The 59,609-nt window shown below is 34.7% G+C and overlaps 8 protein-coding genes across 12 annotated transcripts; 3 read left to right on the top strand and 5 right to left on the bottom strand.

Moving 5' to 3' along the window:
• The first annotated feature begins 4,060 nt into the window (after window positions 1-4,060).
• LOC126717254 (putative pentatricopeptide repeat-containing protein At1g26500) lies at window positions 4,061-8,978 on the top strand. 3 transcript variants are annotated; one of them, XM_050418776.1, is made up of 3 exons: window positions 4,061-4,206; window positions 5,693-7,822; window positions 8,454-8,978. In XM_050418776.1, the coding sequence occupies exon 2, from the start codon at window positions 5,732-5,734 to the stop codon at window positions 7,280-7,282; it is 1,551 nt and encodes a 516-aa protein (XP_050274733.1). In that variant the 5' UTR covers window positions 4,061-4,206; window positions 5,693-5,731; the 3' UTR covers window positions 7,283-7,822; window positions 8,454-8,978. The 3 variants fall into 3 exon arrangements, with proteins under 3 accessions (XP_050274733.1, XP_050274731.1, XP_050274732.1); XM_050418774.1 differs by having other exon boundaries at window positions 5,693-7,827; XM_050418775.1 differs by lacking the exon at window positions 4,061-4,206 and adding an exon at window positions 5,024-5,165 and having other exon boundaries at window positions 5,693-7,827.
• A 3,724-nt stretch (window positions 8,979-12,702) lies between these two features.
• On the bottom strand, window positions 12,703-16,371 carry LOC126717251 (FRIGIDA-like protein 4a). The gene is made up of 3 exons (XM_050418772.1): window positions 15,386-16,371; window positions 13,884-14,065; window positions 12,703-13,785 (listed from the first exon to the last, which is right to left on the bottom strand). Exons 1-3 carry the CDS (start codon window positions 16,266-16,268, stop codon window positions 12,883-12,885), a joined length of 1,968 nt encoding a protein of 655 aa, XP_050274729.1. The 5' UTR covers window positions 16,269-16,371; the 3' UTR covers window positions 12,703-12,882.
• A 1,620-nt stretch (window positions 16,372-17,991) lies between these two features.
• Window positions 17,992-18,879, top strand: LOC126719305 (uncharacterized). The gene has a single exon (XM_050421875.1). It carries the CDS (start codon window positions 17,992-17,994, stop codon window positions 18,877-18,879), a length of 888 nt encoding a protein of 295 aa, XP_050277832.1.
• Window positions 18,880-21,797: 2,918 nt separating this feature from the next.
• Window positions 21,798-25,879, bottom strand: LOC126717256 (superoxide dismutase [Cu-Zn] 4A). 3 transcript variants are annotated; one of them, XR_007652487.1, is made up of 9 exons: window positions 25,714-25,879; window positions 24,211-24,299; window positions 24,020-24,121; window positions 23,796-23,891; window positions 23,603-23,634; window positions 23,419-23,494; window positions 22,567-22,620; window positions 21,969-22,112; window positions 21,798-21,871 (listed from the first exon to the last, which is right to left on the bottom strand). XR_007652487.1 is itself a non-coding variant. In XM_050418778.1 (8 exons), the coding sequence occupies exons 2-8, from the start codon at window positions 24,284-24,286 to the stop codon at window positions 22,090-22,092; spliced, it is 459 nt and encodes a 152-aa protein (XP_050274735.1). In that variant the 5' UTR covers window positions 24,287-24,299; window positions 25,714-25,879; the 3' UTR covers window positions 21,798-22,089. The 3 variants fall into 3 exon arrangements, 2 of the variants coding, with proteins under 2 accessions (XP_050274735.1, XP_050274736.1); XM_050418778.1 differs by having other exon boundaries at window positions 21,798-22,112; XM_050418779.1 differs by having other exon boundaries at window positions 21,798-22,112; window positions 24,211-24,290; window positions 25,714-25,876.
• Window positions 25,303-27,130, bottom strand: LOC126719304 (uncharacterized). Its single transcript, XM_050421874.1, has 2 exons — window positions 26,675-27,130; window positions 25,303-25,347 (listed from the first exon to the last, which is right to left on the bottom strand). The coding sequence occupies exons 1-2, from the start codon at window positions 27,128-27,130 to the stop codon at window positions 25,303-25,305; spliced, it is 501 nt and encodes a 166-aa protein (XP_050277831.1).
• An 8,147-nt stretch (window positions 27,131-35,277) lies between these two features.
• Window positions 35,278-45,904, bottom strand: LOC126717250 (coiled-coil domain-containing protein SCD2-like). The gene is made up of 18 exons (XM_050418771.1): window positions 45,800-45,904; window positions 45,367-45,662; window positions 44,330-44,691; window positions 43,732-43,804; window positions 43,483-43,524; window positions 43,082-43,144; window positions 42,382-42,431; window positions 42,270-42,297; window positions 41,112-41,183; window positions 40,882-40,992; window positions 40,734-40,794; window positions 39,904-40,011; window positions 39,459-39,580; window positions 38,355-38,424; window positions 37,566-37,607; window positions 36,712-36,752; window positions 36,099-36,225; window positions 35,278-35,693 (listed from the first exon to the last, which is right to left on the bottom strand). The coding sequence occupies exons 2-18, from the start codon at window positions 45,655-45,657 to the stop codon at window positions 35,575-35,577; spliced, it is 1,782 nt and encodes a 593-aa protein (XP_050274728.1). The 5' UTR covers window positions 45,658-45,662; window positions 45,800-45,904; the 3' UTR covers window positions 35,278-35,574.
• A 1,364-nt stretch (window positions 45,905-47,268) lies between these two features.
• Window positions 47,269-50,989, top strand: LOC126717249 (protein CANDIDATE G-PROTEIN COUPLED RECEPTOR 2-like). Its single transcript, XM_050418770.1, has 6 exons — window positions 47,269-47,844; window positions 49,468-49,659; window positions 50,012-50,174; window positions 50,278-50,380; window positions 50,487-50,568; window positions 50,709-50,989. The coding sequence occupies exons 1-6, from the start codon at window positions 47,557-47,559 to the stop codon at window positions 50,784-50,786; spliced, it is 906 nt and encodes a 301-aa protein (XP_050274727.1). The 5' UTR covers window positions 47,269-47,556; the 3' UTR covers window positions 50,787-50,989.
• Window positions 50,990-52,334: 1,345 nt separating this feature from the next.
• Window positions 52,335-54,630, bottom strand: LOC126717248 (acyl carrier protein 1, chloroplastic-like). Its single transcript, XM_050418769.1, has 4 exons — window positions 54,461-54,630; window positions 53,685-53,795; window positions 53,264-53,386; window positions 52,335-52,764 (listed from the first exon to the last, which is right to left on the bottom strand). The coding sequence occupies exons 1-4, from the start codon at window positions 54,533-54,535 to the stop codon at window positions 52,642-52,644; spliced, it is 432 nt and encodes a 143-aa protein (XP_050274726.1). The 5' UTR covers window positions 54,536-54,630; the 3' UTR covers window positions 52,335-52,641.
• Window positions 54,631-59,609: the final 4,979 nt, after the last annotated feature.

Below are 59,609 nucleotides of genomic sequence, written 5' to 3'. Positions count from 1 at the left end.
CTCTCCAAAAAATGACTTTGGCTAGTCTATTGAAGATGCTCTTAGGATCTTTTATGTTTTAGTTTTTACCAAGCAAATATGGGAAGCCAATATAACTGCGAGTAGCAGCAGAACTACAGCTAAAGCCTAAACTAAACAAGGGGGCCATGCATGAGTGACCCCCTATAATTCTATTTTTTTTTTAATTATATATAAAAATCAATATATAAGATTTAAAAGTATTAGGAAGAAAATTATAACTAGCCCAAATTTGGTCACTCGCTCCCAAATATATATTGTTCAACACCCCTACTTTACAAATTATTAAATTATTATGAATTGTCAATGGTTAGTAAGCTTTCTCATAGATCAAAAGTACACACTACTTATAGAAAGTAAATTATAGAAAGTATAAACCATGAAAGTAAATTATAGAAAGTGTCCACTTATAAACCATGAAAGTAAATTAAGTGGACACTTTCTATAATTTACTTTCATGGTTTATATTTTTGTTGCAAGTTCTTGTATGGGTTATAAGACTAATAGGGAGTACTTTTTAAACTTAATCATAAATGTGATAAAATAAAATTATAAGTTTAGTATAAAAAAAAAAATTAAAGCTAATGCGTCCAATTTGGTGGGACGGTGGAGGTTTGGAATTTTTTCAACATGCAACCATAAATATTGTCCGAAGTGAACTAACTTAAAAATAATATGGAAGACACCACCGCACACCTTTGGTGCGATGGTCACTCCATAAGTATAAAGTGCTTAATTATAGGTTGTGGGGGGTAAGAGCCGAAGTTCAAGTTTCTAGGAGAGAACTTCACACACATATACACTTAGATTAGGCTAGAGTAGAAATTATATCTTATATAAAAAAATAATAATAACAACATGGAAGACAATTTTCACACAAAATCTTATATTGTGTAGGAAAAAGGAAAATTCTATAAAATTTAGTACAAAATTAAATCATAAATAAATAATTTTGAAACTTATAAGAACTTTAAATTAAATTTTGATGGATTATAAATAATTGAGTTTAAAACTTATGTCGTATAATAAAAAGAAAATTGCATGCATCTCTATTTGGTGTTGATTAATAATCCGTTCAAGTTTGCTAGTGTGTCTAAAGGTAATTGTTTAAATCCTAACTTTTTATTAATTGTATGTGTTCTAGTATCTAGTGTGTGAGTTTATTCAATATTTCTTGTGGCATTTTTTCTTTTTCTTTTTTTTCACAACAAAAATTCTATAGAGTTTCACATTTGATGCACTATAACACACAAATAATATCTTGCATTTGTGAGTACACAGCAAGGTCAAATTGTAAGAACTATCACTTCAATTGGAAAACTTGGTATGAAATTAAGGAGCAACAAAAGCAATGACTTAACAATAAAACTTAAACAAAATTTAAGAGAAATAACTAGAAAAATATATAATTTTATTCATCCAAATTAATCGATCCCCTAAACAACACCAAATAATTCCTGATAAATATTAGGGGTTTGACAATATTACACTTCAATTTGCAGTAAACCTATATGAGAACTTAAACCACCCTATATCAGTCAGTCTCATTATTTCTTTGAAAGGTTCATCGATTTGCATGAACTCTGGCTGTCTAAATGAAAGTGGATCAGCAGGCTTTGTAAGTCCATAGTCGATTTTCCACTGTTGTGGGATATTCTCGAAGAAAAGATTAGGTACCAATTCGAAAGCTTGTTCAATAACTTGGTTACGTTTTAGGCGTTGGAATTCAAAATATAGCATCTTATTGTGTGATCCTCCTAAAAGTTCAAACTCCATTGGGAAGTTCCACATTAAGATATTGCTTTCATAATTGTCTCTCGTAGAGAATTTTGTTTTAGTATACTTATATGGTGGAGAATGAGTGTCGGATATTCCCACCCTCACGGAAATTCCCTCATCACACAATTTCTTAGAGAGATCGAAATAACTATTGGAATACTCCAATGAGATAATATTGAGTTGTATCTTCATTTCGTTTGGTGAATAATATTTGAGGGCTTTAACAGCTAGCTTAAAACGTATATACCATATATAAGGAGTTGAACAAGTACAATATTGCATTGCTTTTACTAGAATATTAAAAATATTTGTTGTTGGGAAATTTATGAGCATTCAAAGGTATATCATTCTATGCTATAATTATGTATTGTGCAATGGCATGATTTGATGGGATTAATTACAACTCAGCAATAATGTCATTGCACATGATTAGCAAGAAAAGCTAAGTTAGAAGATATTCCACTTGATGTTTTATTTGTTGTTCTTTGAGATGTTCATTGATTTTTATTCATTAATAAAGGCTTTCTGGCACGTTTCAAAATAAAATAAAATAAAAAAGAAAAAGAAAAAAGAATCAAGGTATTTCATAATTACTTTTAAAGAAAATTAATTATTAGTTTACATTGTACTATTAATGTAAAAAAAAAAAAAAAAAAAAAAATCTGTTTCTTCATTTAAAAAATAATAATCAATTTCGATCCCTATTTCAATCTTGAAGAAAATAAATCAAATCGACTAGACTAAACCAAACTGAATAAGTCAATAAATATATTTTAATTATTTATGTATATATTTTATAAAAATTTCTAAGTAATTTTAATGTTCTAATTGGATAGAGGGAAAATAGAGAGGAATGGCGTGAAAGTATTCGGAAATTGCAACTAATTTCTGGCCACTTCCTCAAAACCGTCAAGGAGTCAATGAAAAAATTGACACCTAAGATGCCTACTTAAACATTGTAGAAGATGTGAAAATGCATTCTCACATTGAAAAGATTGTAAACATTTTGTGGGTTTAAATATCAAGACGTTCGGCTTTGGGTATTGCCTCAAGGGAGGGCCTACCCAAGTGAGGCTCTCTCTCACACACACCCAGGTTAAGTTGGGTTGGGCTTGGATGTGCATGGTTAATTAAATTACGCTTGGGTAAAAGTTATTCAAGTAATTTACTACAATTTGTAATATGTTCGCTGTTTTGCTTACAAAATTACAATTACTATATTTATAATTATTTACATTATAGCCCACAGATTGAACCCATGATTATAACTTGTGGGTATAACAGAGGTAATCATTTTGGCCCTCTCTCGCTCTTTGTCTTTTCGATATATATATATATATATATATATTTTTTTTTTTTTCGGTAAACCAAGATATTTAAGATCGAAGAGTTTGCTTTTTATTCAATTTAAATATTTTAAATTATATTTTTTAATCTGCTTGATTGATAGGACATTATGCTGGTCTTGCACAGCCCACAGCACTGCACAGTTTGCCCACAAGCCACATCACTGCACATCTTGATTCTGCACAAGGCCATAAGTCCATAGTTCACACTTCACAGCTGGCCCAACACGCCACACAGCCACACAGCCACACACTAACCCAATCACACCCACACTTAATTTATACACACACGCCCACTATATCTTTTACCACTTTTTTTTATGCTACCCATTTGGATTATATCATGTCAACTTATTTGTATTATAATGATTAATATTATTTTAAATAAAAATAAAAAATTTAATAAATATTATTTAATTAATATTTAAATATAAAAAATGCTCCATTTAAATTTTTCGTTTAAGGCTCTCAAAGTTGTTGAGTCGGTCCTGATTATAAGTCTATCATTTTAGTATGAAATAAAATATGCACTCAAGAAAGATGTGTCCACCTGCGTTATCGACTCTCTCTAGTCATGTATGCACAACAATAAAACTTGACAAAGCTTCAAAAAAATCATTAAATCACAAAAAAAAAAAAAAGAATAAATTTGGTAGGAAAATGTTATAGAGTTACAAAATTTTTGACAACATTAATTTAGAATATTTACTTGGATAAAAATGCTACAATATATCACAATAATTTAATATAACAAATTTTAAGTGCAATAATATCAGTGGTATGTTCGATTAAAACCAGTAAATCAGTAACAATTTATTATCAAAGATTTCTCTTCCTCCCCTCCTTAACTTCGACAATTAGAGTTATTAACGGTATAAAAACTAAATTAACGTTAACTTTGGTACTAGCTAGGTTAAATTGTTGTTAGTTTTAAATGACGTGTCAAATGCTAAACGTTTAGAAATTCTGATTTTATGAGTATTTCCGATTGCTCTCTCTTTAGTCTTCTTCACCTTCGCAGAAGTTGCAAAAGTAGTAAGCAGAATCGGGAAGCTACTGCGAGGTGAGTGTTTGTTGATTGTTTCTTTGTGTCCTAACAAGTTACTATGAGAGACTTTGGTATTGGGAGTTATAAATTTTGTGGTTTTACGATAACTTGTTCAATTTTTGTTAGGCTGTAAGTTGTATGCAATGTGTTTGAAGAAATGACTATGAGAAACTTTGGTAGTGAAAATTTATAGTTGTAGCCTTTTTTTTTCTTTAGTAGAAGCATAGGGTATGATTTTTGTACCAGGAACAGAGCCCTGTGAAAACAAAAGGAAGAAGATTTTTTTTTTTTTAATTCAATGAAAAGAATGGAATCTTGTCCTCATATCAAACATTTTGTTCTGAAGCATTCACACTCTTCCTCACTCAACTTATGCACCTTCAAACCTAGAATGAGTAAAAGGAATGCAAACCAGCATCTACAGATGCAACCCAACAAAACTCAACCCAAATCATAAACCAGTCAAACCTCCAACACCTTGCACCACCACCGGTCCACCAGCAACAATTTAACTACCGCTAATCTATGTGGATCAGACATTGAGAGAGAGAGAGAGAATGCAATACTGCAATTGAATAAACAGCTGATTTTATTTTTTTTTATTTTTTAACAATAGCGATTAATTGTACCCTCAACAATAATAATGAGATAATGTTCAAAGTTCAAACGCTACTTCTCTATGCTAGTTTGAGGAGGCTGATGCACTACAGATTTGTGTGGGTTTAGCTATTTTCTTCCCCAAATGCTAGTTTAACTAGCATGATGGGAATGCACTAGTCTGTGAAATCAATCATAGTAAAAAAATTAAAAATTAAATAAAATAAAAAAAACCTGACCCACTGAATTTTCTGCCACGTCTCTCTCTTTCTCTCTTTGTGCACCATCAAACCCCCATAGCCATCATTCTCAAGCTCAACTTCTCAACTACATTGGTTGATGGAACTGCCATCACTTTAAGCTCGTTCTACTTCCAGGTGCTATTCTGCCTCTATCTCTTTTTCATTTGTTTCCTTTGTTTGGTTGCTCAGAAACCACAGGAAAATCAATAAGAAAAGCTTCCAAACTTTGCTTATGGTGGTAATTTTAAAGGGTTTACATTGTCTTTGTTATTAATAATGGTGTGCCAATTGAAGTGCCTTGAATTTGAAAGAGTTTTATGCATTATTTTTTTAAGTCCGATTCCATCTGTGGCTTTTTTCAATTCCAAGCATTCAAGGTCTGAAAACTCACTGGAAGCTTAGACTGCTGATAGGCATTGTGATGTCCATTGGGCCCCTTTCTTTTAGGGAAGCTTCTACAAGTTGAAATGCTAGTTTGTAGAAGGGTTTTTTTTTTACCATGAATTATATTTAGGTGACTTTTGCCATTATAGAAACTTTATAGCTTAATGTTATGTGTAACAAACATCAATGTGTGTTTTTAATAAGTCAATTTCAGTTTATGTTATAATTGGTTTGATAAAATTTCCATTTTGACACTACAAAATGTGATTTCAATGCAGTCTGCTTCAGCAAATTGTGAACAAGATCAGTCTCTCTCAATGATAGTGAAACGAATAGCACCCACTAAACCCATCATAAACCTCATCTATCATCACCACCACCACCACCTTCATCTATTAAGCACCAACCGTACTCACACACCACAACCTTCCAAGCCCATTACCACCATTTTGCCACCTAACCCGGATCACCTACTCCGAGTCTGCACCATCCTCTACCAGCAACAAGACTCACCAGACCCAAGACTTCACTCCAAGCTCCACGCTTGCCAGTCACAATTCGACCAAGACAACCACCTCACCCTTGAGTTCTTCCTCCAAGTCTGCAACAAGTTCCCTTACTCATGGCGACCTGTCTACCGCTTCTTTCAATACACAGAAGCCAATTCACATTCACATTTCACTCACACCTCTGTCTCCTTCAACAAGTTGCTTGACGTGATTGGCAAATCACGCAACATTGAGCTTTTCTGGGAGCTTCTCCATGAGATGGGACGACGTCGTCTTGTCAATGAGAAGACTTTTAGGATTGCTCTCAACACCTTGGCAGCAGCGAGGGAGTTGAAAAGGTGTGTGGAATTTTTTCACTCTATGAATGCATGTGGGTATGAGTATAGCTTGGAGACTTTGAATAAGGTGGTTGAGACTTTGTGTGGGAACGGACTTGTTGAGGAGGCCAAGTTTGTTGTGTCCAAGTTGAAAGAATGGATAAAGCCAAGTGGGGTTACTTATAAGTGTTTGATACAGGGTTTTTGTGATGTGGGTGATTTGGTTGAGGCTTCAAAGGTTTGGAATTTGATGGTGGATGAGGGGTTCCAGCCTGATATTGATGCGGTTGAGAAAATGATGGAATCCCTCTTCAAGATTAATAGGTATGATGAGGCATTGAAGTTATTTCAGATGATGAGGACAAAGAGAATTGATGATTTGGGTCTTTCAACTTATAGGCTTGTGATTGAGTGGATGTGCAAAAGGGGTAAGATTGCACAAGCGTACATGTTGTTTGAAGAAATGCGTGAGAGAGGGGCTCAGGCTGATAATCTAACATTGGGATCGCTTATATATGGGCTTTTGGCGAGAGGGAGAGTTAGAGAGGCTTATAGGATTGTGGAAGGGATTGAGAAACCGGATATCAATGTGTACCATGGGTTGATAAAAGGACTTTTGAAGTTAAGAAGGGCAAGTGAAGCAACACAAGTGTTTAGAGAGATGATAAAGAGAGGGTGTGAGCCGACAATGCATACCTACATAATGTTATTGCAAGGGCATTTAGGGAAGAGAGGGAGGAAGGGAACTGACCCACTTGTGAATTTTGAAACTATTTTTGTTGGTGGTTTGGTTAAGGCGGGAAAGTCTTTAGAAGCCACAAAGTATGTGGAGAGGAGTTTAAGGAAAGGGCTTGAGGTTCCCAGATTTGATTACAATAAGTTTTTGAAGTATTATTCAAATGAGGAGGGTGTTGTTATGTTTGAGGATGTGGCAAAGAAATTGAGAGAGGTAGGGTCAGTTGATTTGGCAGATATATTTGAGAGGTATGGGCAGAGAATGGCTACGAGAGACAGAAGAAGAAACAGAGCAGTGGAACTTTGAGAACTGATTTAATGAAGAATTTGTAGATAATAATTTGCTCCCAGGAGGTTATATGACAAACAAGAAAGGAAGTTGATGGATTGAAAATTAATTAATCAGGAACATTTCTCTCTCTGCTTCCAGGTCCCCAAAATTTTCTCCCTTTGATTGTACTATTTTGAGGCGCAAAGGATGTGATCTTACAAATATATTAAGTGTAAGAGATGATCACTGTAGTAGAAGATTTGGTAATCCCTAATTGCTGAGCTAAAGCTTACTTATATTCTATGCATGCACACATATTGATGACTTTTAAACTCAAAATCATTTACTTGGAGCAAATTGCTATTGCCTTCCTAGGAGCATAAGGGTGTGCTTTGTACTGCTCCTGAGATATTAGAGTTGGTTGGTAGTGCAGTTGCAAGACCATCTTGCATATTGATGAGCAGGATGGGGAGGAAAAAGTAAAGTCTGTTTCGCTGTCAATTTTCATCCAACTCATGGCAAATAGATGATAATGGAAGTGATATCCAATATGAAAAAGTTGTCTGCAAATGGAAGGTCAGGTTAGTTGCAAAATTTCACTTTTTTATGATTTCCTTTGTTATATTTGTAGTTCTATAATTGCTCTTCAAGACCTTATGCTGTTATCTATAGAATGGTTTCATTGTTATAGTTAGCCTTTGAGAAGATGCTTCTTCCTACTACATATTACCACTATTTAATAAAAACTTCTGTCATGTTCGATTATCACAACATGGATTTGGTCAATGTCAAATACAAAGCTCATATATACAATTATAGATACACTTATACATAATTGCACACCTAATATATATATATATATATATATCAAGAGAGAGAGGATTAAGTTATGCCACTGTAAATTGAGCAATTTTGTATATGCAATTTTTCAAACCCATAGTGGATCAGCTACACCCTGTGTGTCCCTTATGTGTTCTAAACTTCCCACCATTAAATTAAGTTGTTGTTACTAGCTCTCCATCCTTCAAAACACTCTGCTTTATGTAAATAAACTTCAATTTTCAACAATTTAGATGTGATGGCATTTGGCCTCTGATCAACCTGTTATTGCGAGCATGACAAGCAGAAGGAGATTTTTTTTCAGGCTCCCGATTTGTTTTTCCTTTCATATATTTGATGATTGATAAGACATCCCCCCGTTTGTCAGGTGAGGCAACGGATAAGGTGCTACTGCTGTTGCGGTTGGAAAAGCAATATCCAGCTGATGTCGATGTCATATCAGCAATTTTTGTTTTAAATAAAAATTATGTTAAGCTTAATCTTGGTAAAGTATAATATCTTGGGGCCGATGAATGGATCGAATGCTTGATGACTTCAGACGTTGTATGGCTGGCCTTACTCCCAAGCACTGTGATTGCCAGACTTTTTGTTCCTTGCTCACATTCAAACGGGTTATGACTGGATGTTCTGTTTGCTTTATAGGAAATACATCTTTCCTTTGGCAATCTTGTAGTCAAAGTTGTGGAGTTAATTAAGCCATATCCACTAGTAATTTGAGATACGGACCCAAGTGGGGTTATTCCAACCAAAAGTTTGGTTATTTTGTACAGTATGAAACTAATTAATGGCACTTAATTGGTCCAACAGACCTGCCAATGAATAAACTTTCTCACATTCAGTTACCTGGTTAGACAATTTGATGAATGGTCAAATTTAATGGGTCTTAGTTCTAGTAGTACTGTCACAGATTTCATTGATTCACTTTCGTTTGCATGTAATACTTGATGTATTTTTTTAGGCTACCTTGTGTGTTCATTTCATGAGGTAGCTCTTTAGTAACAAAATTCTTAAATTGTCAAAAAAAACTTAGTCCCCATTTCAAACAGTGAATAGATGTTACTTTAATATTTCTTACTTTTTTTTTTTTTTTTTTTTCCTGAGTAAACAGTAATACTTATTAGAATACACACGAAAATAATAATACTAGTGTCTTAAACCAGCTTTATAATACATTACATAACCAGAGTACAATTATTTTGTAGTTGTAGACTGGGTTATAAACAGTGGACTCTAGACACACACAACCAATGTGGGATAAATATCCTAATTTTTTTATTTTTTTAGTAAACAGTAACACCAAGTAGAACTCACATGAAATAATATTTTCTTACTAAATGACTTTGTGCGATTTTTATCGGCTCTCTCGGTGTGTAAATGACTACATTGGACCCAACTTACAAGGGTAATTGTTAGTTCACACATATTATTGCGCATATCTTACACAATTTATTTTTTGAACTGAAATCGTAACTTATCCCCGTTCAAAAAAAGAAATGTGTGTAATAACACTGCCTAAATTACAAATATATGATGTTTCCTTAGAGATTGTGCCTCAAACATGTAGTAGCTTCACTGTTGTAGGTGCAAGAAAAATATGAGGGATGTATGATTGCCTGAATTACGCTATGCCTCCCTTCGGTACCCTCACTAAATTAACAGTGGAACATAATCATCCTCACGGTTATTGCTTCACTGCTTTTTTTTTTCATCATCTTATTATTCTTATTATCTTAAACTAGCTCATTAAATTAAAGTATATTCTTGATATATGTTTCTAAAAATAGATAAATAAAAATCTTTTATAAAAAATAATTCTCTTTAATTGAAACTATCCTTATTTTCGAAATTTTTTTTTTTTTTTTTTTTTTTATAAAAATACTCACAATTCGATAAGTGAGATATGAAGCTCTGTTTGTATTCTTGTATTTTCATTAAGAAAGGACAACTGCAAATTTAATCATTAGTAAGTGGTACGAAGTTAGAGTTTTTTATTGCATTTGTCTATGAAAATTAAAGCTTTTCTTTTTATATTTTTCTTATATCGACTTGTTCTTAGACATGTAAAGGGACGTTTTTTATTTAAACTATTTAAATTTTGATTGAATTTTTATATGTTTCATAATTTTTAAAACTATTAGTATATTTTGACAGTGTAATCTTTAATTTATTTAACAAAAAAAATGAATTTAAATGTTTAGAGATTATTAATTCTAATCAATATGATGTAAATATGTGGTCATTGCTAACAAAATGCTTAAACTAAATTGGTGGTTTAGCATAAAAATTTACTTGATATAAAATTAAATAATCTTATAGACGCAATGCATGTATAAGTTATATATAGTAGTAGCAAATTTACACATTCTATGAGAAAATATAATATAATTATTTTAGAAGAATATAATGTAAAATTTGTAGTTTAATAGTGCCTGTTATTTTAAAGTATTTTCTATTTTTATAAGTTTTATGTAATGAAACATATAATGTATTTTGCATTTAACAACAACAACAACAATAAATAAATAAATATTTTTATATATATATATATAATGTAATTTAATAAAAAAATATTTAAATCACATAATTATAATATTTTTTTATATAAATGGAGAAGATGTTATGAAAAAGAAAATTTTTAAATATATTGTAATCAGTTGACTAATTTGAACACATCCAAGATTTTTTTTTTTTTTTTTTTTTTTTTTTTTTTTACTTTTAAATATACACCCACATTCTATGGAACACATTTAACATGTTATATTAAGTTTAAATTATTATATAAGTTTAGAATAATAACATTTTTTTTTCTTTTCAAATATAAATATAATGCCTATATTATTAAAACTTGAATTTTAAAGTAATCTTTTAAATATTTTTCATTTTATTGCTTTTTTAGGGTATGATCTCTAATTTTGAATGCCTATTTTGTTGGTATGTTTTAGCCTAAAACTAAAAAAGTTTGGCAAAATAAGATAAAATTTTATACTTTTCAACCCAGAAATTAAGAAAAAATCCAGAAATTAAGAAGAAAAAAAAATTTGAGCCCAAAATTGAAAAGAGAAAACTACAAAAAGAACCAATTCAAGGCCTAATTAGTCCAAAATGGATCGAAGTAGACCAGAATGGACTGAAATGGACCAAGTGGATCAAAGTGGACCGAATAGACTAAAATTGACATAATAAACTAAAATGTTTCGCTGATATGGCTTAACAAAATCATAGCAACAATAAATACTAATATTCATGTTTTAAATATTATATAGATAAATAAGATAGGTAGAATCATGTATAATGTGGCCTTCCATATTTGATTTTATAAAATGCATACATGGCTGCAAAAGTAATATGACATTTAATGTAATTGGTGTCCCATCAACAATATAATAAATAATTTGATTATTTACTCTTTTGTTGTATCTAAAAATTGACTCGTCAGCTAAAAACCATGTAGTTCAACTAATTGTCACATCTTAACTAAGAACTATATAGTTCAACTAGTTGACATATCTTTGCATTTCTAACAGTAACATTCAGAATTCAAATTCTCCTTCCTCCCTCCATTGTAATTGTTGAATTATAAATTTTTTTTATTATAAAAAAGTCATAATTTGAAAGCATATATAATAAAATTTTTAGTACCCATTATTCCGTTTGGAAACAGCTTATTTAGTTGAAATTGAAATTTTTTTGCTAAAAGTACTGTAAATAAAGCTAAAAGGTAGTTGAAATAGTACAACGAGATCCATGAATAGTATCAAAAAGTGCAATAAAACTCACGAATAATAGTAAAAATAAGCTAAATAATAAAAAAGTAGTTTTTTAAGCTAATACCAAACACAACCTTAATATCAATCTTTTACATAGTAAAATTTATAGAATATAAATCCTTCATCCCACTTTTTGTGTTTTACATTATGTTTCACCAATCATAATTTGTCATTTTATATATATTAATTTTCTCTTAAAATACCCAAAGTTTTTTTTTTTTTTTGAGAGAGAGTTTCAACTTATGGCGTCCGCTCTTGATAATAACTCTATATCATCAGACCAAGACACCAATCAGTTTTTGGTGTAGGCGGGGATTGAACCCCAGGTCTCTTATTCAACCATCAGAGACTTTACCAGTTGGGCTAGCTGGAAGCCACAAAATACCCAAAGTTAAAAAAAAAAAATATATATATATATATATATGATATAATTGGTGGAAATATAAAGTGAAACTTGAAAAATGGACAGGAAATTTTTAATCAGTCCCCATTAGTGTCTCTGATTCCTATCCCTTAATATAAACTCACAATGTATGATTGCCTCTTCCAACTAGTACTCGAAGGCTCTTTTATAATTTATTTCTTACCAAGCAAATTAGGGAATCCATTGTAACTGGGAGGACTAACAAGTTTATTTGTGGTCGAACTGAGCTAGTCTACAGAGATTTGGCCAGAGCTTAAGCTCAAGTGGTGGGACGACTGAACTCAGTTAAAAAAGTACTGGAGACCCTTTTTTTAGATGAATTATGAATATGAGTGAATTTATTGAAAAACACAGGACAAGCATCAAAGGCTTCGTATATACGGAAAGCATAAGATGACACATCACGAATTTGCCAGTGAGAGATATGAGCAATCATCAAGACATTCAGATTGCCTAAACTGAAACAATAGTTCTTTTTATCTTCAAGCCATATACAAAAATGTTCATTCATGGACAAGCTAAATTTCATTGAGAGGGAAGACAGAATGAAAGTAAAACTGTAAGAGTAATGACTATAATGTAACTTTAAAAAAAAAAAGCAATATCTAAAGATGATAAATAGCTGGTGGTGGGCACTGAGACTGCTTATCTCTACTGTGAGTTTGAGACACTGACCTATCATCATGATAATTAGGGCTCCTAAGTCGATTCCCTGGGTAATAAGAAATTGATCTGTCTGGATGTGAATTAGAAGCAATGCCTACAGCTATTTGGGTTCCAGCTGATCCAATCTGCTCAGTGCTCCCATTTGCAATAATATTTGCCCCATACTGACCAGATGATGAGCTCCATGGGGTGCCAGTTTGGGAGCCCACCATTCCATTATATCCAACAGACGAGTTTGCATATTGGGGGATGGGACTGGAGTACGGGAAACCATATGGTGCACCTGATAAACTCACATGTGTGGGATCAGGGGAGGAGCGCGCCAAACCATACTGTCCAGCAGATGGGGTTAGGTATTGTAAATCTTGAGCTGTGAATGAGCTTTCTGGCTGATAATGAGTTAGTTGCCTCGAGTGGATCGTACCAACGGAAACATTTGGAATAGCTGCTGCCACAGCCATTCCAGCAGGTGGGTTTAAGTATTCTGCACCTTGACCCACAAAAGAACCTTCTCGCTGAGGATAAGATGGCTGTACTGAGTGGATTGAGAAAGCTGCATTCACAGATGCACGAGATTCATCTGTCTGAGGCCGCTTAAATCTGCTCTGCTGATCCCGGCCAGCTTTGTGGTAATTGGCAGTACGTTTATTTGTGTTCTTCTGTTGCACCTGAGCCTTGGATTTAGAAGCTGCTTTCATTGCCTTCCTCTCTTGATTCTGCCTTTTCAGAAGCTCAATGCGATTTACAAGGTTCCTAGGATCATAATGGGATCCAAGATTGTACTTATCAATGCATCGTAACATCGCTTTTAGAACAGCTATTTCTCTATTTGCCATCTCATTCTGTGAGGAATTTAATGAATTGAAGTTTAAGCAAAGCAGCCATTTGATACTAGTTATCGAAAGCAACTGTGATAAAGAAAAGCAAGAGGCAAATATACCTTTTGGTCAGGTTGTATAGAACCATAGTTTCTACTGATACTCCTCCATATTTTCTTCTTGGAATGCTTCAAATGGGCTTTGAGCAGGGGTCCTGGAGGGAACTTGTCATCTAATTCGAATGCATATATAAATCTGATAGCATCGAGTCGCTTATTCTTTGTAAGGAGTTTTTGGATAAAATCTAGGACATGTAAAACACAAATGAAGGACCTTCATCAGGGTTTGGGAAAAGAGAAGTAAAATATGATAACAACAAAATAAGCAATATCCTGACTAAAAATCAAGGCAATAACAGTGACAGATGCAGCAAGAAGAGATTCCACTTGTGGAAGGGAAGAATAGAGGGTAAAAAATGTGAACAATAAAGTAAAATTGTATAACTTACTAAGAAATAAACCCCCTAGCACTGAATACAATACAAAGACAGCAAGAGCACAGTTACCATAAATTCCCTTTGCAGAGTCCTCTTAATAAAAATAATTTACACATAAAGCAATCAAGTGTTACCATGAGGCAGTCAAAACCACAAGGACTACCCTGAGCCCTCATGAATTGGCAAATCTGAATGTATCAAAATCTATGATCCAGAAGTACACTGATTTCCAACCAGGATACATCTCTTTCTTTTTTTCTTTTTTGTGACACCCAGAAACGTTTCTTTTTCTACATTACATGGCACAACATTTCAAAAATTCATACTAGAACAGAGGAAAAGTTCCAGATTCAATTAAAATGCAGTGTAAGTACAGCAGAAAAAATAAAATGCCATAGAGAGCCAAAGAGCTATGGACTACTATATCTAAATCTTAAAGCATCAATAAGGAACATTATACGTCAAAAAAGTAAGAGAACTGTGACTATTTTAAGATGGTTATATAATTCTAGTGGCTGAGCACCATAATCATATAATAAATAAGATTGAAACAGTCTAATTTAATCTTAGAAGTAGACAAGTAATAAAGTTTTTTAAAAAAAATGAATAAAAGTAGATATTGAGTGTAAGACATAAAAAGTCATTCAGCCATGAAAGGTTACATTTTGGTAATTGACATGGTCATTGCAACAACTTTCAAACATAATCACTTATCAAAAAAACAACTTTCAAACATAATGATTCGAAATGAATATTGAATGGTCAATACCAAGATTTGATGTTACTAATGCTGATAAACAATGCGATAAAATATGGGACTCACTGTCCTAGAAGAAATCCCATAAATGAAGAAGAATTTTTATTTGTCAGAGCATCAAGCATGTTCATATCAAAGCATTCAAACTAACCAAACCAGCTAAAGAGTAAGAACCCCTCAAGCTTTCAGCCATTACATTTTTTGCATTATATAAGAACAACTGACCTTACAAAGTACAGGAAATAGTAGTAACTAGTAACTAGTAACTAGTAAGGCCACTGAGTTACCACTCCAAATAGTGCAATAATAATACCACATTACCACATATATAAATTATAAATAACAAGCATAAAAAATTCGTTGAAACTTACCAAGGGCCCTGTTAGCAAAACCAAGAGCCCGAACCAACTCTGGAGTCTCTTTACGATGCAAACTATATTTCAAAAGCTCCAAAACCTCATCCTCATCAAACTCAGCCACCAATCCAAATGCACCCACAAGCAGCAAAAACCCCAAAACCTCCCAAGAATTCTCAATATCGTCTTCTTTTATATTTCCCTTCAATTCAAAGGCTAGTTTCAGTGCCTCTTCTCTCACTTCTGCTTTAACCACTGGTTTCACTCTCAGCAACTCCTCCAACAAAAGCGCACAACTCCACCTTGAAACACGAATTTCTTTATCTGTATTCCCCTTCTCCAATTCCTGTGAGTGAATCCATTTCACTGCCTCAAACACTAGCTTCCCAGGATCCACATAATCCTTAAGCGCATTATATAAATCGTTGTGCATAGATTCATGCTCTTTCGAATGATCATTCAAATACAACAACACTGCCTTCCAACCTTCATTTATTGGAATCTCATAAGAATTCCCATTGTTTTCAGGCAAAGTTCCCTCAGAATCCGCTTGGTCTTGTTGGTTTGAGAATTGGGTTTCCTCAGATTTTTCTTGGGATTCAAGAGCTGGACTCAATTGGGTTTCTTTGGAATTGACTTGGGATTCATGGGTTGGAATCAAAATGGTTTCTTTAGAATCCAAATGGGTTTTTTGCTGGGATTGGAATTCTTGGAGTTTTGATTGGATTGAATTGTGAATGGAATGGAAGTGGTCCTCTAGGTCCTGCCATTGGAGAGTGAAATTGGCAACAGCAGCAGCATGAGTTTTGAGAAGTTTGAATGATTTGCGAAGGTTGTGTGGGAGTTGTGGAAGTGGAGGAAGGTCTGGAAGTGAGGAGGAAGTGGACGAGGAGGACATGGAGGAAAGTGAGAATTCCTAGACCAGACAACAGGGTTGGTAGGAGAAGAGGGGATTTGTGTAACGACTTTTGCTTTTTGTGAGTGATCAACTTCACTATACGTGTGCTAAACGGCATGCAGTTTATGGAAATTGCTAGAAACATGGATGTTTTTTCTTTTCTTTCCTCAAACTATCAAGTTAAGGAATTTAAGGATAACATAAATCCTAATCAGAGGTCAAAAGTTCACCAACAACAAAATGAGGCGTTGGATTGACCATGTGTGTGTTTGAGTTAATATTCCTCTAACTTCTTTTCAAGTAATAACTACAATGTTTTTTTTCTCCAAATTAAGCATTTCTACTCTCTCGTCCTTTTATGTTGTAAATCTAACAATTTCATGCTTATGATAGGTTGAAGGGAAAAATCTCTCGACACCAAATAATTCATTAAATTTTGTCATGCCCTCCTTTGTGTTTTTGAGTTGTACTATTAGTCCAATCAAATGCTTTTTTAATTGATGCAATTTGCATCAAAATTGCAAGAAATTGCCCCCCAATCTCGCATCTTATGTTTGTTGATGATCTTGTGGTATTTTCTCGGGCTAACCATGATGACCTTGCGGCTGTCCAATCTTGCTTAACTCAATTTCAGAATTGGTCTGGGCTTTCCATCAACAAGAGGAAATCGGCAATAACTTTTAGTCGAAATGTTTCTCCATCATGCAAAATCTCTCTGCGCAACCTGATTGGTTTGAACCAACCAACTTCCAAGAATTTCTACCTTGGGCTTCCCACTCATATCCAAAGAGGTCACCAAGCTCAGTTCAACACCATTTTAGAAAAAATCAACAGCAGAATTTCTGGTTGGAAAGCAAAGATTTTATCACAAGCTGCCAAAGCTACTCTTATAAAGTCTGTGCTATCCTCAATACCATCTTATTGGATGTCATCATTTAAGCTTCCAAAGTCTATTTGCAGTAAAATTGATGCCAGACTCAGAGATTTTTTCTGGGGTTTTACTGATTCCGGTCACCATATCTATCCAAAAGCGTGGGATTCTTTATGCAAACCAAAATCTGCTGGGGGTTTGGGCTTCCGTCGTGCTCATGACATCAACAATGCACTAATATCCAAACTTGGGTGGATTATTGCATCTAGTGCAGATAAACCTTGGGCCAACCTCCTCCAATCCAAATACCTTCGTGGTCGTCCCTTCCTAACCTCTACCCTCCAACAAAACTCATCCTACATTTGGAAAGGCATTCACAAAAGCATTCCTTTGATAAAAAAAGGCTACTGCTACCTCATTGGATCAGGTTCTTCGGTGAACATTTGGCATGACCCATGGATTCCCTCACTTCCATCCTTCACCCCAACCCACATAACCTTGCTGCCAGACCAACAATTGGTTTCTGAACTAATTGTTCCTGAAACTAGACAGTGGAACCGAGCTCTTCTCCACAACCTCTTCGACCATGATACAGCCTCCTCTATTCAACAAATCCACATTCCTTTCACTCCAGTTGCAGATTCCATTTTTTGGGCAAAATGTCCAAGTGGAAAATTTTCTGTCAAGTCAGCTTACCTTGTTGACCAAAATGCCAGATTTTCAAATTCTGGTCCCCTTACTGCTGTTGAATGGAAGAGATTATGGTCCATGAAGTTCAATGAATGACTCAAATACCACATTTGGAAAATTGCGTGGGATGTTCTCCCCACTAGAGAATTTCTTGCTCGAAGAATGGCTGGGTTGGATTCATCCTGTCCCCGGTGTCATCATCATCAAGAATCAGTGGTTCATGTTTTGTTTGAGTGCCCTTTTGCCATTATTGTATGGAGACACACAAGTATCCCCATCAATCTATCTTCCATCCCACCAAAGTCAGCATCTGATTGGATTAAGTCCATCCTAAATCCTGTGAGTCTCCTTGGTCTCTGCCCATCAGTTGGCCCATCCTTCTCCCTATTAGCTGCAATCACGTGTGACCGCATCTGGTGGAGTAGAAACAAACTGATCTTTGATGACTTGTTCGACCCTCCTAATCGGCTGGCTGCTGACATCAATAGATCTTTCAAGTCTCATTCTGATGCTTTGCTATCCATATCCCCCACCACTGCCTCTCAATGGCACCCCCCACCAATAGGTTGGATCAAATTCAACTTCGACGCTGCCATTAGACCAAATGCGACCTTCATCTCTGTTGTTGGCCGTGATCCTAATGGTATGATTATCTCAGTTTGTACAGCAAAGGAACCTTCTCAATCCCCGGTTTGGGGCGAAGCCAAAGCTGCCCTCCTTGCCATGTCCACAACAATAAATCTTGGTTACAAGTTTGTGATCTTTGAAGGCGATGCCAAGGTTGTCATTGACTCTATAGTTTGCCCATCTTCCGATCCACCATGGGAAATCTCTTCCATTATCTCAGACATCCGCAACCTTTTTCCTTACTTTTCAGTTGCAAAATTTTCCTTTTGTTATCGTTCTTGTAATGAGCTTGCTCATCATTTAGCCCGTTGGGCGTGTATTTCTCTAAATTGGGGACCCCAACCCATCTCTTCCATCCCTCCATGGGTTTTTTGTAAGGAAGTTGATGGACCGGTTCCCCAATTGTTGTATTTGCCTTTTTAGTAATACATCATCTTACTTATCAAAAAAAAAAAAAAAGATGTGTAAAATAGTAAAAGTTAGTGAAACATTCAGCATTCATTACAAAACTATATATTCAAGTCAAATAAACCAATACACTTAAACTATATCTAATGGGCACTAAATTTCAAACCTAGTGGGAAAAAAGGGAAAGCAAACCATAATACAAAATGTACTCTTTATGATATTCACCTAAATTAGGGGCGTTTAAGAACTATTTAATATGTTTTTTTCTCTATAATACAAGTTCATCTCTAGACAAAAGAATATTGAGGCAAGAATTACCAAGCCATTGACATATTATGTCATGTTTTAATGTTTTGGAATGAATGATTTTGTAGCAGCGGACAATAATAATTTGTTATGACTTTGACATGAAAATGGAAAGTAGTCCGAATTAAATAGGGAGCTAATTAAAATGATGCAAGCATTACCTTGACACTTTAGGAAAATAAAAGGTGCTTTTAATTTCAACTTTTTTACAAGACGAAGGAAGAGTCACTAAATAATTCTGATTGTTGAATCAAATAGGAAGAAACAGTTTTAAAAGTTAAGAATTTTGCACCATTTACAATGTTTCAATTCCTATCGATCATGTTCCACCTTCCTATAATGTCATATCTACTTTATATAAAATAAATGGTTCACTCCGATCCTTGACTCACTGTTTGTAATAATTTCATGGTGCACATCAAACATCCCAAAACTTAAATCCCGATTTGAAAAACAAAAGGTACTAATTTCTAAGAGCATTCCCATTAAGGATTGCATATGCTAAAAGATGTTTTTTTTTAGCATTTATAACCCAAAAACATGTTCCATCAAAGATTGCATATACTAAAAAATTTGCAATATTGTTACAGTGCGTGCATTGTAGCACAATGCTATCATTTTTTATTAATATCTTTCCCTCTCTCTTTCGTGTTTGTCTCCTTCCCAAGTCTCTTCTTTCTCCTCTCTCACTTCTCCTTTGTCACACCATCTCACGATTCTCACCCAATCTTCTTCCTCTCCCTCTCACCATCTCACCCAAGTTTCTCTCTCTCTCTCTCTTCTTTTTTTTCCTCTCTTCTCACTGGTTCTCTCTCCTTCTTCTCACCGATGGATCGTGGTGGTGGTGGATCGTGGATCGTGACTGAGATTTGCTCCAATTTGATGGATGTTGTTGGTCTGATTTGGTGGATTGTGGTTGAGATTCGATTTGATTTCTTCTCTGGAATCTCCGGTGGTGGCTAAGGTTGTGGCTGAGATTTGGTCTGATTTTGGGTTTTGTGGTGAATATATGGGTCTCCGTCGATCACCGATTTTGGGTTTTATGGATGCTGTTATTTTCTGGGTTTGTGGTGAATCTCTGTGGGTCTCTATGGGTTTTTCTGCATCTACTTTTTTTTTCAATGTTGGTGGCTGGGATGGATATGGGTTTGCTAGGTTAAGATGGAAGAGTGTGAGTTTGTTGGATAGATAGGTGGGTATGGGTGGTTGGTGTTTTTTTCCGATGGTGGTGGATGGGGTGGGTATGGGTTTGTTGCGAGTGATAGAGAGGAAGAGAGAGAAAGAAATATAATTGAAGAATAAAGAAATAATAAAAAAAAAATTTAATGAAGTGGTTAAAAATATAGAATCTTTGATATTGAGTGTATTATAAAATGAGTTGTTAAAAGCTAAAATTTTGGATTTTGAGGTGATATATGCTAAAAAATTTACTTCCCTTGGTGGAAATGTTCTAAAGAACTATGGTTGAGTTCCAGATCTCAATTACAAATTTGGAGGTACAATATATTGCATTGGTTTTATGTAGATTAGCATTTTGTTTTACTATCTTTAAAATTGGATCTTATTTGTCATGTCACATAAGGATTTAGTTCACATTGATTGAGTTTCTATTTATGACAAAAAAATGTTGGGATGTATCTTGCATAAAGTTGCTTATGGATCCATTCATGACATTGCCCATGACTCCTGAAAGAGACCAGAGTGGAAAAGTCTAATCATCATTTTGTCTAATTAATATTGAGTTTCCATTTATGACAAAATGTGTAGTGATATTTCTCGCATAAAGTTGTTTATGGGTTCATTTGGATTTGACCGTTTTCTTCAATTTTATTTTGGTCAGGAACCCACAAAGTTGGAAATTAATCCCAAAAAAAATATTAATCTCATTTAAATTGTGATGTCTGTCATTCTTTCTGTCTTTTCTGTTGGACCAAATTTCTATCTTGTACTTAACAAAAAAAAAAAAAAAATTTCTATCTTGTACATATAGCTAGAGATTCTCTAACCTGACAACTACTAATATTCACATTTTTCTAGCCCACCAAACTTTTAAAAAAATGTAGAGATTCATCTTGATGTATACGTCGTCCCTCTCTTGTTCTCAAGATGTATTCATCTTTCAGCGAAAAAAAAGATGTATTCATCTTGAGAACATGCATCAAAGCATCTACTTTATCAATTGCTCTCACTTTCATTCGTTTGCATTATCTCCCAACTTACAAGACTTTTGAGAAGCCCCGAAGGCAACTCAATTTCACATTCTTTAGATATTTAGATAATTGATTTAGAGAGTTGCCTATTCCAAGAGAATGCATTTTTGGTTAGGACCATATGTGGATGCCCAACAATGAAGTGGAAGCGTGTGTCCTTGAAACACTAGACGATGCCACAAGGCAAGCATAAGTTCTAACTCTGAAAATTCTATGGGCATTCATGACCATATGATATCACGTCTTTGAGTAAGAAGGGCAAGTTAAACCTCTAATAGAAAGAAGATGAACCAAAAGCATTTAGGTTAGGTGGATGAAAGCAGTGTCTTTATGCAACACTGATAATTAAAGGTTGATATTACATCAAAAGGACACACAGTACCCAATTTACGATCACAAAAATAGACCTGAAGAGAGTGGACAAAAGTTTGTTATTTATTTAGAAGAGTTCTCGACAAGTCCTTCGCAAAGCATACAACAGAGTACAGTACCTAATTTACGATCACAAAAACAGACCTGAAGAGAGTGGACAAAAGTTTGTTGAGTTCTCGACAAGTCCTTCGCGAAGCATACGACAGAGTACAGTACCTAATTTAGGATCACAAAAATAGACCTGAAGAGAGTGGACAAAAGTTTGTTATTTATTTAGAAGAGTTCTCGACAAGTCCTTTGCAAAGCATACAGCAGAGTAGGGATTAGAAGATGCAGTTCATCCTTGGAGACCAATGATACCTGCACAAGAAACAAAGACATAAGTACAATAACTATAACATCAAAGTTAAAACAAAAGAGATGGAATCCAAGATAAGATGAGAAACAAACAAATATTTACATTTGTCAAAGATAATATGTTGTTTTCAGAGAAGGAGAGCAATGAATATAACTAGAAATCCTTTTCATAAGTTCTAAGCAATTTTATCAAAAAACTAGTTAAGGAGCATCAAGTACCTGGGTTTGGTACAACTATCAGAATTTTACTCAGTTTTGCACAATCCGATTTTATATATATATATATATATATATATATTTTTTTTTTTTTTTTTTTTGAGGGAGGTATCACCATATATATGATTAAAATCTAGAAATACTATAAAGAGGACCCTAAGCAATATATCAATTTGGTTGTATAGCATGTTTAAATATATGCAGTGATTTTATTTCAATGTAATCTGACAAATTTACATACCACAAGCTTCTCGGCCACCTGCATTTCCAGTGCTCTTGCTAAGTTCATGTCCTCCTGGATATATATTATAAAAAAAGGATTAGATAGGAGAAAAGTTTAACGTAAGTTTATTGATACCAATACCTATCATGGCAAGTAAAAGCACACAAGGAAACTATTTTTGACCAGTAAAAGCAGACAACATTTAAAAAAGTAATAATAATTAGGGTTAGCTAGCAAAATCACAAAAATTTATGATCAACCATTAAAATAAACAGAAAACAATTCAGACCTTTCGAATAAGATTATTAAAGTCAAAACTTTTTTTTTAACTTAAAAAATATGATCATTAAGGTCAAAACTCAAAAGCACTAGGGGAAAGGCAAAACTTCATTTACAAAAGTCAATATCAGAAAACAATCCAGAGGTTTCAAATAAAATAATTAAGAGGTGGGTTATCAGCGTCACCTACCCTCCTCTTTGGAACATGTTTCCATGTCCAGCTCAATGCTAATTTTTACTTGAATGTCAAAAACTTGAGAGTCGTCTCCTTTTCTTCAGATATAACTTGAGAGTAGTATTATTTAACTTTCGATTTGAAAGAGGGGAGGGGCAAAGGGATTATCAAAACTTCAGGTTCCTAATATTTACCCAAAATTTTTAGATGTCTTGCTTGACATAGCAACCATTAACCCAAAACGAAAACAAAAGCACCAATTCATACTTCTTATTTACTCCAGAAAGATACAATTTATACACAGATCAAGTTTTTAATTGACAGTCACTAAGTCATTAAAGCTCAGTCAAGTCATCAACGGTTATCTAGGAGGGAAAAAACACTTAGGATGGTTTCCAAGGTGAGTAAATAGTTACCCTTGCCAAGATCATCTGGATCTGCGTGGACAACAACAGCCCTTCCAATAATGGAATTTGGTCCAGAAAGGGGAATCTGCAAAGATATAAAATACATAAGTCAACAGGAACTATAAAAAAAAAAAAATTATATATATATATATATATACACACACACTAAAATCAACTAGGAAATGAAGCATACCTGCTTGTCAATGATTGTGAAATTTACTGTGCCTGTATCACAACAATGTAGTGAGAATGTTAGTACCCCAAATGTGTCATACAAAATACATTCCTATCTCAACCCTTCTTATCAGTTAAAAACACAGAATCTAATGGAACTTCAAGCCCCCAATAAACAACTTTAAGACTGAAGAATTAAGTACAAGACATACCATCAGCACCAACATTGACGTTTCCCAGATCACCAGCATGACGATTCTCATCTTCAGGAGCGCCATGCTCTTTGCTAGCAGGATTGAAATGTGGTCCTACATGCAGATAGATTAAAAAAAAATTAATAAAAATAAACACGCAAGGGCATTTGATCAGAACAAAGTGTAATCCCTCTACTTTTCCCCTAAACAAATATACAAACATTATGATCATTGGAATATACCAGTTGACATGCAACCGTTTGTTGTGTCTCCAAGAGCGTGCACATGGAAGCCATGGAGTCCAGGTTTAAGACCAGAAATACTTCCAGTTACTGTAGTTGGTCCTGAAAAAATTTTGAAATGAAAATTATTAATTTAAATAGGAAAATAGCAATTTCATTTCCTTATTAATAATACAGGAATTTCAAGTTACCATCTCCTTCCTGGGTGAAGTAGATAGTGCCAGAGACATTCGGACTAGCTCCAAGAACAGCCACAGCCTTCACCATCGTTCTATGTGATCTAAATGAAACAGTTTATCAAAACTATATGATATTAAACATACAAAAACCATTGAAAAGAAAAGGAACACAGAAGATATGCAAAGATATTACAAGTAATAAAGAAAACGATCGATGTAATGTAAGATAAAGATGTTTAATTGATCACAGTATGCCTTCATAAATATAAGGAAAATAAAATGTCAAAAATATATTAGACAACTCCAACTACATCCAGGTTATGTAATGAGGCCAATTACTAGTGGGAAATAATAAGACTGTTTATTGATTACAGTATTCCTTCACAACAAAACAGAAAATAACATTCAAAAGATATTAGACCACTCTAACTATGTTCAGGTTCTGTAATGATGGCCAATTACTTGAGGGAAATAAAACCCAGATGTAAGCATAAAGGCTTGTATAATGTAACCACCAACATAAAATTGGCAGACAGCTTAGTATTGGTAATCGTAATCTTAAATCCTTTTCTAGTAGCTAGTGTTTTGAAGGTCTCACAAAAATTAAAAGTTTGTTACATATTTTCAAAGGTAGAAAACAGGTTTATTGCGTGTTAGAAACTAAAGCAACTTGCTTTCGCAGAATCAGAACCACCATAAACTCAAATAAGCTGATATATACAACAAATAGCATTACAAAACAAAAAGTAAACTTAGCTCAAATGACTATTATATGGCTCGTTTGAGGTGAACAATCACTGTTTTTTCTTCTTTAATTCTCAAAAACCAGTAGAGCACAAATATTACACATATGGATTACTTTATCTACTCCAATTTCTATTACATCCACACCCTAAACCGTCAGCCAACAAAAACTTCCATGGATACAGTGGATGAAGTAGATACAAGCTAAAATATTAGGTCAAAATAAGAATACCCATCTTAAATTCTCTTAATTTTTCTCAACGTCTCATCTCTCAACATCCCAACATAGAGTATAATACACACACACATACACACATAATCTAACTAAAAATTAAGAGAACAAAACAGATAATCAAAACATCATAAATCATTATCTAACTCACCAGAACCAAAAACTGAAGCGATCTGTGAACCATCATAAAAATTCGCAAACATGGACCAAAAAACCCCAAAAAAAGACAATAAATTTAAGTACAGGATCCTTAAATATAACTTCCTCAACAGTCACATTGACCAAAAGAGAAATCTTTTAACAAAACAAAGATCAACCGGTTTACAAGTAAGAACAAAGAGCAGATCTTCAAAATCTAAAGCAAAAAAATCAAGCCAAATTTGAGAAATAACTGAAAAATACAACCTTTTTATAAACAAAAAAGAAAATGTGCATCCTTTTTTTCCTTAAGAAACAGATGAAAGAACCAAAACCCAGATCATGAAAGAACAATCTAAGCCCATGTTCAGAAACTAGGAGTGGAAATGAGAGGAGCTCACCTCAGAACACCCCTTAGAAACGGTGGAAAATGATCAGATTGTAGAGATGAGAGATCACAAATCAAATGAGACTATCTGGTGGACTGTATTTATGGGTATGATCCTATTTATAGTGAAAGAGAAGTAGTGATGAGGCAGTGTGGTCTTCTAGACTTTTCCAACACCTACTCATTTTGGGTATAATGGTAACTTCAGTACATTTGTAGCTTGTCCAATCTAATGGGATTTACTATTATTTATCAAGGTTAGTTTTGTTACCAACCCTATTTTTATTTCTTTCTCAAAAAAAAAAAAAAAAAACCCTATTTTTATTTTTTCTATAAAAAAAATTTTTAAAAAAAAAAACCTTTTTTTTAATGTTTTATTTTAATTACCTATCTTTTTTTAGTACATCCCTTCAACAAATTTTTTGAGATTGTTTGATACATCATTTGAAATATATATTTTCAGTTTTTAAACAATATTATTCACATTTTCACACACTTTTTCACTCATACATATTTCTAAAAAAAACTGAAAACTGTTATTTAAACACACGTACCAAATGAGCCTCTATTTTCTCCACTATATTAAAATATTCTTTTATACAAAAAAAATATATATATATTCTTTCTTTATTTTATTTTTTTCAAACAATCCTTTTATATCAAATCTGCACAGTTTGATTTTGTTCAAAGCAAAATTGAGTTTTGCTCCCCAAAATATTGATGAGGCATTTATTAGTTCATTAGAGCAAGAAACATTGAGTTTTGTTCACCACAAAAAAAAAAAATAAAATAAAATAAAAAGGAAGTTGAGCTCATTGTGAATGTTCTTAGAAATTTTTTTGTCATATTACTTAATAATTCTTTTATAATTATTTGTTTGCAACTTATTTTGCATAAATAACTTCTTCTAGATTTTTTTTTTTTTTTTTTTTTTGGGAGAGGAAAACAATTTCATTAAACAAGAAAAGGATTACAACAGAGAGCCACCAGCAGGGATACAAATTAGGAGGCTCTAAATCTGATAGAATCAGATGAGATACAAAAGGTGGGGAAACACCTTTCCAAACTTGAGTACAATGGTTGATCTTAGCGAACTGAGCAAGCTTATGAGCAATCCTATTGTAGTCCCTTTTCAAGTGATTGAAAGAGTAGCAAGAGAAGGAAGCCTTGGCTTGCAAAATACCTTCTACCAAGTGCCCAACTTCACCCCCAGTAATGCCTTGGTGAATAGCATGGATAGCCAAGAGAGCATCTAATTCAAAGATGACTTGGGAGAGTTCCATTTCCTGCGCCAACATAATGCCTTGCTCTAAAGCATAAAGATTCGTCCAATCAACTGGGAATTGCGATGGAAGAGACTTATAAAGAGCTGCAATAACCCTGCCAAACATATCTCTAATAACCACCCCAACCCTAGAATTCACTCCCATTTCAAGGGAACACACCCCATCAACATTTACTTTGAAAACACCAGGAGGTAGGGCAGACTAGCTCATTTGATTGAGTTGTTTAAGGGGGAAATCCATCTTAATGGCGCCGTGGAAGTCGTCTACTAATCTTTGAGCCATCTCCCAAGTTTGAAGGGGCGAAAGGCAACATTCATTATGGAATCGCAACCTATTATGCCAGATTGCCCAGGAGATGGCAAAGAAAAGCAATAGGCGCTGCAATGGGGAATTTGCAAGAAAATGGAAGGCAAGGTCTTTGAAGTCTCGAGTTTCCAGCAGCAAACTAAGTGGGTAGCCCTTTCAAAGGGCCCAAACTAAGAAGGCAAAGTCACAAGTTATTAAGCTATGTGTTAAGCACTCAACTTCCTCATCACAAATCGAGCAAGTGTAGTTGGAGCACAAACCCCTCATTTGCATATTGTCCAATGTTGGCAGGCCATTTAATCAAGCTCTCCAAGCGAAGATTTTGACTTTTTCCGGGAGCTCTAACTTCCAAAGATTCCTCCACAATGGGGAATTAGGGTCACCCGAAGAGCACTCTGCAACCTCAAGTGATTCTAGGAGATTGACAGCAATAAAATAAGTGCTTTTAACAGAGAATTCTCATTTTTTATTCCCAATTCAGATGATTTTGTCATCAGGCATATTGTAGCTCAAGGGAATCTTGAGAATAGTATCTACTTCAAAAGGCAGGAAGAGAGCTCTAACAGAATTGGCCTTCCACCACCTTGTGTCCGAGTCAATGAGAGAGGAGACCATGGGGAAGTCTTCAATGATCCGAGGGGGGGAAATGACTTTAAAGGTCGAGGGGGTTGGGAGCCACTTATCATCCTAGATATGTATCCTTCGACCATTCTCGACTCTCCAGCGTGTGCCCCTTCTAAGGACCTCAAGGCTATTATGAATTCTTCTCCATGTATAGGAGGGGTTGCTGCCTAAGCTAGCACTAATCACATCACAATAGGGAAAATATTTTGCCTTGAGAATGCGTGCTGCTAGTGAGCTTGGATTTGTGAGAATTTTCCAAGCTTGCTTAGCTAAAAGGGCTAGATTGAAAGCCTGCAAATTTCAAAACCCCAAACCCCCAAGAGATTTGGGCTTGCACATCTTTCTCCAACTAATCCAAGCAATTTTCGACTCTTGGTTTTTTTGCCCCCACCAAAAATTCCTCATCATTCTTTCAAGCTCATCACAAAGGCTTTTCGGAAGTTGGAAGTAGCTCATGATGTAAGTGGTGATGGCTTGGGCCACCGCCTTAATGAGAATTTCCTTCCCACTCGAAGAGAGTAATTTCCCTTTCCAACCAGCCAACTTCAAACCTACCCTTTCTAGATCTTGTCTCTACAAGAGATTAGTTCTTTAATACTAAATCTTGTGTAGTCATTTTAAAATTTGTTGTTCATTTAAATGAAGAGGTGAATTCCACCTAAACAAATCATGAAACTCATTTTTTGAAAAAATAAAATCAGCTAATCTCTCACCGTCCTTCAAAAATTCATGTGTGTTGGCTTTTCTACTTCAACAAGTTTGCTACTGGCTAACACTATCGAGATTTTAAGACTAACCACACACTAATAGAAAATTTACTACCTTTGAGTATAATACTTCATAGACGTTTTAAATATGTGATGTGGTTTTGTTTGTTTTGACGTTAATATTTTCTAGAAAATGAGTCATTTTTCAAAAAATATTTTTTATAAAACTATCTCATTTTCCTATATTTGGTAACAACCTTAAATGAGTTGAAAAAAAACTCCTAATTTTCCTTATTTAGTTTGCTATGAGATAGAATTGTTTTCCAAAAAAATAAAAAATAAGCCATAATTTTTCTGTTGACCAAATATAGTTTTCCATTGATTTTTTTTTTTTTTTTTTATACTACCAAACACTAAAAAACACGAAAAACTATATTTACATAAAGTTTTCCATCGAAACAAATAGAGTGGACTTTATTGTAACCAAGAGCATAGTAAAAAAAAATTTACAACAGGGGCCAAATAATGAATTCATATGTTAGTCATAATATTATCAAATTAAATAAATTATAATATTTTAAAACTCCAATGAATATATAAAAATTATTTTTTTGCTATAAAGATGTACAAAATATATTAATGAAGAATTTAGCATCTCCCACCAAAGTTATGCTTGAAAAAGCTGTTTCATTAAATAAAATCATCCATTATCATCTCCTTAGTCTTTAAGAAAATGATTAAAAAATTAATCTTGAAAAAAAATCATAAAATTTTAATTTTAATTAATAATTCCTATATGGTATGACTTTCACTTCCCATATTTAACTATTGCGTTTAGCATAATAACAAAATTATCTTAAATCTTAATCAACTAGAAACAAACAATTGCAAATTTAAACAGATAAAATTTAATTTTGAAAACCATGTATAGAAGAAGAGCCATTAAGCACAACTAAAAAAAATTATCTTAAGTCTTAATCAACCAGTAACAAAAAATTGCAAATTTAAGCAAATAATGTTTATTTTTTTAATACCATGCACAGAAGAGAGAGAGAACATAAAAAATCACTAAAGCCCAGTACACGTTTTGGGTGAGCTTTTTTTCTACCCACCTCATCATCATAGGTTTTTGTAGGGTCACGTTTTTCAGGCCAAGCCCAAAATGAATGGGACTTTAGACCTATGAGCCCGGTACAATGAATTTGTAGAGAATGGGCCAAAGAGCTAGGTTTTAGCGTATGAACGACGGTCATCGTGGTGCTCTTTACGATCAGGTTGAGACAGACTAGATTCATCAAAGAGGATTGATCCTCGTCATGGTTTGAGGAGCCTTTTTCGATGCCTCCGGCGTGTTGGGGGGTCTCCGCCCCGTCCCCCCTCTCTGTCTCTCTTTACTCCCTTTTTATAGTAATTTCCTTCCTCCTGAATGGGGCCTCTAGGGTAGGTACTTGTCCCATCAGCCCTTCCTTCCAGTTGTTGGGAGTGGTTGTAAGGACAGAGGGGTATGGCCGTGTCAGGCACAAGACACTGAATGCGATAATGACAGCCTTTCCTTTCAACACTTTCATTGTCCTTTTCTGCTTTAGTACTTTTCCCGTTCCGTGAGATGATAGGGAGGGTTACTACCGGTGGCAGGTTACCTCCTCCATCCTCGGCTACATTGTGCCAAGGAGGACTCTCTCCGTGGCCGAGGAGGGATTTTTCCTCCCTGCAACCGAGGAGGGATTTTTTCCCTTAGGCTGGGCCTTCGGCCCAATATAATCATCAACATGGGCCTATTGATCTTTTACCCCCCACAATTTTATTGTTGCATAGTGCATGCTTTCACTTTTGCACACATAAGTATTAAAATAAATTTTTTTTAAAAAAAGAAAAAAAGAAAAAGCCAACAAGTGATTTATGGTATAACCGTAAAAGTGTCATTTAGCTGGGATCACTTCAACAAACAAAAATTGTACTATGTAAATGTAAAGTCTAGACCCGATACTCAAAATATTATTTTGGAGGGGTCACCCTTTAAATTTTGGAGTCCCAACTATTAAATTTTAAGAGCCCAACTAATGTTTCAGCCCATATTATTGAAATATTTTAAATTTTTAGGGGCTACCCATCCAACAACGTACCTTCACCCGTAGTTGCTACCAGCCTACCATCCATTGAAATTCAATCCAGCATCGCTTCAATTGATTCATTATCTTTCTCTAGAGACTCTTTCCTTCAGGCAGTCATCAACCTTGGCTTGCAACATGTGGGCAGCTATGGCATGCTAACAACAAGTCATGCAGCTTGCTACATGCATGGGAAGCCTTGGGTTGCTACTAGCAGGTTAAAGAGACGATATCTAAATAGAGTGATAAACAAAATATTTAACAAACGAGACATTAGCATGGTATTTGTCTCTTCAAAAGATGAGTCCCAACTTGAGAATTGTATGTTTTTTAAATACAAAAAGGGTTATTTTGCCAAATACAATTCTGATTGAGAATCATATAGGAATCTTATGTGGAAGAGATGAGAGGGCGAAAAGGATACTTAGCCGAATAAGTTTTTTTTAAAGGGTTATTTTGCCAAATATATATTTTTAATTATTAAGAAAAAACAGGGGATATAATCTCTAGACTAAATTTACTAATTAAATCATCTACACTTCAATAGTAATGCCTAATAATTTTTTTAAAATAAGAAACAATATTTTTCGGAAAATTTTTGCATTGAAAAGTTGAATTTTTTAATTATGAAAAATATTGCCTTTAATCCTATTTAAAAATCACCTTTTGGTAGCCAAAAATGGTAAATAAAAGAAAGGATAGGCCAATTTGCCATTGAATCTAAAAGAAGAATGAAAGTGATTGGTGAATGATCATAAATTTTGTTAATTTTATGTTTGGTACGAGATACGTAAATATGAGACGAATTAAAATTATAAAGTGTGTCATATTAGAATTCATGACATTACTACCATGCATTTTAAGCGTGATAATTACTCCACAAGTATAAATTTTCATGAGGTGAGGGAGGTAAGGGTCGGAGTTCAAGTATCCAAGAAGGAAATTTACATATATATATATATATATATATATTTAAATTAGGTTAGAGTAAGAATTATATCTCACATGCAAAAAAAAAGAATTTAGGACATAAGTTGCAATTGAGGTTAGTCCAACTACTAGCAACCTTTTTCATATATAAGTGGAATCCTGACTTCACGAGGGGAAAAAAAAGACATATACTTGTGTAAAAAATCTCTAATGAAAAAAAAAAAAAATATATATATATATATATATTTATATATATTGCTTATTATTCACATAGATTGTTTTTTATTATTTAGATTGTGTGCATATGTCTGTTGCTTAGAAATTTTGATTTTAGAGAAGTGGATGTACTAGCAGCCTCTTCCTTTCTTTAAAATTTTTATTTCTGGAATATTATTAAGCGGTTTGTTATTAAAATCATGTTTTCTATTTTTTTAAAAAATAAATAAAAATAGCTTATGGAGAAATCAGAAATGTTCCATTTAGGTCCAAAAGATTTTGATTCTCAAAAAAAATAAATAAAGGTCCAAAAGATTTTATCTTCATATATGAAAGGTATCTTAAGGGCTGTTTGGATTTGCTGTTTCCATAACTCATAACTCTGTTTCCATCACCCATAACTCAAAAATGGTGGAACCCATGGCTGAGAAGTCCGTTTAGTTTTTGTTTCTATCACTCAATTCTCTGATTTTTGAGTGATGAGTTATGAAAACTGAAAACACCTTTTAGGTGTTTTCAGTTTCCATAACTTAGTTTTCAATGACATTTTCGTAATTAAACTCACATACATGGGACCCATTGTTAGTGCAAAGTCACCCTAGGCACACCTTTTTCTTCTTCTTTCTTTTTCTTTCTTTCTTTCTGCTTCACAGACTCACTCCAATGGCCCTTTTTTTCTTCTTCTTCCTTCTTTTTCTTTCTTTTCCTCTTCACAGAAACACCAAATATACTTTATCAAAAAAAAAAAAAAAAAAACATATGGGTACCGATTTCTCAAACCTAGAAAATCAAACCCATAAACACATGAGTTAGATTAAACACACTAATACAGAAACACAAACCCACAAACATGTTCACCATGGGTCTGACTCCATAGCCGCTGTTGCTTCATGATTTCACAAACCCACAAGCATCCTCCGTGGCAGCCACCCTTTCCCTCGCCACTGCTGCTTATGATTTCACGAGCTCGACCTCCCTCGTCGCAGCTGTTCTAGAGAAAGATGAAGGGAAAAAAAGAAAAAAAGAAAAAAAAAAGGAGAGGTAGGTTGATTTCACAAGCTCGACCTCTTGATCCCGTAGCTGTTCCAGAGAAAGACAAGGAAAAAAAAAAGAAAAAAAAAAAAGAAAAAAGAAGAGAAAAGTCTTCTTTGGGTCAATGTGTGGGTCCCACGAAACAGTAAAAATAATTGAGTAATGTTAAGTGAAAACAATTGCCAAACGGGTGGGTATTAGGAAATTGGGGTATTTTAAGTGATGAGTGACGAAAATTGAGTGACGAGTGATGAGTGATAAAAAAAAAAAAAATTCAAACAGGGCCTTAATCTCCATGCAGGCATGCACAATATACCACCGAAAACCAAGGCTACCGACATATATGTCAACAAAAACAAACACTTTTGGCCACTCAGGTTGACGTTAAGTTTGGCCTGGTTCGTGTTAAATCATAAATGATTGAGACTTGGCAAATAATGTGTTGAGATCTCAATCTATACCCAACCACCCAATTTTTTTCTACGCTAATTTACAAAGGATTTGGCATCTATTCCATGCTAACACGTAGGGTTCGTTGGAGGAGTGGAATAATGGAAGCATAGACAATGGTGAAATGATGAAAAAGTGAAAACCAAGGCTACTGATATATATGTCAAAGAAAACAAACACTTTTGGCCACTCAGGTTGACGTTAAGTTTGGCCTAGTTCGAGTTAAATCATAAATGATTGAGACCTGGCAAATAATGTGTTGAGATCTCAATCTATACCCAACCACCCACTTTTTTCTCCGCTAATTTACAATGGATTTGGCATCTATTCCATGCTAACACTTAGGGTTCGTTGGAGGAGTGGAATAGTGAGAGCATAGAAAATGGTGAAATGATGAAAAAATTGGAGAATAGAAAAAATTTTAATTTCTCTCCTTTTTGTTTGGTTGAGAGTGGAAAAGTGAAGAGCTAGAAAAAGTAAGTTTGTATAAATTTACACATATATCCTTGTTAAAAAATAATGGACAATTAAACAAATAAATGACAAACCACCAAAAAAAAAAATCACTCAATTCATTAAAAAATAAAAATCATGTAAAAAAAAAATCATGTCTAGTTAAACAAAGAAAAAAAAGAAGAAGAAGAAGAAGAAGAAGAAGGCATTGCCTAGAAAAAAAAAAAGGGGAGGCAACGTTCCCAAGACAGCACAAAAAAGAAAAAAAAAATGTTGTAAATGGTCATTTTTGTCTATAGCCTCATTTTCTCTTTTCATTTTTCTCTTCAATTTGGAGAGAAAATTTTTTGGTGGGCTTGGAGAGAAAACCTAGACCTTACCATTTATTTTCCTTCTTCCCTACTCAACCAAACATACTCCAAAAAGTTTTCATTTCTATTTTCTCTCCAAAGTTTTTCATTCACTCTATTTCACATTCAAACAAACACACCCTAAATTTAGGCCCAAAACCCAATCTTAAAGACAATGGTTAAGGAGTTTCGAGTCTTTAGCTAGCGACTTCTTCCCTTCATCTTTCCTGTACATGTATCTGACCTTGTATTTACTCCAATACATTTTAACTCATTTAATTACTACACTTATAAATAATAAATGAGCCTCTTTCATATTAATTCCCCCCATATTTACATGTAAGTTGCCAAATTTTTATTCATTTTAATTATTTAATATGAAAACGGTACCACCACAAGTAAGGGTGGCATTACTTGGTGAAGGATGGATATGGCCGAGATGAAGCGTGAAACAGCCCAGCTCTTTGTTTTCCACTTTTATGCCTCTCTGCCTCCGACATCCCATTTTAGTATCTGTCATGAATTGGAACACCTCATAATGAGAGATAGCCTTTTCCTTTTCTTTTTTTTTTATTTTTGATTTTTGTATCTGGGTAGCAAAATTATACTACAAGATGTCATATTGTGAGCTATAATATTAATGAGTGTAACATGTACAAATTTTGTGGATATAGTTTGTGCACACTAATTACACTCATCTTCACCATTATTATCACCCACTCACACTTAAGGTTGAAGATGAGTTTTATACAAATGGCATGTTCTTACATTTTAACAGGACAGCCTAGGCCCAATTCCACATAATCACATATTTGCCGCCAGGATTAAAATAAATAAATAAGTTCAAATACTAGGATACAACTTGTTTAAAATGAATCATTACTCAAGCAACTCCAAGGTGCTCTCCAATACGTATTTAACTTCATAAGAAATTTAGAATTTTACTTGGGACCCCTCAGCCAAGTAACATATTGAAATTCAAAGATCAATAAACAGTGCAAGAATTTCTCTCCAAAAATTTCCGGTGCACTGACTGTTAAATATCAATATTTTGCAGGAATTTCAATTAACTTCATCTAAATTAGCAGGTAGCTGAGGACCAGGTCTAAGTCAGGTAGTAAATAGGACTTGGCATATAAAAATTCACTTCACAAGGAAAATAGATTGTTTAATACAAAATGGAGGAGTTGGAGGAAGGGAGAAAAGGAAGAAGAAAGGAATAATATAATTTTACTTGCATAGTCTTTTAATTGAAATGACCATGTAACACTATGGAGAATTTTACATGAAAAATCAGTGAGATATTGAGGCCGGACTCATAATATGCAGCTGTCTCTCATTTGATTAACTAAGTGAACATATAGAAACATATGGTCTCTGAAACATCAATTCCAGTTGAGTTAAACTGTGTATTAGAAGTCAGACTGACTATGTGCTTTAGACGAGGAGTCTTGCTCAAGCCACTTGCGAGATTCTTCCCATAGTTGAGTTTCAATACCTAGCTTCCTGAGCTCCATAAAGCCTTTCTCAACTGTAAATGGGATCCAAGCATAACAAAGTAAATCAATATTCTGAGTTAAAAAATATAGCACTTCATGTTACAAACAATTGAAATGAGAAAATTGAGGTTTATTTCATTAAAGACACGTTAAGTTAGTTTTTAAGATGTGGCGCATGTTTGACATTGAATCACTATACAAAGATTTTTGGGTCTGAATCATAATAGACTACATAATAGGGGGACCATGTCAAATGAAGAACTCATTTTGAGGATCCCAAAATTTTAGTCATTGCTTTGTGGTTCCTGAAATATTTCCACCATTTAACATTAGTCTAGTTAACAAAAAGAAGTCTATGAGGCAAACACAGAGTCTTCAGATTGGAATGTATTTGTGTCATAGACTGTGAACAAGAGAGAGAGAGAGAGAGAGAGTACCATCAACTGCATCATGTGAAGTAGGTGACTTAGTTTGTTGGTTGATCCAAAATTGCAAACGCTCATCAGCTATGTCTGGTTCCAGCCCATGGATTTTTGCTCTTCTCCAGAAATACGTGAGCCAAGCCTACAAGAACATAACAAACAAGCATCCAGGCAAGCACTCAATGTCAATGAAGTGGTTAGGAGCACATAAATTATATACAAGACTTCCTTAATCGACCCAAGAAGATGAAGGGAGGTCCCTGATGTATTCCAATTCCTATTCAAAATTTCGCTTAGCCCCACAATCATTTTGTGCAGGTTTTGAGTTCTTAGTACATGCCTACAACACATCAAGATATCTATTTGATACTCACCTCCTTTTTCATCAGCCAATATACTGTTTGTTTTAGAGATTTTAAATCAATAAAAGGCAAATGAGTCTCCCTTAAAGGTTTGAGCACAACAAATTTATTAAATTTCCCATTCTTAGTACTTGTTTCATAAATGGTGATAAGGAGAAGAGCCCACGTGCAAATCAAAATAGATAGAGAGATAATACAGTGAACAGACAAGAGAATTTTCTTTGGACTCAAAAGGAGAATTTCAAACTGTAAAGGTGTCACCATACCTGCCTAAAAAGCACATCTTCACACTCCTCTGGACTCAATTCTGAAAAACAAAAGTATTTTCTTTTAAATGGTGATTATAACATCAATATAACCAAAAAGATAAAAATTCAATAGAGATGTTTTAGGAAGGTTCATGAAGACAAGCATAAAAGTTATAAACATAAGCATTAGAAACCAGCATGCTGCTACTACAAATGCACGTCATAATATAACTAACATAAATAAACGGGGAAGTGTGTATTACACACACACTCCTCAAAATCATGATTTCCCTTGTTTTGGAAAGTCTGTGTACTATGTGTGGATTAAGTGATGTGCACTAGATATTTCCCTAAACCAAAATGTATAAGGTTCATGTATAAAAACAAGTACAAAAGACAATGTTTTAATCCTACTAACTCAAATGGCAACGAGCCATATAAATGGACTCTTAACAAAAATATATAAACATGGAAAAAAAAAAGTATATGTCATGCAATAAGCTTATTTGCACTCTGTAGGTTTCCAGTCAGAGCAAACTAAATTATTATCAATTTAGATTTACCATCTACTGAATGGACCTATGGCTTAGGTGAAATAAAGTAAGGTTTTTTCTATATGCACAATTAATGTAGTAAGCACCTTCATATCTTGTGTTATGATTTATTTCAAAAACAGTGAAAAACCAATGTGCAAAATAAACCACATGGAGTATCACCTCTCATCTTGCATAGATTTGTTTTAGATATTCTCAATCTTGCAAACTCATTTACTAAAATAAATTTATAAAAAAAAAAAAATACTAAATGTGCAATCCCACTAGTTAGTGTAAAAGAAAAACTTCAATTTGAAAATGTGGTATGTGACAAATTACCAAATGCTTCAAACTGTCCCTCACTTGGTAGCTTCACTTCATCTACACACATAATCAAGATGAGGGAAAAAGAGATTGTTAGTCAACCAGAAGTCACTTATTATGATGATTTGAACCAGTAAACAAAAACATTCACTCATATAAGATAATTGGATTAATCATTACTAGAATACAGTTTCAGTGTGCAAGACAGCTATCCAGTCTCAGTCAAATTTTACTTCTTAATTCATATGATCATCCTAAACTTTCTAGCGCATTACATGTAACAAAGAGAAGCATGTGAGATTATCAATAATCGGTCATGAAACATTTTTTAATTCTTTAAATGAGAAGTGGATGGAGATAGGGTTCAAACTCAAGATTACCTACTCTAATACCATAATAAAAGTACTATTATTTAACAATTTTAAGTTGATAGGGAATGGTGAATTTAATTACTTAACCATTATTCTAATAGAACATTAAGAAAAGAATAAACAAATGATCCTTCTATTATTAGGTTCAGTTGTTTGATTAAATAACTTGCAATTTATAGAACACACACACACACCAAAAAATACCAGATTCCTATAATTCAAAATTTAACTGCTCTTCTATTGATATGATGAGATGTTCATGGTTCAGATACATTGTACTATGTACACGAGAAGTTCTGCCAATAATAATAACCTTATCATGGGATGCATACAACAGAACCGCAACAGCTTGCTGATAATAAAGTATCTTATTGTCTTCTGACTCAAAAGGGAGAAAAGGGGTTTCAATTGTAAAGCAATAATTAATTCCCACCTGTGCTACCAGATTTTAGTGAACTTGGGCGTCGTTTTTGAGCCATTTCAAGTGCTACTGCTTCCTCTACCTTTCAAATAATTACATTAAAACTGCTAGTTAGAAGAAACCGGTGTTTCAATTGTAAAAAAAATTACTGATCTAGAAAAAAAATGCTTCTTTGTTTCTTGAATTGGGTTACTAATAACAAAATATATAATGCTAGACTCACAATACAGTAATGTGGTGAACCACTTCTTAAAAAAAAAAGGTTTGAATAACATGGTTAAAAAGGGGAAAGAAAAGCAAGAGAGCAAGTTATATGTCTGAAAAGCTCTGCAACTACTGACTTGTGTGTCAATTAATATAATGACATAAGTACATATCTGAAAATCATAAGTCAAAATTTTCCAATAATTTCCATCTGAACTCCAAAAGTAATATGCTTGATTCAGTAAAATAAAAGTCCCAAATTGAAATCCATTGAAAGTATTAGGTTCTCTAATTAATGAGAACATATATAGAATGACCTTGCACTGTGGGTCACTTTACCATTTTGAATACAAGTATAACTTTAGTCCTTTGGGTAAACTCCTTCAGAGTAATATGTACTAAATTTATATTAAAACCTAGTAGAATTGTATTACAGGATGAAGGTTCAATTGTTTATTAGTCACTAAACAATGTCAAAGAAGTTACAAGTTAGAATATAGTCAAGCATAGAGAGCTGGTCTAAGATATTTCAGAACATTCACATCTAACTTCATAAGTGACACTAAGTTGCAGCATGAAGATATTGATTGGATAAGGCAATTATCTTCTTTGAGAAAAGAGATGAATTACATAACTTTAGAAAGATTAAAATAAAATGGCCAGGAATCTGACGCACATTACAAAGAACAAATTCAAATTTCAACTCTTCTAAGGTGTAAAGTGAAGAGGAAAAATAACTGATGAAGAAGCAGTATATGAAACTTAACATCCAATATCAGGACATATCCTTCTGTACCCCTCATCAAGCAGAACTACAGATTTACACATGCACTCCTCCATTAGGAAGATTTCCAGGAGAAGACAGATGATATCTATAAACAAAATTTCAAGCATAAGGTTATGAACAAAAACCTTTAGTGAAGCCAGTTCCCGCAAACCTTTCTCAACTAAAAGTATGTTCTCAATATTTCCCTCTCCAAAAAGTCCATTCGAATCACTTGGAACCTTTTCTTTTTCCTCCAAATCATCATTTACTGATCAGCATGGAGAACAAAGAAAGACAATGAGTTAAATTAAGATGATGTGATATATTTGGTTTTAAAAAAATGTTTCTGCCAAAACAATTATTGGGATGGGGCCCTTTTTTTTATTGGTATGTGACTTTGTATTGTTTTGAAACCAATTATTCACTCACAAGACGGGGCCTTTTTTTATTAGGATGGGGCTTTTTTTAATTGGGATAGGGCCATTTTTATTGGGGGCCTTAAGCCTAGGCCTTGAGCCACCCCTAGAGGTGAGGTAGTAAAATCCCTTATTACCTTAACACAACCAAAAGAAAGTGACCAACCATTCTTACCAATCTCCTCTTTGGCTCTCTTTCCTGCAGCTAATACAACATCAACCGGGAGAGGGGCAAAAGATGACCAGTACTCATATCTTGCCCCAGCGATCTCTTCATGTATACCTGCCAAAGTGTTCTAATGGCCATCAATCATCTAAGAAGTTTTCATGTTAAATGAGTTAGAAGGCATAACAGTGAATTTTATCCTCTTTTAATAATTTTGCATCAATCATCCAAGGAAAAGATTAAAAGTGATGAAGTCATAAGTCTAGACTATAGAGTCTTATTCAGAAACATCAAAACATAGGGAAAGCTACCCTTTTTGGCATTAGTTTGCAGAACTCATAACATACAAGAAATTTTCAACCCTAATAAAGGTTCCAGGATCACTATATTCAATGGCTTACAGTTGGTTAACCATACTAGGCTAGACAGCCATGAGCTATCCACTATGGTCAGTAGCATGTAAGTGTTACTACTAGTTTAGGCTGTTCTATGGTGTCTTTGGAAGCAACTTCTATGAAGGTTGAATTCCAAGGGCCTTTATTATGACATTTAAATCATTCATAATTGCTGGTTAGAGGATGTAAATATATGTATAACAATTCTAACAAGTTCAAACTTGGTATTCAGGTATATATATGTTTATAATTCTAAGATGATATTGAATAGGTAAGATTGCAACTAAGATCCCCTATGCTCATAAATTCATGCAATCTATGCATATCAACTCAACTAAGCCCTACTCTCAATTAGATTGGACTCAGTTGTAGATTCTCCCTTTTTATATATGGCATGGAAATTTTTAATGTTCTGAAAGAGTTGCAAAAACAATATCAATTTACCATGTCGAACACAGAAACTCCAATACCGAGCAAGCCAACACCTCTTTAGAACAACTTCTTCCTAAGATAAAGTGCAAATCACATTACTATGGCATAAAAGAATTAAGAAACCAAAATTGTATATGTATGGTAAAAAGTGAGTACAGACCATCTCTTCCTGAGTCAGTATCATTCTCTGAGTCATAATCCGAAGTGATTTTAATTCATCCTCAGCTTCATGCAGCTGCTCCAAAGCATATGTTGCCTCATCCCTTGCACTCTAAGTCAAATTTTCATGAAATATTTAAATTTAAATTTCATAGGATATTGCTATTTCCTACTAAAGAATAGTAGAATATAAAGAAAAGGACAAACATACAAGCTAGAAGTTCTGGATACCTCAGCTTCTGTCCGAAGGGCAATGATCTCACTGCTACTACCATGAGTTTGTGCAGCAACTCTCAGAGCAGCCTGCAAGGAAAACTATGTTCATGTACCATCTGAATAGTAAAATATACTCCGTTAGACTTCGAAACAGCAGAGACACACTGTCTACGACATGGTGCTCTTTTAAACAAGTAGTATTTTTTTTTGATACATAAACAAGTAGTATTAATTATGTGACATATGGTCATATATTTGACCTAATCCATAGAATCAGTCCAGTAGTCTATAATGTGATGGAATAGGCACACCTCATGCTGTTCATGTTAAAAATTTGAAGCTAGTAAACTTTTGGGATACGCTTAAGCACCAAGGTCAGAGGGGTGCAGAATTTTCTTAGTGACTGAATTCCTAAGGTCTGTCCTATTTTCTATTGGTCACATTCCTTTAATGTAATTTAAATTCTTAACAGCTTTGCTGACTCTTGCCCAACTAGTACTTTGGATTCATTAAATGAGTAAAAAATATCATGTTTCATAATATGTTTACAAGTAAGAGATTTTTTAACAAGTTGAAATTTTATCCATTATTACACATTTTAAGATTTATAAAATTTCCACGACAAGTGAATAAGTTTGAAAATTGCTCTTGTTATGTTTATATATCAATTGAGATTTATTTTAACAAGCAAAGTGATATTTCAGAACATCTGAAAGAACTTTTTAATGATGCAATAACACTATTTTATTTGTCTTTTATTTAAAAAAAAAAATCAATTTCTTAAAAATGATAATGAGCAAAAAGTGAGTTTACTTAGCAACCCTATATAAAACAGCACTATTTTACTATTTTAAAATTTTGCAACATTTTGACAGATCTTGAGCGATTTGTTAAAATCGTGCATGTTGCTTGTGTGGATTTGTGACTCTACTAGCATGAACCAAAGAATGTGTCACATATGACACTGATTCATATCTTGATTCCGTAGAATAATGCATTGAGACATGCAGGATTTAATCCATGTTGAGCTAGTAACATAAACTTATGCATATAACTTGTAAGTGCACATACTATATATTTGTAAGTAAATGAATTTCCAGTAAATTATATGACCAATTTACACTTGCAGAGCTGTAAGGTAATAGAGATCGCAAGAGTATTAGACCTACAAACCTCCCTTTGCTGCAGGGCTGCCTCCTTTCTGAGGAGTAACCAACGCAAAAATTAGTATACAAAATAAATTAATAAATTGGATTGACAAAAACAAATGAACCTTGAAGCTTGCCTGCTTAAATGACGAGCTTCCAAAGTTACACCATCTCCAAAATTAGCAATCTAAAGCAAAACATATACAGTTAGGGAAATAGAGACCCCATCAATACTAGAATATGTAAACCACAAACAATAAGATTGAAAGAACACCAAAACTGGGACGGAAGACTTGGAATGGTAATAGCCAGGAGTTAATACTAACTGCATTCAAACTTCAAATATAAATAATTATTTATATACTAAAAAAATTACTTCCTTACAAACATAAGATAATATGTGAAATAGAACATTTCTGCATTCCTTCCATGAGATGAAGTTTCAATAAATCACTTAAGGGCAATGAAAATTATTTAACAAGTAACTAAGCTATGTCCATCACATATATATCTCTCTATTCTTCTGCATAGTCCAACACATCAACAAGTATGCTTACGCAATCATTCAACAATAAGCAATCTTATTCTTAAATTTGTGATAACGAGTGGAAAATGTAAATCCATTTTATTGCATTGATTCATAAATAGCAAGTACCTGACTTTAAAAGTGAAAATTATGCATAAATTGATAACAGTTATCCACCTAAATGTCACCCCAAAATAAATGACATGGTTTTTACCTATCTAAAAAAATAAGAGTGGAATATTTGCCATTTGATATAGTTATGTAGAAACATCCTTGAATTTTTTTTTGCCTTTTTCACTATAAAAAATTACCTGTTTCTCAAGCTGCCGAGCTCTCTCCTCTGCTTCCTCACTCCTCTCCTCTGCAAATCGAAGCTGGGGAGGCACATATCAGAATAGGTTGCCAAAACAAATATATGATACAATATATTTATTAGACCATTGTACCACTAAATGTTCTTCTGATAATAAAATATATTTTTTTGAGTAAATGCTGCTGCAATAGCAATATCGGCATGACAAGTGCTCAATTTGATCATATCTGATTGCTTGGAGATTACTATTGCAGAACCCCCCAAACATTATGTTGATGCTTCAAGAGCTGAAGAAAACTGGCTTGAAATGCACAGGTATAATATGATTCTTCTTTATAGACAGCCAGAGTCATATATTTAAACAATATAAGAATGAAGTGAAAAATATGTTGGGATCACCTTTTCAAGTAAACTTTCATTTTCGTCCTGAAGCATATCAAGCTGCAATGAAATTCACACCTCATTAGAAGATTCCCAACAAATACAAAAACAATTCACAATGATCCTAATTACTAAGGCTAGGTGAAAGATGAAGTGTATTCTTAGCCAAAGACATGTATTAGCAACTTTCAGCCATTACAATAAAAGTCAGTAACTAACCATGGACCATAAATGCACATATGATATCATCTTGAAAAGCAGCCATACCTCATCTTGTAGAGCAGAAGAATACTGATTACTAGTTTCTTTTAGGTTCATACTCCCGAAATCCAGTGACATCCTGATCATTGTCCAAAATTACAGAGGATTAGTTGTACAAGCAGTAATTGCTAAAAGGAATTTAGATTATATCAGAAGCCAAAATTGATGAATATGTATATTTTGAATCACCTTTATGTCAGTACATAGGATAGGGATGGATTGAAATACTTTATAAAATAAGACATTCATGACAGAATAATAGCCAAGCTCTCAAAAGTCACAGGCTCACTGTAATGATAATGAAGGCATGGACAGCTCACTTCTGTTGTAAAACTGTCTCAATGGCAAATATTATATCCTCATAGAATTCAGTATTGTCTGGACTTCGAAAGTCAGGTTAACAGGGAAAGACCTCATTGAATGTATAAATGGGAAACAAACACGTAATAAAATATTAAGATTCAGTTCTTACCCCTCAACAAGAGGAAGAAGATATTTTGTTTTTTCATAAGAAAGTAAGTTAAAGAAGAAGATGACAATGAGTCAGTGATGATGACATGATTCTTCACAAGAAAGGTTTACAAAGTTCAGAACTTCAATATACCTTTTATCCCTCCGATTATCAATAGGAACATCTTGTGAAATATTGGAAAATGTTGGCCTTAGTGATATAGGTACACTAGATGGTACCAAGGGAACTGGCTTGACACCTAAAAGCGGACGGGCAGCTGATGTAGAACGAGCAGATGGAGGTTGTTCAATGGAATTGGTGGGCAGAGAAGATCGGCCAGTTGATACAGAACGAGCAGATAGAGGTTGTTCCACAGAGTTAGAGGATTGGGATGGCCGGCCAGCTGATATTGAACGACCTGAGGATGGTTGTTCGACATAGATGATAGAGAGGGATGATCGACCACCTGAGGAAGAATTCACGGGTGGAGGTTGTTCTTGAACTGAAGGAGCTGGCTAATAAAAACAACATTGAAGAATCAACTAAAAATAAGATTATCGAGTAATATCACATTAAAATATCAATACAACTGCTAATCAAAATACAATCATAAAAAAATGCCAAGTGCTATATTCTCTTCATCCTTTTAGAAAACCTTAGTACGATAACAAATAAGAATGATTGAAATTCAGTGTATACTGTAAATATGAAAAAGTCATTTACAAATGTTCTAATGCCGGAGATTGTCATCCATTATGATCATTTTAATATTCATCGTCCAAATGTTAAGTTTATCATGTTAATGGTCCTAGACTGTCTAAAAATACTTGGCTTTATTGTGATACAGTGCAATGTAAGTAAAAAGAGAAGGAACTACCCTGATCAGTAAGGTACACTACTACTCGTCAAGACAATATAATTAACACTCTCCTATATGATAATACCAATATAAAGAATTTCAATTTTATTCTAATAGTACACATGTAGGAGTTCATAAAGAAATGCATACATGCTTTTTTTACTTCAAGGTTTCAAAGGAAATTTAAAACAACAAGTAGTACATTATCATTTCGTGAACATAGTAAAGCAGATCACTGATATCATTAACCATGAAAACATAGATTCTCATATTTATAACTACAAGAACCCATGTTCCTTTTACAACTAGGCATAGATATTAGGCCAATTACCAAAGGAGAGCGAGACCGCATTGACCTTCCACCTGCAAGCCCTATGCTCCCTCCACTCACTGAACTATAATCATTGAAAAGGTCATCCTCCTCATCATCCTCATCAGCTTGTTGATGTGCCATCACCTGCGCAAGCCTCTGTGCCGCGGCTTTCTGTTTCTTTAGATTTGCCACCCCAGTAGACCCTGAACGTGCATGGCGGTGCAGTGGTGACATCATTGGGGATGATGGTGCTCCCGGCGTCCCTACTGTGCTCTTCTGCCTGACATACACAGGTCTCATTCTGTCCATAGCTACTGCTATTGAAATCCAACAAAAAAATAAACCCAAATGAGAAAACAAAAATGATTCAATGAGGATTGTGAGCCAAAAGCATTTTTCACGTACACAAAAATTCATACACACAAAATACAGAAATCTTTATGAAAGCAACCTGATACAATGCTAATGCCTCAGGTTCTTTGTATGATAATAGATGAACAAGTTGATCTTCTAGTTAAAAAAATTGGTCATAAACTTTTGTTTAACAAAAAAAAAAAAAAATCAGAAACACCAATGATCTTCCATGCAAAAAAAAAAAAAGTTGAAATTCAGTATTTGTAACCTCTTTTCCAAATTGAACTTTGATAATAATTAAACAGAAATAAACTCAAAATAATTTTTCAAAAAAAAAAGGGGTGGAGATTTTCAAGGCAGTTTTAATATTTTTAGGATTTGATTTTGGCGTCTCATTGCTAAAGCTGGAACCAATGGGATCCAAAGGGAGCTGTGAAAGTGGAGGTTTTGGCGTAGGTTATGCCACGTTTGGGTTGAAGAAGTAACGGCCAGTTTGGTTATTTTTGTCTCACACACACGTACACGTACACATACACATATATATATATATATATATATGTTCCTAACTTCCTATGGCTTGGTCTGTATTTTGACAAAGATTTTAATCGTACTATACTACCCCATTTAAATATATCATTTTTATGGTCAATTGCCCAAAAGAAATAGTAGGAAGGAAAGGATAAAAGGATTTGATGGTTTTAGCCTTGCAATTTCAAAGTCTACAATTATTCCAACAAGAAGAAATTAATTTTTGTTCAAACTTTAAAGTATCCAAAATTAATGCTACCTAACAAAATCATAATAATTGTGAAGGTAAAAAGGAAAAAAAAAAAAAAAGACATGCGGATTTTTATTTTGGGCTAAATGATACTAGTAGTTGAAACTATGAGGAAAACTATTTTTGATTTTTTTTTTTATAGAAAAAGTTGAAAACTTAAAAATACTTTTTAGAGATAGGTAAGATAATCCATGTCTATCCAGCTACCTCCTCCATTCCCCATTATTTACCTAAATAAGAAAGCCCCATACAAGAGATAATTCTTAGTGTTTAGCAAAAAAAGAGATAATTCTTAGTGAGTTAGGAAGAGCTATGACTTCCTCTTTTAACTTTAACTTTTTTGAAGAAATTATCATTAGAACATGCAACCGGACACATAAAGGTTAAAATCATGTTTTTAAAATACAATTTTAATTATAATCGTAAAATGATAAAAACAACATTTTCACAATTGTAATTAAAATCTTGTAATTGTAATCAAAACAGACTTCATTGGTGTCTCATACACGCAGAAGATCACAACTTTATAGGCAACTCTTGCTCTAATTTATCGGTTAAGTGACAAAGATGTGAACCCACTATTTTTTATTTACTGTTCACAACTCATTAGGTAAAAGTCGTGTAAAATATTGTGATCGTAAAATCACGCTTCTCCTCCACTATTCACAATTTATAATAGAGAAAAATTTTGTAAATCACCACTTGTAGGAAAAATTTGTGTAAAATGTTGTGATTGCAGCATTTTTCTTTTTACACAGTACAAACCTGTTCAGTCTTTCTTTCATCTCTTTGACTCAAAATGCCAAATAAAGGAAACAAACTACCGAACTGTCAGTCTCATTGAAGATTAGATAACAACACGCTTTGCAAGATCAACTTTGAAAGTTGTAGAACCCATTTTCTGCCTCTTATCCCCAACAACATTAAAAAAAAAAACAGAGCACAACAAACTCTCTGTTTGTTTTTCTGGTACCTAAAAAACGACACAGTATCATAAACTCTCTGGAACCTAGGGTTAGGGTTTGTTTTTTTTTTTTTTTTTTTTTTTTCCAAATCCTTCAATCAAATTGTCTCAAATGCGAGATCTCCAAGAATCACTCACAGTCACTGCGCTCCCAAACCTACCAATCACAGCAGCTGCATCGCCAATTTCTCCAAGGTTCTACGACTGGCTCTTCGAGTGCCATGGGTTCTGGCACAACGTGGCTCTCATTGTTCCGAACCTTCTCTTCATCCTCTACTTGTCGTTTCAAGCAAAGAAGAGCTTCTCCAAGCTCACTCAAGGCCGCTCTTATGTGATCATCGCTTACTACGCCTGCCTCTGGCTTGCTAGCTTGCTCAATTTGTTCTGGTGCTCTTTTCAGGTTCTGGGTTTTCTTTTCTTTTCTTTTTTTTTCTTTATGATTTTTTGGATTTGTGTGATGGGTTATTGTAAATTTGAGTTCTTTAAATTTTGGGTTTTTTTTGTAGCTCAGTTTAGTGGCTGAACTTTGTCTTTTGTGGTGATGGGTTGCTTTCTGGGTTGTTAAATTTAGTAGCTGAATATGCCTTGGTGATTTCCTTTTTGGGCTTCTTCAATTGTGGTGGTTGTTATATGGGGATATTAATGGCTGAATTTGTTTTTGATTTTGGCTTTTGGCTCTTAGCTTTTGTTTGTGATTTCTGAATATGGATTCTTGTTCTTGGATTTAGTAACTGAACTAAAGATGACTTTCCAAAAATATGTTATGGATTCTTGTTCAATAGTTGGGATTTTTAAAATCACAAAAATATGTTATGGGGATATGCTTGTGTGTTTGAGCTAGTGCACGTTGTACACAGAAAAGGAAGAAAAGTGGGAAAAAGAAGAAGAGAGAGTTAATGCTTGTGGTTGATTCCTTGAATGGGTTTAGTTGTTAGTGGGTCTGTGGGTGTATATTCGGATAATTTGGGCTTTTAATTGGGTTTAGTGACTTTATTTGGGGTAGTAAAATTAGGTTGTACAAACTTGTGTCTTTGGACTAACATCAAGCTGTTATTTATTTGTTTTACCTTAAAAAAAAAAAAAACTAACATCGAGCTGTATGGTTTATTTGAGTAAAACCAAATTACTCCAGAATCTGAATTGGAATACTGAATGTAGTGGTTTCCTTTAGTGGAAACTACCATGAAATTTACTGTGAAAATCATCTTTATTTTAGTCAGAGTACATGAAAGATTAATGGAGGAACTTTGGTGGCCAGTAGAACTTTGGATTTGATCACGTGTACTTGTTAGAAAAATTAAATATTTGATCTGCGTGCAGGTTGATATCTAAAATATGATTGAAAATTACTTTTGGCAGATAATTTCTGCACTTGGAAGAATATAAAAATGGTCTTGTGGCCTATGAATGTTTGGTGGCAACCAATGTAGAGATTGAAAGGAGTTAGGAAATGCACAGAAGAAAGAATAATGTCAAAAAATATAATCTTATTTACTTACAAAAATAAGTTTAGAATAGGAATGTAGAAGGCGTAAAAATTTTCTGTTAAGGGCCATCCTCTTGCATGGTCAGTTGGTCACATTTTGCTGATGCTCTTGAAGCTTGATTGTTTCTGTAACTCTTTCTTTTCGCTTCAAATTTATGGTTCCAACAAGTGTAAACTTTGATCTACCTACATGTTCTTATCTAGTTTGTATGCACTTGTAATGTTTAACTTGATGATTTGGGAAGCAAGCCTTTTGTGCGTAGCGTTATTTTATCACGGCTGTTTTAAAAATTCTTGTTAATTTCAAACCATTGCACATTGACATATGTCATGCCACTGTCCAATTTTCTTAATTGGTTTTGTTATGCAACAAGTTAGATGCCTTCTCAGAAACCCACGCACACCTCAATTTTGTTTGATCACACATGCTAGGCAACTGCTACTAAACCTTGTTTATTGTTTTTGCTATCTAAAATCCTCTTTGTTGGACATTTCCTGGCGTTTTAGCTAAGAATTGGATTATCTTTGTTGACACAGGCATGGGAGTGCACTCCTGGAAAAGAACTAGTTTGGAATCTCTTATCTTTGTTTACAACATCTGGAATGCTATTTTTGGAAGTAAGTTTGGTGGCTTTTTTGTTCCAAGGAAATCATGTGAGTGGATTAGAAGCTTTGACAAAGACATTTGTGGTCTCAGGGCTTGTCATTGGTTTAGATTTACTTCTAAAGGTATTTCTTGATTTCTGATGTGTGTGCGTGTGTGTATACATATGTATCTTATAAATAATGTTAGCCTGTCTGTGATCATGACACAGTATATTTTGCGAGGGAAAAAACATGATATCTTTCCTTCTTATATGTGTGTTAATAATGCACTCAGCATTTCTTAAGTCTCAGCTTGCAGAGTTACGGACCAATGAATTCCTATGCCATTTCTAATTGACTCTGTATGGAATTGAATCTGATATATAGGTGCTTTTGCACATATTGAACTACACATTAATGCTAGTACTTATATGGATTAATGTCAATATTTCCTTTTAATTTTTTTCTTAACAAACTTGTTGACATTTTTTTCCAGGCGATTTATATGTTCGGATTTGGGATCCCATTATTCATTGACAGCGATGATCATACACATCCATTGAAGTGGAACTTGTGGGTTATTCATAGGCTGGTGCTGACTGCAGTTTATGGCTTCATACTGTTCATGTACCATTCCAAATGGAGAGAAAGATTACCTGGTAAGTTTGTCTGACATATGCAAATTGTTACAGTTGTCTCATATCAATTTCATGACTGTTTAACCTTGGGTTTTTTTTTTTTTTTTCGTTAAATTATCTGCAGCAAGACCTGCATTCTACAACTATATTGCTGTCATGTTCTCGATGAATGCTCTTGCATTATTAGCTTGTGCACTTACTGGAAGTGGGGCTGGTTTTGGGTTCTGGTAATTTTTATTCAATATCTTTCAAACAAATAACTCCACAGAAACATCTATTTCAGAGTCATTTTTCTAGTGGCCTTTTTTTTTGTTGCTAAATCTTTTGTAACAGGTTGTATGGCGCAACCATTGTTTGCTACCATGCCTTCTATCTTCCTCTTCTATATGTAACATTCCTTGCAGACTTCTTCCAGGTCATTGTCATCATTTATTCTTCGTGGCATTTATTTTGTAAAAAATATGTTTTCATTGATCTCAATCAACTCCCAAACCTTTTTAAATATAATTTATAAGATTGTATTGTTTTAAATTGATGTTTTCTTGATGACCACAGGAGGAAGATTTACATTTAGAGAATGTATACTACTCAGAGATGAAAGATGCTGGTTTCTTTGATGGTGACTGGGAGTGATATGGTTACTTCTGAATCAAAATATGATCTTGTGATCATACTCTGTAAATGAAAGTAAATATGTACCAGAATTGCAAACTGTTGAGATGTAAGGGATGCTTATAATGTTTGTATGGTTTCTTATCTTTTTCTCATTTCACTTCTTTTGCAAATGTTGCTTCCCTATTCAAAAGGCTAATAGTATGAAGTGTACCTTGTCTACATATATACTTTGCATTATATATGTTTGGATATATGGTGAAATAGGTGCAAGCATGGGATTTTTTAAATTCCAAAATGCATAATAATTACTAATGTAATGATAACGTCATGGTGGTTTAGAGTAAAAGTGGGGAGCACATTTTGTTTATCTGTATAATCCACTTCCATCTCCTCATTTGCTATAACTTGTAAATTTGCCTGTGCCATGTGGTATGGTTTCTTTTGGCACGTAGGATTCAGTTTGCTTCATGTCAAGTAATCATCTTTATTATGGCAGATTGATGTGAAGTGACAATGGCTTTTAGGCTGATTGGCAGTTCTTATGTAACCGCTTGTGATAGGATTTCTATAGCAGATTGGGAGAAGGGGTTTTTTTGTTTTGGGGGGGGGGGGGAGGTTGTTGAGACTAAGGCATCAGGTTTTCTGGCAATTTCCTTCTTGATCAGGGGTGAACTAACTGCCGGCCTTAGGGTTGTTATCAGGACCAACTCACTTTCACAGTTTTAAGGCTTTTAGCATTCACTGTAGTGTAAAGTATGATAAAGTATGGGTTCTCTAGGTAGCTCAACTGGTAAAGTTTTTTGTCATCAAATAAGAGATTTCGATGTCTTGGCCTGATGATAATAAACAATTATTATGAAATGGATATCATAAGTTTGAAATACTATTGGCCCTTATGTTATCAGCTATAGGCTTGGAATTCTATCATCAGCTATACGTTTAGGTTTGGATTCTTTGGAATACTATCGTTCCCTTGTGTTATCAGCTATGTTGTTTCCCTTGTGCTATCAGCTATGTTGTTTCAAATCTATGATAGGATTGCTCCACTCTTTGGACGTTAGTGGTTATTTTAGTATTTTTGGTAACTTATAGTACAAGATTATTTGCTTTGTATGTCATTTTCATTTCTTTCTTTTTTAAATTAATTAAGAATAAGAAATGGGTTTGAGACTCTCAAACTGATCAACTTCAATAGTCCATGGGACGAATCCCAGTTCACTTTACAAATCAAATTCCCTGATGGCTTAGTTGAAGCCTAACAGTATGCCATTCAGAAAAGTTGTTGAGTAATAAGCAGCAAACACTATTCCTGAATCATCATGTAACACACACCATTCCATCTTTTCGAATGCAGTTCGCAGGAACTGGGACTGCAAACTGATTAGTCAGGTCCTTGCCTGGCGTGGTGTTATGTCTATTCATAGATAGATTTTGCTCCAGGGCTAACTCCTTTGTTAGGAGGGTAGGCACGGTGGGAATGGTCATATATATAACCTTTTTTTGTGTGGAGAAAGGGTCATATATGTAACATTGCACAACCAAATAACCTTTATGCTGTCAATAACCTTTACCTTAAACATTGAGGGCCATTCTTCATTTGATCATAGAGTGCATAACCATTAGGCTAAAAAAATAAAAAATAAAAATAAAAAAAGGCAGTAATTTAATGCAAAGACACGTCTTCATAATTTAACAACCAACTTGTTCCTTTCAGATTTAACAAACAAAAGATCTGATTTCATTACTGAATTGCTGTATAATCCACATACAGCAGGCTAAAACATGACAACAGTAAAAACCACTTTCAATGTAGGTTGAATGTTACTTTTTCTTTTTCTTTTTTGTTGAATGTTACTTCAATGCGCCCTTTTCCTCACTTTTTCTCAATGAGCTTCTCAATGAGATCTGCTGCATCCTGAACAGTTGCAATGCTCTGGGCACTCTCCTCTTCTACACTGATCCCAAATTCCTCCTCGAGTCCCATCACGATCTCTACCTAAAAAGGTGTGAAGTGTCATATGTTAAACAGGCACCACCCAAAAAAGTTTAGTAGACTTTAAAAGCAACCAATTAAAACTAAAAATCACTTGGACAGAAGGGAATGAAATCAAAGCATTTCCTCTCCCTCTCTCCCCTTATGGAACTGATTAAAGACTTAAAAAGAAAAAGTCTATACACTAAGTACTGGCATTCATCACATCACCATCGCTTACCCCTATGATCCCTAAATGACAATTTTGGCAAAGAAGTTACATATCACTTTTAGATTAGTGCCACAAAATCCATGAGAAAACAGATGAAGAGGTGAAGTTGAGAAAATAAAAATTTTATGGTACATCAAGCAATGCTATTAACCTGTGCTCATAGGACATAAGTGGGTGCACTTCAATAAACAAGAAAAAACCATCACAATTAGAGAAAGGTGAAATTCTGTTAAACTGTTGTCAGAATATCTAATAGTATTGTGTAATTGTTGACAGATAATTGCTTAGTACCGTGTCGAGTGAGTCAGCCCCAAGTGCTGCAAATTTTGACTCGCCAGTAACTGTAGAGTCATCAGGTAAAGCCAGCTGCTTCTTCACTATATTACACACCTTTTCTACGGTCTCTGGTTTGGCCTGCTCATTGACATTTAATACATTTATTATAACTTGCATATTTTCAAGAGAATCTGCATAAAATGCACAAGATTCCTAACATAAAAGCCAACAAGGAGACAGAAATAAAACGCATAGAATTTCCATAGTGCTGGTGCACACCACAAGATAACAAAAGTCAATTGTAATTTATGAGTCATTGAGATGCATTAACATAACATCAACCAATGTTGTGAGGATATTAAGAATATAACAATTCACAGGTTCAACAAGAAATCGATATTTCACGAGAAAAATACTCCATGAGCTAAAAACTTACAGCACAAGAAACCTGAAGACGAACTGAAAGTGGCCGCATCCTAAAAGAGAGGCTGCTTCTTCCAAAATAAGAAAGCGAAACTGGCTTCAAACCAGAAACCCTTGGCTTTGCCTGTTTAACACATTCAACCACAAGAACCTCAATTGCATAATTTACATCAGAAAAATAGAATGAAACAAATAATTAAACTACCTCCAATTTTTGTAAGGAAAAGTACAAAGTTTAGAATGCAAAAAGGGTAGTTCTATTTCCACACCTATATTGGGCACTTCCAAAGCCACGCCACGCCATGCCATGTGTCATAGAGGGGGTGTGCAAGCAGTCATTATCGGTGTGGAAATAGTAATTCCTTTGTGTAAATTGTTTTTTTTTTTTTTTTAAATGTTTATGAGCCATGAAGCTGGGCATTTTATAGTAATCAATAATCACATTCGTTTACTAGTAGCATATTTTAATTTTCTTTTTATTTAGTGTTTTAAATATTTGTAACAGACTATTCACAACACACTAATCACTAATGTTTTAAATATTTATGGGGTTAAGGATTCTTCTAAATCAAATCGCATATAGCACATAGAAATGAGAATTGATAAAAACGAAACCCACATAACATATAATATCAAATCCCACGGGTCAAATCAAAATTGCAATGGAACTCAGATTAAGCTATAATACTGGAAAGTTAATTGACAAAAATAATAGGAGATTTTATTAAGGATTGGCAAATATTTTGATGAGAATAAAATTTGAGGTGGGAACATTAAACATAAACATACCAAGCCATGTTGGAAGGAGTGAGAAGGGCGAGAGTGCATGGAGATCAACGGTGATGCACCGGCTGTGGCTGCCATTGGAGGATTCTACAGAAAGAGAGAAAATGCAGGAGAGAGAGAGAGAGAGAGAGTTCAGAGTTTTGATGTTGTTTTAAGGTGTGGTACATTACATTACATATATAGGAGGTTCAAGTATAGTTGTTGATGTTGACAAAGGTTTCAAGGGGGTTCGGAGATTCCAAGGTTGGAGGTTTTGGGTTTTGGACACCTGTCATTTGCTGTCGTTTATTTAAAATGGTGGTGCTGTCAAATGTTAAAGACTGGAAGAGCCACATGTGGGCCGGCTTTGAAATGGACTTTAGTTTAGTTGGGTTGTAGTCTGTTCTTTTGTATTTCTAGCTGTAGTGGGCTTAAATAGTTACTTGGAGGGTTTTTTGTTTTTATTTTTGTTTTGGGAAAAAGGGTAAGAGAGGCGACATGTTGGCAGCTCTAGAACTAGGAGATCAATAAGACTAAAAAGATGTATTTTAGGTAAGAAATGAATCTTGCAATCTACGTGGTTTCCTTATTACAATTTGTCCATAGTAATAGTAAGAAAATAGGAAATAATTGCTTTTCATTAACATCAATTGTTTCTCACGCCAGGTGAGTTTTACTTCTCACATACTGTGAGCTCTACTTTCCATCTTTTTCTTCCTATCACGAGGGAAGTCCAAGAGTGTGTCCATTAGGAGCTAAGCCTGTCTAGACAGTAAGGAGGCAGACATTAGACTCTACCATGGAGTTTGAGGTGCTTGAACATATACAAAACATGAAGCTCACTACGGAGGAAGACGAGGCTATGTCAATCTGATCAGTGAAGAGAGACAAAATTCTAGAGGAATTCTCCCTAAGCCTCATTGGGAGATTTCTCACATCGAAGCAAATAAACTTACAGGCTGCAAAAAACTTGCTGCGGACTATGTAGAAATTGGGTGAGGATATGAAGATAATTGAAGTGGGTGAGGGGATTTTACAGTTCAAATTCTCAATGGAAAGCCAACTGTTGTGGGTTTGGAATAACGGACCTTGGTGTTTTGACAACCATCTCTTGGCTTTACGAAGATGGGAAAAAGGGATGTTCGTTAGCTCAGTCACCCTTCTCGAAACTACCATTTTGGATTCAAGTATGTGGTCTACCGTTTGATCTCATTAATGAAGAGGCGGGAAGGGATATTGGTAGGAGTATTGGTGAATTGGTGGAAGTCGATTGTAAAGCTTTCAACTCAGACCAAGCCAAGTTCCTGCGGATACGAGTGGAGGTCCCACTTGATAAACCACTCCAGCGAGGAGGCCTATGATTAGCCCGAAAGGAGAGACATCACGAGTGGCATTTAAGTATGAACGTTTAGTGGGTTGGTGCTTCAGTTGTGGTCAGATAGGCCATGACCACAAGGACTGTCCGTCACCTATGGACGCCAAGGAAGGAGGTCGACCTTATGGAGAATGGCTTAAGGCGGGGATAAGGGGGAGACCCATGGAGGTAGACGGAACTCAGCACCATGCAAACCAAACCTAGCAAACCCCACGGACCAAACCACAAAACACCATTCATCCTTCGCCACCTGAAACCATTACGCCTAGCAAACTCGATATCGAAACGCCTATGGAACCCAGCACTGATATTTCGCCGATAAGTGAAACAGTTAATGCCAACCTAATAAACGTACAAGTTAATGCCAACCCGGATTCTTCGCTCCCTCAATCATGCAATTTACTACCCCAATCACATCCCATGATGGCCATGCACATTTCCACCATGTCATCACAGCTGGCCATAACTAATGCATCAGTTACAAACCCACTGAATTCAAACACCATCAATACCTAACCCCATAACGCCACATTAAAACAACCATACCTAGACAGCCTTAACATTCCACTTTCGGACCAACCAAACTTAAAGCCCACATTTAACAGTACCGAGAATCAAGCCAACACTTTATTCCTAGTCCCAATTACATACGGTGCAAAAAAAAATGAACCATAAACCCTAGGCACACCACCCTCACATGACCAACTTAAAATACCAAAAACAAAACACGTGGAAAAAACCCATACTTTCCCCAGCCAAACAAAAACCTTCCCAAACCAAAACACAACCCAAGCCTTCACACTCTATTCTTCTGAAAGAGGGCACAAAGAGACAGAATGAAAGCAACAACCATGGGTGTGACGATGCAAAGCGATTTAAGGTGGATGAAAGGAAAATACAAATAGGAATATCAACAGTAGAGGCTGAGGTTCAACCCCGCCAATCGCAATGATCGTCTTAAGTTGGAACTATCGAGGGTTTGGGAACCGTTGTGTAGTTGAAGTCCTCTTTGAACTGGTGAGGGAAAAAGCTCCCACAATTTTGTTCCTCATGGAAACAAAATTGACTGACAAAGAGATGAAACCGATTAAGATGGAATTGGGTTTTTATGGTATGTTGGCTGTTTCATGCAACAGACGTAGGGGTGGATTGGCACTACTTTGGAGGGAAGGGGTGACTGTGAACACATAAACATACTCACCAAACCATATTGATGTGACGGTACACACACAGACTTCACCTATATAGAGACTAACAAGTATATACGGCCACCTAGAGGAAGAAAGCAAAACTGACACTTGGAGACTCATGAGACACCTACATGCCCGAGCTTCTCTCCCTTAGGTATGTTTAGGTGATTTCAATGAATTGTTGACCTCAGATGAAAAAAACGGTGGCAATATGAAACTGATGGCTCCAATGGTTGAGTTCCGTCACACTTTCCTCCATTGTGGCTTGGTTGATATGGGCTTTAGTGGGTATCGTTTTACATGGAGGAATGGTCGACATAGGGTAGCTTTTGTTGAAGAAAGGTTAGATAGGGCAGTTGTAACAACTGAATGGCGTGAGATATTCCCTAGAGCAAAAGTGAGTCACCTTTCAGTATTCTATTCGGATCACGATCCTATTATGTTGGACATGGCACCACCAACTCAATCTTGGAGAAGACGGAACAAAATCTAGCGCTTTGAAGAGACATGGGTGGCTCACACCAATTGTGAAAGGATAATCCAGAAGTCATGGAACCAGACACAACCTTATGGTAGCCTTATGTATTGCCTACTTGAGAAAATAAAAAAATGCATAATGGACCTCATAACTTGGAGTCGTACCACCTTTGGGAATACTAGAACTCACCTTGAAGAAAAACAAGGAGAGCTTACCATACTGATCGAAGAAGGCTATGGGCAGAATGTGGAAAGGATACATGGGGTGAAGAAGGAGATAAATGAGCTCTTGCACCATGAGAAGGTATACTGAAGACAAAGGTCAAGATCCATATGACTATCGGCAGGGGATAAAAATACAAAATTCTTCTACCAAAGGGCGAGTCAGTGAAGAAGGAAGAACAACATTGTGGGATTGTGCGATGGGGAAGGAGAGTGACACATCGATGAGGATAAAATTGCCAGCATAAAAGAAGAGTTTTACAAACAACTATTCACATCTTCCACTTCACTAGATATGGAAGACGTAATAGATTCTGTGGATCGGATGGTGATGGAGGGCATGGCACACTCATTAACCCACCCTTATACGGAGGAAGAGGTGAAAACTGCCCTTTTCCAAATGCACCCATTGAAATCACTAGGACCTGATGGTATGTCGCCTTTCTTATTTCAAAAATTCTAGCATATTGTTGGACATGATGTTACTGCTGCTGTATTATATGTTTTGTACTCTGGAAGATATCTAAGAAAAATGAATTACACACATATTGTTCTTATCCCAAAAAAAAAGGACCTAGAATATATCACAGACTTCAGACCAATTGGCCTGGGAAATGTTGTATCACGAATTATTTCTAAGGTTTTTGCCAACCGGATAAAGCCCATTTTACCCAATATCATTTCTAACTCACAAAGTGCTTTTGTGCTTGGTAGAATTATAACAAATAATACTACAGTGGCTTTTGAGATGATCCATCATATGAGAAATAGGAGAAATGGAAGAAAGGGTCATATGGTGGTAAAACTTGACATCAGTAAAGAATATGAAGGGTGGAGTGGGAGTTCCTCCAAAGGATAATGCTAAAAATTGGCCTACCAGAGCAATGGGTCAATCTAGCCATGGAAACTATGCGTACTGCATCCTATTCAACTCTAATCAATGGAGAAGTTAGAGGTCTCATCACACTGTCCCATGGCATCAAGTAAGGGAACCCTTTGTCTCCATACCTATTCCTACTATGTGCCGAGGGTCTTTCCTCTCTCATCCGTAGAGTTATGGATAACCAACTTTTGAAAGGAGTGATGTCTTGCAATAGCAGGGTCAAGCTCTCACACATACTATTTGTAGATGACAGCTGTTGAAGACTCTTTTTTTAGCCCACATGGCATTATATCGTTGGCAACCCATGCCACATCAACATATTATTGATTTTTTGGGTAAATCTCTTTAAAGTCCAAAATAAGCTCATATTTCATTCAACTACATGGATTGGGCTCACATGGGCCATGAGATCCTTACTTTAAGAGGTGGATTCATGGTCCACATTTCTTTTTCATCAATTGGTATCATAAACCATGATATCATCAACATCAACATATGGATCGGACTTAAGTAATGAATCAAAGCTCATGACCCATAATACCTCTCTTATACTCATGGCAAGCGGCTTCCTCAATAAGAGCCCATATTTACACAAAATGACAACAAAACCCAAGGTGCATCATCTCATCTTCAGCATATGATCCAAGCTTATAAATCTCTTTGGGGAAATTTTGGGAGTCATAGTTTGGAGGGCCAAGAGGTATGTTCAATAAAACTCTAGCAATTTAATGTTGATAAAAAAGACATGTTGCTTGGCGTGTTTTCTCCAACTCCCTGAACTCTGACGAGTCTGTGTGTAGCGGGTAATATATGGTAAGCATCTCTTATCATATAATACTTTAGATGATAAAATTCCCTATTGCTCTTTTCCTAAAACTTAATATTCATTATGTGACAAATACTCAATATCTCCAACCATCTAATTGTTAAGAAAATAACTGTTCATTCAATCCCCAATTGTTGCTATATAAATTTAGAAACTTCATTATATTATTCTACATAAACTACATTATTACTTTTAGCTAA

Source organism: Quercus robur, chromosome 3 (assembly GCF_932294415.1).
Source record: "Quercus robur chromosome 3, dhQueRobu3.1, whole genome shotgun sequence".
Classification (NCBI taxonomy): Eukaryota; Viridiplantae; Streptophyta; class Magnoliopsida; order Fagales; family Fagaceae; genus Quercus; species Quercus robur.
Note: the sequence above shows the minus strand (reverse complement) of the source record. Positions and strands in the feature narration are given on the sequence as shown.

Coding starts and splice junctions, on each gene's coding strand:
- LOC126717251 (XM_050418772.1), bottom strand. CDS start 16,268: ATGTCCTCCTCGTCCACTTCCTCCTCACTTCCAGACCTTCCTCCACTT. Junction 14,066..15,385: donor TTTTGCTAACAGGGCCCTTG/GTAAGTTTCAAC, acceptor TACATGTCCTAG/ATTTTATCCAAAAACTCCTT. Junction 13,786..13,883: donor CTATACAACCTGACCAAAAG/GTATATTTGCCT, acceptor AATTCCTCACAG/AATGAGATGGCAAATAGAGA.
- LOC126719304 (XM_050421874.1), bottom strand. CDS start 27,130: ATGGGAGTGAATTCTAGGGTTGGGGTGGTTATTAGAGATATGTTTGGC. Junction 25,348..26,674: donor CCTGCTGGTGGCTCTCTGTT/GTAATCCTTTTC, acceptor GATGGTTCACAG/ATCGCTTCAGTTTTTGGTTC.
- LOC126717250 (XM_050418771.1), bottom strand. CDS start 45,657: ATGGACAGAATGAGACCTGTGTATGTCAGGCAGAAGAGCACAGTAGGG. Junction 43,145..43,482: donor ATGAAAGTTTACTTGAAAAG/GTGATCCCAACA, acceptor GTGCCTCCCCAG/CTTCGATTTGCAGAGGAGAG. Junction 40,012..40,733: donor GAGTTTCTGTGTTCGACATG/GTAAATTGATAT, acceptor ACACTTTGGCAG/GTATACATGAAGAGATCGCT.
- LOC126717248 (XM_050418769.1), bottom strand. CDS start 54,535: ATGGCAGCCACAGCCGGTGCATCACCGTTGATCTCCATGCACTCTCGC. Junction 53,796..54,460: donor ACTCCTTCCAACATGGCTTG/GTATGTTTATGT, acceptor TGTGTTAAACAG/GCAAAGCCAAGGGTTTCTGG. Junction 53,387..53,684: donor GTCTTCAGGTTTCTTGTGCT/GTAAGTTTTTAG, acceptor GTCAATGAGCAG/GCCAAACCAGAGACCGTAGA.
- LOC126717254 (XM_050418776.1), top strand. CDS start 5,732: ATGATAGTGAAACGAATAGCACCCACTAAACCCATCATAAACCTCATC.
- LOC126719305 (XM_050421875.1), top strand. CDS start 17,992: ATGGCTGGGTTGGATTCATCCTGTCCCCGGTGTCATCATCATCAAGAA.
- LOC126717249 (XM_050418770.1), top strand. CDS start 47,557: ATGCGAGATCTCCAAGAATCACTCACAGTCACTGCGCTCCCAAACCTA. Junction 49,660..50,011: donor GTTTAGATTTACTTCTAAAG/GTATTTCTTGAT, acceptor ATTTTTTTCCAG/GCGATTTATATGTTCGGATT. Junction 50,569..50,708: donor TCCTTGCAGACTTCTTCCAG/GTCATTGTCATC, acceptor TGATGACCACAG/GAGGAAGATTTACATTTAGA.
- LOC126717256 (XM_050418778.1), bottom strand. CDS start 24,286: ATGGTGAAGGCTGTGGCTGTTCTTGGAGCTAGTCCGAATGTCTCTGGC. Junction 23,495..23,602: donor TCACAATCATTGACAAGCAG/GTATGCTTCATT, acceptor ATATCTTTGCAG/ATTCCCCTTTCTGGACCAAA. Junction 22,113..22,566: donor AGGTGGCCGAGAAGCTTGTG/GTATGTAAATTT, acceptor TTTCTTGTGCAG/GTATCATTGGTCTCCAAGGA.